The sequence below is a fragment of the Pithys albifrons genome, chromosome 4, assembly GCF_047495875.1.
Source record: "Pithys albifrons albifrons isolate INPA30051 chromosome 4, PitAlb_v1, whole genome shotgun sequence".
NCBI lineage: Eukaryota > Metazoa > Chordata > Aves > Passeriformes > Thamnophilidae > Pithys > Pithys albifrons.
The window spans coordinates 46,087,834-46,159,922 of record NC_092461.1 but is presented as its reverse complement, the minus strand read 5'-3'; the positions used below and the strand labels follow the sequence as shown (position 1 = coordinate 46,159,922).

The 72,089-nt window shown below is 39.9% G+C and overlaps 2 protein-coding genes across 5 annotated transcripts in view; one reads left to right on the top strand and one right to left on the bottom strand.

Moving 5' to 3' along the window:
- Positions 1-17,176, top strand: part of EBAG9 (estrogen receptor binding site associated antigen 9) — a 19,902-nt gene extending 2,726 nt beyond the window's left edge. The window contains exons 2-8 of one of the 3 annotated variants that reach the window (XM_071553972.1): positions 3,661-3,836; positions 4,758-4,855; positions 8,242-8,320; positions 8,526-8,684; positions 10,738-10,845; positions 11,886-11,977; positions 16,656-17,176. In XM_071553972.1, coding sequence (XP_071410073.1) covers positions 4,773-4,855; positions 8,242-8,320; positions 8,526-8,684; positions 10,738-10,845; positions 11,886-11,977; positions 16,656-16,776 — 642 coding nt within the window. In that variant the 5' untranslated portion in view covers positions 3,661-3,836; positions 4,758-4,772 and the 3' untranslated portion in view covers positions 16,777-17,176. Of the gene's footprint in view, positions 1-3,660; positions 3,837-4,757; positions 4,856-8,241; positions 8,321-8,525; positions 8,685-10,737; positions 10,846-11,814; positions 11,978-16,655 lie in introns of all 3 variants that reach the window. The other 2 variants (XM_071553974.1, XM_071553973.1) reach the window with 2 other exon arrangements.
- A 4,245-nt stretch (positions 17,177-21,421) lies between these two features.
- Positions 21,422-64,152, bottom strand: SYBU (syntabulin). 2 transcript variants are annotated; one of them, XM_071553970.1, is made up of 7 exons: positions 64,021-64,152; positions 63,626-63,812; positions 48,545-48,742; positions 28,386-28,488; positions 25,763-25,960; positions 24,656-24,805; positions 21,422-23,493 (listed from the first exon to the last, which is right to left on the bottom strand). In XM_071553970.1, exons 1-7 carry the CDS (start codon positions 64,045-64,047, stop codon positions 22,392-22,394), a joined length of 1,965 nt encoding a protein of 654 aa, XP_071410071.1. In that variant the 5' UTR covers positions 64,048-64,152; the 3' UTR covers positions 21,422-22,391. The 2 variants fall into 2 exon arrangements, with proteins under 2 accessions (XP_071410071.1, XP_071410072.1); XM_071553971.1 differs by lacking the exons at positions 48,545-48,742; positions 63,626-63,812; positions 64,021-64,152 and adding an exon at positions 31,522-31,703.
- Positions 64,153-72,089: the final 7,937 nt, after the last annotated feature.

Here is a 72,089-nt window from a genome sequence, read left to right as displayed (position 1 = left end):
GCATAATGAGTGTTTTGACATTTTTTCAGTGACAGAAGGAGATGAGTTCACTAGGAAAGAAGTTTCTCAAGCAATTTAGTGCTACAAAATGACTTTTTTAGAATTGTTTTTGTCTGTTGAAATACTGTTGAAGTGGTATTTGCTTGTGCAGTTAGATGTGAAAGAGGAAGTGCTTCTCCAGGTGACAGTGTGCTCATTGTATAGTGATGGACAGTGAGAGCATTGCTTATTGCACCATACTTGACTAACCAGTCTGTCTGAGGGCAGACTATGATGGCTACTGTCAGTGAAGTCAGAGGTGCCAGGAGTTTTAATAAGGCCCCTACTGCACACTGAAAGCAATGTAAAAATGTTTCACTTTAATGGACTTCTGAACTTTCCCTCCCTTCATTCTCTTTTCTTTATGGATCAATAAAGTGCATAAGTTGCCTCACTCATCTGGCTTGGCTCTAAAGCGTTTCACATCTTGCTGCTGCTGTCCTTTAATCCTTTCTGTGCTCATCTTCTTCTATGCGAGTGGCCGCTGTGACTTTTTACCAGCAGAAGGCAGGACAAGTCAAACTCCAGCTAAGTTTGGTGTGTATTACAATACTGTTGAGTTGACCGCAAGTATTAAATTAATTAGAATTCATGTCTTAATTTATTTGTTTCTTTGTATCTGTTGTAATGAAAGTTCATTTGACAGCAAGTGGGAGAAGAGAATCTCTATGCTGCTCTATAAATGGAAAGCTGAGGCATGAGATGTGATTTGCATAAGGTTGTATAAAGCTGTCAGACAACTCTTAGCAGACTTTCTCAATTTTAGTCCAGTGTTTCACCTTTGCCTTTATCCGTTAAGAGATGTTTTAGGATTCTTGCTGCAGCACTTTGAACTTTATCTCTGTCATCCTGTGTCAGAGTTGACTGCTGATGCGGTTGTAGTTCCCTTTGGGATTGTTTATGAAGGAAAGGCTTAAGAGAAGAAAAGGAATTCAGGATGTTGTGGCCCTGCCACTTAGCATTGCACTATATATTTTTCCCATTCATGAGAATGGGAAGATACATAATTGGTGTAGGGTGGTGAGTTATGGTGGTCAGAAGAGGTCGAGACAGACTCAGGAAGCAGCAGAACAAAGAACTAAGACCTTTAGTTTGAACTTCACTCTTATCTACTTCTTGTATGCAGGATGTCATCACGTAATTGGCTATTCAGTTCTGTTAAGCATCGACGGAAACATTTTATTGGCTACAAGGTCTGTTACATTCTTCGGGTGGCTCCCTCCTCCTTAAGAGTGCACTCCAAACTGCTCTTCTTTCAAGGATACACCTTGAGCTGTTCAAGATAAATTTCCTCATCAATTACCTCAGATATTAGAGGATCCACAGACCCACTGCCACCCTCACAATACATGTCTGTGCTTCTTTTCAGTGCCTGAGAAAGAACAAGGAAAGTATTAAAAACTTGTTTAAGTTTAGTGTAACAATATTGGGTGAATTAAGTGTGCAGTGAACTGAAGAAAACTAAGGTTCTATGTACATCTGTATTCACACAACTACTTCAGAATACAAAATTGCTCACCTTGAGCAATTTAATTAACTTAAAAAAAATCCCACATATAAAAAAACCCAACCCCAAAAGACACCAACTAAAACTGAAAACCTAAAGGTTTAACCTTTAACTTTTCAGGTATTGCAATCCTTAGAGCAACAATGCACATGTTTCAAGTGCAATTTCAGACTCAGGGGAAAATGTTTTACCTGTCCTTATCTTGAGACAATAATTGGTTCAAGATTGTCTTTTAAACAGCTTTTAGCGTATTGCTGAAATTAATGTGTATATTCTGCTTCATATCTTAATTAGCAGTATAAAAACTAGTGCAGTATTGCTATGGTTAGCTGATAGTATATTGCTGCCAAAAATCTGGTTGTGCATCTGACAATTTCTAGTGTACAGAGCTTAATTGAGAAGAGTGCAATCAAGACTCAGAGAAGAGGTAGACAAAACACTACTTACTGTCTCAAATCAAAGAATCATTAAGGTTGGAAAAAACCTCCAAGACCATCAAGTCTAGCTTTTGAAGGGCCTAGTTCTGCCCCAGCTGAAGTGAAATACAGCTCTGATACAAATGTGTTAAGTGGACATGTGTGTCTTGCTGTAACTCTGAAATCTTGGCATGACACCAGGAAAGTGGAGAGGCACAAGTTATCTGATTGTTGTGGGGAATGATGAAACGTATTGAACCCTGCCAAACAGGCATGCTGGTGATACTGGAAGTGTAGTCACTCATGTATAGGAATGACCAAATGACCTGGGAAATGGATTAAAATGGATTAACTTTTGGTGGCTAATTCTTGTCATCAGTGGATTTCAGAAGCCTGCAAGCCAAATTTCTTGTGGATTCCAGTTTTTTTTTTTCAGTTGTTTAGCTTTATGTCGAGAATAAATATAAAATACAGGATACAATTTAATAAATGAAAAAATGGAGATTAGTTGAAAAACTGGGCTCATAAATATGTATGCATACATATATATATGTTTATATATATATAATTGACACACCTGAAGGTTTTTTATTTTAGTTTTGCACTTTGTAAACTTCCAAGTCCCTTGACTTGCAGCATAAATAATAATGAGTCTGCAGAGGTTTTTGAGTAATGGTTACTCAAGACAACCTTTTCAATCAACAGTTCATTTTCGTGTTGGTTTTTTTTAAATTTAGCATCTATCTGTACTGTCCAATAAGGCAGTTAGATAGTGTGAACAGGGGAAGATGGCTTTACTCTTTCAAATATTAAGTGCTATTCTACTCTTTCTCTCCTGCCCTCCAAGCTGTTAGAGTGAATTCTGATAGAGTGGAGTGAGCTTCTAAACAAGCTTCCTTTCAGAAAAGGTGTGCCTTTATTCTCATTTCAGCAGGTCACCTGGTTTTCATGCCAGGTAGATAGCTTCTAGCTGTCTCTTCTAAAAATAGTATTTTCTTTCACCAATTTAGTGTTGGTTTACAGTAATTTCTACTTTTAGAATAGAAAACTTTCCATCTAATCTCATCTAATCCATTCTGCTTTCACTTACATCCCTTATTTCTGAATACTTCAAATTCTTGACTGATGCATTCTTCTGTCATTGTGATATTGTCAACATTGCTCATTCTGGAAGGTAAGGAAGTGCTTGAGCACAATATGAAATGATGATCCAGTCTTTTAAACTAAAAGCTAATTGTGTTGGATGATGTTTGTTCTTGCTTCTTTGTGGGAAGTCTGACTCCTTCCTATTTCTGTTAGATGAAGAGCCAATCCACTAATGTACAAGATTCTCCACGTTTTTAAGTGTCCCATGAAATAAAATAAAACAACACTAATGTTGAAGTAGAGTTGATGTGTGTCCACTGAGGTCCTTCTGAGCTACAGCTCAACAGTGCAGTCTGTACTTTGGTGGTTACTTACTGACTTAACCTTCCATTTTGCAGTAAAAGGGCCTGTTTGTTTAATAGCCACCCTGTATGATTTTTCAGTAGCAGAAATTCCTGTTCTGGACTATATGTGAAGCAATATTTCCAGTACTATATTACTACAGTGTTTAATAGTAGTTACATTATGTAGCAAATGAGCACCAATAAAAATAAATCTATGCTCCGTGAAGCTCACAAATCCCATTATGTACCTTTTTAATAAAATCCTCAGGACAGTATTGGAGCAGCCTACCTAATGATCCACCTTCCTGACTCTTCCTAACTTAAAGCCTGGAATATAAAAAGTGATTTAAATGCAATAGCATATTTGAAATCAAGCTGTCCTTCAATGGAATACTCATGGCCTGAGGAAAATGTCACAGGGCTGCCTTCTCTTCTCACCAGGAGGTACGTTAAACTTGCAACAGAAAATGTTGTTAGAAGTGTAGATGTACATAATGACAAGCTATTTGTGAAGCCTAACCTCTTATTGTTTACTCTGAAATGTTCACCTGTAGAAGAGAGAAAAACAATCCTTGAATTATAACAGATATGCTTAGTCAGTCAGTACCTATTTGAGGTGATCTGTTGAAATGATGTGATACGCTGAGTATAAATTCTCTAGATTATGAAATTGTCACTGAAAAACAGCAACTAACAGGAGTGGCTCCAGCCAAAGTGTTTTTTCTTGTCTGGGTTTGCTATCATGATCCAGTCTGGCATAGAAATATCAATAGATCTGGGGGTGAACTGGTGCTGTAGTGCACACAACATGAACAGTCTTTCTTTGATGATGATTTTTCAGCAACACTGATTCTAAAATAACCAGTGTTTATTCTCATCATACATTTCCATCAAAATGGAAAGTAAATTTAAAAAGCCAATTTTATTTTTTGACCTAATGACTAAATTTATAATTTGTGTATGGAAGGCATGCTCAAGTAGGCATGAGCTTCTCTCTGATAATTATTCTGCTCTGCTTGCATTGCCAGTGTTCAGTGTCACTAGTAGTGTCTGAAACGTATCAGCTGTACTGTCACTGCAACTGGTTGTCTGCACTTCACTTTAAAAGTGTCTTCTAACGGTGACTTTACCTATGATTATGTGCTGTTTTGTTAAAGGCCGTGTACATTAGATCCTTGCATTATTTACATCAGTGAAATGTCCTTATAATAGGCAGGTGGCATCTTTGCTGCAGGTACCTCATCTCTCTTCTTGCATTAATACAGTTTCACAGAATGCTCCTTGCTTAGCAGCAACTAAGGTAATTGGCTTTAAGAACCATATAAAGATGTATAATCCTCTGCATCTAATTTTTTTCTTTTGCAGGAAGGGTTTCTCACCATGGCCATAACACAGTTTCGACTCTTTAAAGTCTGTACTTGTCTGGCAGCAGTGCTTTCTTTCATTAAAAAGTTAATATGCAGGTAAACATGTCTTATTTAACTTGGTTGCATTTTCTTTTTCAATTACAAGTTCTTACACTTTTCTTCTTCCAGCACCCACCCTCAATTTTCCCAATTCTGTTTTTACTAATTGCAAAACAATCAAGACAGATGAAAACTAAGTCAAATTCATTCTTTAATTTGCATGTCTTCAGAGTTCCAGAAGTCTGTGTAGTGCATTTGTGAGTGCATTTTGTTGTATGATAGCTGAATGAGGTTTTCTAAACAGCTATGTTGGGTTTTAAAGTTGTTTTTTAAAACTATTCCTTGTCAAACTAGGAAGAAAGATGTTTTCCATGTTTTCTAAAAGTATTTGGCAAGTGATAGTTTGTTTTTAAGAGACTCTGTTAGTGGCCGCATCCACCCTGTCATCAGGCCGTTGTTTTTCACTATAAATATAGGCAATTCTCATCCTGATTTGTCAAAACCCAGTTGCCTGAAACTTCAGATTCTTCTGCCTATTTAAGATTCTTTCAAGAATTTGGAGGACAGTGATGGAAATTCAATGAAGTTAAATGATGAATAATGACTTATTTTTTTCATACTCTTGTAAGCCATATGCAGTGTTCCTTTGACCCATGAACGCAGTGGTGTAGTACTGAGAAGCATTCTCAAACCCTCAAGAGTTAGAGTTGTGTAGTGGTAGAGTTCAGTAATAGTGGCACAGTACCTGAGGCAGATCTTGACACTGTGTTCTCACATGAACTACTGTGCTTCTGGCTGCTCTTGCAGTATGTTGTTTTACATAAACAAATAGCAGTCTGGAGAATTGTATTTTCTTTTTGTGTATGATGACAGCAACTTTGTCAATGAGGTTAAAGCATATGCAGAGTATGTGGTAGACAGAAAATAACTATTTATTTCCTCTTTGCCTTTACTCATTCAAAGAATAAGAGGAAGTTCTCAACTTACTGGTAAATTTACTACAGATCAAGTGATGCTTTAAAAAGGGACATTTTAATGCTGCATACAACTATATAGATGTCAGCCTTAGTTCTATGATTTGAATGCCAAATTAAATTAAGAATACTTGCTGTTCAAGTTCTGAAAGAAGTCAGAACAGAGTTGATGATAACTTCTATATTATTGGACTTGTCATTTCTCTAAGTGTTAAGATAGTTTTTATAAGCAGATAATTGTTTTGTAGATGTAATAACAGTATTTTCATCCTTTTTTCAACTGCATGAACTAAAACCGTGAAATGAACAGATGAGAAACTGCTTGAAAGTAAAAAAAGTACAAAACCTTTTCTTTTGTGAATAGCATTTAGCTGAAGGATTGAAAATTTAAAATCTTTCAGATAAACAAGTCAGTGGATCAAACTAATTCAGTCCATTAACTACCAACATTTATCCTATTCACTGTCAGCTGTAAAGTGTAGCTTGATAAATTTTGTTGCCCTGTAATCCACCCCTTCAAATCAGTATGCCTGATAACCAGCAAATGTGATTTAATTAAATGTGCATTTTAATTCAACAGAAATGATCTAGTACTTACATGCATGATATAATTTATACTGGGGTTTTTATTTGAACAAGTGCCTGTAGAGATTATATATCTTTCTAGTAAGTGTAGAGCTTACATATAGAACTAGTCATCTCTTTAGTTAAATCTTATTTTGATAAACAACAGCCTGCCTGAGTCCAGTTTCCAGGAAAAAAAACGTGTAAGTGTAAAAAGAGATGAAACTTAATTCTGCTTAAAATCTCTAGTTATTTTCTCCAGCTGAGAAATGTGGGTGTTGCTGACTAGTAAGGAGAAACAAACCCAAGAATTCATGAGGCATTTGACATTCAGAGTGGTGATCAGTATCTTTCTAATGATGGTTGTGAAGCAACAGTTCCTATAAGCATCTTGTTCCCTGTGTAGAAGTGGAGATAGGTAGCCTTCCTCAGTTCTGCTTTGTGTAGCATACTCTTTCCCATGTTGTATGACAAAAGCTTTCCTCCTACCTTCACCCTTGTTAGTGTAATCATTTTGACTAGGTGAGTGTTTGTTACAAGCCAATTGCTGGAGTCTTCTAGATCATATCAGTGGAGAAATATATAAATGTAAATACACATATTATGAGAATATATGTAAGTGGAGAAGTGATGGCTTAGAATAGAATTAAAGATATGTATGTTGTACACATCTGAAGGAGCATGTTTCCAAGTTTGGGTTTCCTTTAGAGATGTTACCTAAATCTAGTCAACCAGAAGTCTCTGATGTGTTTGAGGGAACAATGTTTTTACCTTCCTTTACCCTTAAACTCTGTTGCTTTTCAGCTTAAAGGAAAATTTGTAAAGGAAATAGAGTTACTTATATAAAACTTGATAATTTGGGGATAGCACCTGATCTTCCCTAAGGAGGAATCTGTTGGTCCTAAAATAAAAAAAAAAATGTATCTAGTCACTCACCAGCATGCAGCAGAGGTGATATTATAAGCAATTCAGCTAGTCTGAGTTGATGGTAGTATGTTCTATAATATTAAAACTAATGGGTGGAAACTACAAATTGAAGTTTCCCAGTTTTATTCTTATCAGTAGTAAGAAACAAAATTTAACTTGTCTGAGCTGCACAAGGTCAATTACATACATCTGTTTTGCTATAGAAGCTTACACGCCTTGGAGAAAACATGAGTGTAAGCCTTAATTTCATTCTCTTGTGTTGTAAGGTTTTAAAATACAATGAATGTCAGCTAAGAATATTTTAATTATTATAGTGGTCTTTGAATACTGTCATTATCTAACTAGGTGGTTTATCTGCAATGCATTAGTGTTTGTTTTCAGTTAAAATTATTTGATATAGTTGCTGAAATGCATTGAAACTGTTCTTTTAGTAGAAGTATGAATTGAACAAAACCTCTTAACTTGCATAATCTTGCTCTACCTCTGTTTAGACTTTGCAGGAAAAAGTAGAGGGGCTTTCAAATCAAGCAGCTCAGAAAGCAATTTGTTACGCTCAGCTTAATGTTGAAGACATAGAAAAATTTTTCAGTGTACAGTAGAAAAGTTCTTTGACAAATGTAGAATGCTAGTGCTTGCTTTATAAGCACTGACAGTAAAAATTGTAACTGACTTGTGCAAATAATTGAGTTAATTTGTCCATTTTCTATTTCTCAAAAGTATTTCTCCTCTATTTCTGCTGCAGTTAAAAAAATAAATTGCACTTCGAAATTCATGTGAACACTGCTTTAAATTCATTATGAAATTCCTTTGCTTAGCAGACTTTTACTGGCAGTAGTTAATACTAAGGTAGTTGAAGCACTAAATGTTTTAGCCATGACTATTTTCAATAGTACTGTTCTCAGACTTCCTTTTTTGTTTTTTTTTAAACTTAGTGCTCATATTTTCAGAGCTTGGAGGAATCCTACATTTTTCTTTCAGGTCTGGAAGAGGACGAAAGTTAAGTGGAGACCAAATAACTTTGCCAACCACAGTGGATTATTCATCTGTTCCTAAACAGGTAATTGTTAAAGTGGTAGGTGACTTAATAGATAATCCCTTAACAGAGTGATTATACCAGTGCTACAACTGGGTTGCTATATATCCAGGAAAGATATAATACTACTATGTATGCTGTATAATATTAACTATATATCTTAGCAAGATACAAAAAGACAAGTTTTTACTTGCAGATAGTATTAACTTGTACTGTATACTTTTTTCAGCCTGAAGTAGAAGACTGGTCTTCATGGGATGAAGATGCACCTACCAGTGTGAAGATTGAAGGTGGCAATGGTAATGTGGCTGCTCAGCAAAATCCTTTGGAACAAATGGAACCTGATTATTTCAAAGATATGACACCAACTATTAGAAAAACTCAAAAAGTAAGTCTTGTGCTTTCAGCTATACTTACAGAGGAGTTTCCTTGCTTTAAAATTGGCTATAACTAAATCAGCAACTTACAGAAGGTGATGTCAGTAAAATTAAGCTGTCCTGTTGAAATGAGAATAGATGCTAGTGTGTAGTTTAACATGTCCTGTTAAAAATGCTGACGCTTTGAGATCTTAACAATATGATGCTATTTCATGATTATATCTTTAGTCTTAATGTCATTGGAAACTTACGAATAATTTCATAATCTGAAGGTTCTGGGAAGTCTAATATGAGAACTGTCTAGTCACTTTAATTCTGAAAGTAGGACACTGCACAACAATGGTTGTACTCATACCCTTCCAGTGTTTGAACAGAAACATTCTGTGCCCTGTTCTATTGAAGTCTGAGAGAGCAGAACTACAGTTGCAGAAAACAATGATTACCTGTTTAGCCAAGTTATATACTGGGGAGGCTGGAATTAGGGAACTGGTATTTCAAAATAGCTTGCGCTTCTGATAGCTGTTTTTATAATGCAGACAAGACAGAGGTTATATCTATAGGAACATCATCATTGTAAATAAATGCTGATTTAACTTCTGCTAAGTGCAAGTTTTGTTTCTGTGTGCAAATCTTTCAGCTAGGTACTTCTAGATCTTTGAGCTATTTGGAAAACCTCACAATAAAGACTGTCAAGTATTGGAACAGGTTACCAGAGAAGTTGTGCAGGCTTCATCTCTGAAAGTTTTCGAGCCCCAAGTGGATAAGTCCAGAGTACTTTCATCAGCCTTAGAGCTGACAGTGCTTTGAGGAGGAGGTTGGGTTACAGACCTTCTGAGGCCCCTTCCAACTTGAATCTTCCTGTAGTCCTATGAACTGGAGCTGATACTGGTGTTTGTTTTCTGTACATTCCACATCTGTAGTATTCTGTGGACTAAATTCTTCTAATGATTTTGATCTCTCAAAATTGAGGGGCAGGGGAGGACTGGGGAGAAGTAGATTTCTCCTTTATACCCACTGACATTTTTTGCCTAATAGAATGACTTTCAGGTTCAGAACCAAACTGGAGAAGAGTCTATCCTGTTTGAGCACTGTACACTGAGTTTAGTTTAAATGTATCTCTAGGGATGGCTGCAAGCACTGTAAAGAACATTCCTGTTAACTTGGCCTACTTACCACCCTTGAATATGAATTTATGTTTGTATTTCCACTGAATGTTGGCTCAGTATAAACCCCACTCCAAGATTTGAGGTAGAATTTACTCATGTGACCACTCATCTACACGAGTCTATTTGGCAATAGAACTTCAGTCAAATAAGTCTGTCATTGCTAATTAAGATTGTCTAGTCCTGTTTCCTTTCTTGCATATGTGCACTCATTGGAACTGTGAATCTACCTCAGTGGGAAGCAGCAGGAACTTAAAGTAGACCTAAACAAAATAAGTTTGTGACTTGCAGTCCAGACAAAGGAGGGGTATGTGATCTTAGCAACCATGTTAAATTTGCTAACATGCTATGCCTTTTGGTAGAAGCACTAGTACATGTTTTTCAGCCAAACCAGCATGAAGCTTTACTAGTTGATGTGATAAGAGAATTTGCAGCTATTGAAACTGAACAGATATGTGGTTGAAGTAGCTGAGAGCTCACATTACAGTGCAGTACAGCAGTGCAGACAGCACTGCCCTCGGGAGTTGTATCTTACAGTGACCTATCACAGAGACAGGATTTCTCCAAGGAATATGTTACAGTTGGTAACTTCTATTAGTACTGGGAAATGTGGCTATTTGATCTGTAATTCTTTGTGCCCATTTTCTGTCTTGATTACAGTCATAGGTCTCCATGTGACTAAAGAAGAAGCTAATGTGGGGAGGGGCAATTCTTGTCTTTTGCATTTAGTATCTTTCACTTGTCAGTTCATTTGGCTGTACAGCTTCCAGAACCTGACCAAGTTTGAGACACAGTGTTGTGTTGTGTAGATGAACCTTCACAGGCACAGAGCTAAATGATCACCAAAGAATCTGTGTGCTTTAATTTTCTACTTTTTATTCCTGTTTTTGAATATTTTCAGATAGTTATTAAGAAACGAGAGCCTTTAAATTTTGGGATCCCAGAGGGAAACACAGGATTCTCTAGCAGATTAGCAGCTACACAAGATATTCCTTTTATTCACCAGTCGGTAAGTATTGATCTTGTACTTGATGGTTAAATGACTATTCTGTAGGGGAAGGAATAGTCTGCCTAAGGTCTACATTGTGCAGACTAAGAAAAGTTGTGGAATAATGTAGATTGTTTTAAAATTGAATATTTGGTTCAAAGAATGAAGTGGTTCATCTCATTTTAACTAATATATTCTACTGAGAAAATTGACAGATCAGTGATAAAAAGATAAACTTCCATACACTTCTGTGCCTGGAAATCTGCTAAACCAATGAACTGTGTGTTTTTTGGATTCTATGCAGTAAGTTACTAAGAAGAGTAGATGGCTTTCTTGAAAGCCTCTTATGTTACCTTTGCTTTAGTATCTTGGATCCATTTTTAACTTTCTGCTTCTCCCTTTCTGTAGGGATTGTACTCTAACAGTCCTCTAATTTTTGCTCTTTAGCCTTTGAAAAAATATTCTAGTTACCCAACAACCTGGGCATTTAGCAGGAGATGCTTTCCCTCCATTGGCCTTTCCCTTTTTTAGCAGTGCTTCTGCTTTGGTTAGGTAGTGCACAGAAGTGTCTAGGCAGGAAGCAGTACAGGGTGGTTGTACCACCTCCCTACACTGTCCATAATGAAAACAGTTCAGGAAAGGACTTTCAGTGAGTAAAAGTGTCACTCAGCTGATACTGGACATGCAAACGTATGTATGTACGTGTTGGGTCGTCCATGCAGCTTCCAGAAGTCTTATGCACTATCTAGTTATTTAATCTGCTTAATTTATTTCCTCTTAAGCAAAAATGCACGTCAGTACTTTTTTCCTGCTTTTGTCCATAAAACTATTTGACAACTGGAAAACCTCAGTATTAGAGCAGGGAAAAAAGTATAGACAAAAGTATAGAAAAAAGTTGAGAAGCACTGACATATCTTGAGTACTTCTGTAAGTCTGAAGCATTAAGTTTAAAAATGGATATTAAAGAAACTTTCTTGTCTCACCATCCAGGAGTCACTCTGGCAGCCACACACCAGTGTTCTATTTTTTTCCATGTGCTTAGAGCTTCTCTTTGGTTTCAGCCTGAACTTGGGGACTTGGATACTTGGCAGGAAAATACCAATGCCTGGGAAGAAGAGGAAGATGCTGCCTGGCAGGCAGAAGAAGTTCTTAGGTAAGTGAAATTAATGTGACACATGTGAAAGAATCAAATTTGTTTGTTTATTGGAACACCTTTCTGGTAAGTGCTAAGAATTTTAAGCACATGTTAAATTATTTTTGTGCATCTAATCTCTATGTAATTAGTACTTGGTAGAAGACATTTGGGTTTAATCCATTTTACTGAATGAAATAGTAGGGGAAATCTGAGAATCACTGAACATTGCAACAACACATTAATATATGCACATGCATGTGCCTGCTAAAAACTAGCTCAATAATGCCTCACTAATCCCAATGATTTATTATGAACAAATAACATTTGAACTTGATTAAGTAAAATACCACTTGATGTCCTTATAAAAAGGATCATAACCATGTGCTTAACGTAAAAGTACTCCAGGATAGAAAATAAAGTACTAAGTATATTCTTGGAACTAAGCTTGTAGGAGCTATGCTTTTCTGGTGAACTTAACTAAACTGGCTGATAAGGCTGAATGTTAAACCAAAGTCTTGCACAAAGTTAGAGTGAATACTTTGTCTAATCTGTCTGTGTTCTATTTTTTCCTTTTAAGAACACACAGGAGAAGTACGGAGGGTAAAGAGGTGCAAACTGAGTTTAAGTTAATCACACACAGTGATTTGGCTTTGTAGTGACTTAGAGTTTTATCAAAATTTATTGCTTTCTACATTATCAAGTAACCAGCCCCACACTGGACTTTACAAGTACATGACTTCTGTGGTACAATAGTGATAAAAGGAAATAAAGACATGATACATTCAAAAGTCTTTCTATAACTGTGAATCTTTAAAGGAAAAAAGGTATTTTGGGAAAAAAATAAAAGGATTCCAGTCAACTATTTTTTTAATGTTTTGAAAAATGTACTTTTTTCAGTCAGTGTAATAAGACAAGGGAAGTCACCAGGACACTTTTAATGCATTAATCGTTATTATCTGCCAGTCTTGCTCTGTAGCAGCTTAACATGTGAGAATAGGGTTATAATGCAAATACTTTTGTAAACTTAAACATCTATCTCTATATGTACATGCTAGTCAATATATTGGGGTTTTTTAAACTTCAGTTCTGTTTCAGGTCTTGTCTTTCAGTAATGTATAACAGAAGTATGAGCTTTATGATACGAATGATGTCTCTTTGGGATAGTTTTGTTTCAAGGGTAGTAATTTTTCTCATAAAGAATATAAATAAGCTCAGTAAGATCTTTAATTTCTAACGTGCAGTCTACTGAGCATTAAATGTACAATGAAAAATGCTGCTTTTTTTAAACTGAGAAGTAAAACAACTTCTTTGGATAACTGCAGAGGCTGCATTGTACTTAACTCTTGTCCCATTTCATTACATATGTTTTTAGGACTATCAAAAGTAGTATTCAAACTTTCCAAAGCACTGGCTTGTCTTGTACAAATTAGCTACTAAAACGATCTGGTGTATGTTTATGGCTGTTTACTTCTGGAGTGTAAAATTTGTTTAGTGGATATTTTCAGGATGGTCAAAGGCATATTGTCTGCCAACTGTCAGGTTCATGCTCTGGAATACTTAGGAAGAGAGGTCTTTTATGTGGCAATAGCAGTGAGGTTTTCCCCAAACCTTCACTTTTCAAACTGCCATGTTATTTGATTGAAGCTATTATAAAGATTTCAGCCTGCTGTCTTTATTATTGAAAGGCTTCAGCTCAAGTTATTAATTTTAATGAAATTCCTTCTTGGCCACACTAAAAAGTATAAAAATTTACTTGTTATAGAAGGGATGTGTATGTGTCTAAATATTTCCAGTAGCTAGAACATGATCAGAACTGTAGCTGTCTCTATGGCATGCCACTGGCTACCTCAGTACAACTGCTCATTGTGTACGCTGTATCCCAGCTGTGTGAAGCAACACCATCTGTAAATGAGGGAAGTGCTGGCGGATTTTTAGCAAGATTGGTGAGAAATACCTACTGGATTTAATATTTCTTTTGCAGTAGATATTGGTGATATATTTAACATCCAACATTAAACAGAAAACTTAAGTATAGTACTTGACAAGCCTGGCTCTGTTTTTGACAGACTGCAGTATGGAAGTGGTATGGAGTCTCTTAATGCTAGCAGTCTGCATCCTGCTTTACAAAATTATCTGAAGATCCTGTGGCCTCTCTGGAGACTTAGAGCATAAGCATAACAGTTGAAAGAAGCATGTATAGGATTTCAGACTGCTAAATGGAGGACAGAGGCCCCCTAACATTCCAGAGTGTTAATGCTGACTGTACTCCAGTGGTGCTTTTTGAGAATGAAATGAGTGTGCAGAAAAAGTAAAGGTCTTCCTTAGACAACTGTGTCTGGGTACCTGTTGGTGCTCAGACAGTGTTTAGAGTATTAGAGTAATTTTTGTGTGGTAATGGAGTGCTGATCAATCATGCTGTGGCTTGCTAAATAGCAGAGAAGATTGTATCCTGCAGCCTCTCTGATGACTCTGCGTAAGCATAACAGTTGAAATAAGCATGTATTCCAAGCCAAGCACTCTGTGGAATCAAAGCATACAGAAAGGCAGTGCTGAGGATTAGGCTACTAGTTTTGTAGTGTTTCTTCCCCCCACTCTTCAGCAGATTCTGGGCTGGGATGCACTAAAATTTTCCAGTCAGTGATGAATCACTGTAGTGGATGATAAACTGGAACTTGGTTTCTTCTGAAAATTCTACATACCTATCTGCAACAACTTCAGAATTTCTGTTACCAATGAAGCCTTTTTCCCCAGTGGGAACAGTTAAGCTCATGCATTTCTGGTTTATAGTTTGTTTGTAATTTTTAGTGACCATTTGCTCTGAGGTGAATGTGACGTCTCTCTCATTTGGGTGTAACCGAATACAATTTCTCGGCCCGTAGAGGGCGTAGTACCACCGCTGTGATGAGGATTTTCATCAGCATTGCTTAATACCTGATGTGGCTTTTTGAATATAAGAATATAAGAAAATCTCCTACTGTAAAGTGACAAATATTACTCTGCATATGCTTGACTCACAGCACAATCAACTGTCTGGCTTTCAAGTGGAATGTAGAATAGTTGGTGATGATCTCAGAAAGCCCCAAAACTTTTGAGCTGCTGTAAACTTGGGAGGTAGATCCTGATGTGAATGACTAATTTCATTCTTCCACAACTGACAACAGAGCAGCTTAGTAGAGTACAGGAGAACTTCTGGTGGTTAATAATCAATCAAGGGAAACAATGAAGGTATTGAGTAAGTGCAATCTCTCCTGTCCAATACAAAGATAGTATGTAGACTTTGTACCTGTGGTACAGCTCAGTACCTCAAGTATTTTGAAGGTTTGTGTTCCCAGTTTGTCCATCTACCAGAGAAGGTGGCTTTAGGTGATAATACTTTTTAACTCCGTATGTTTTACACACGTAAGTGGATGTGCACAGGTAATTTAGATACATCTAAATTTAACTCCTTACTGCCTCATCAGGTCGAATTCTTCATTCGTTTTTAATAAGCAGTTCTTTACTCTTACTAAATCTGTGTTAAATTTCACCTTTTCAAATTAATGAAGCTTCTTTTTTATTTTTAAAATCCTCTTGCAAGCAAATTAGCATTTTTTTCGTATCTACTAAGTTGAATCCAAAGCAGAAGTGACCTACTTAGGCAATACAAGAGAGAGCTGCAATATGTCAGTTTGAGAATGGATCTAGTTGTTGGTCCTGCACCACTCAATAATTTGTTCTAGCTAAAGCAGGGGAATAAAATGAGTGAATTTTTTTTGGTGTTCTTTCTGGGTTTGCTGTAGTCAGTTATGTATTTGTTGCAATGGGAAACCTATTTCTATTGACAGATTCTTTGAGCTAAGACAGTGATGTCTGGAGTTTTATAATAATTACAGGAAATAATGCTAAAAGGATACCCAACTGAAGACTTCTTAATTACTTTTTATTTCCTTAAAGACTATTGTTTATATTTGTAGCAGACAATAGTGTACAACACAGATCCTCAACTCCTGATGGGGAGTATTTGAAGTTACCATCTCATCTAATCATGACAAAAATGTTTGTAGAATTTGCATTACATAGGGGGTCACTACTGATGCTTCTGCTAAGGGAAAGGAGGGACACAAATCAAACTGGTTTGGTCTGAATTTGAAAAGATGGGTACGCTTGCTACTGAAAGCATTAGAGAGATTTTTATTTTTTGCTTTGGGCCTTACAACTGTCCTAAACTCTTACTGATTCACTTTGAATCTTTGACAGTTTAGTGGCTTTTAGATTGCAAAATGATTGAACAAATATTACTGCGTAAGACTTGATTGGATTAGGTTGGATATTAGGAAAAGGTTTTCACCCAGGCCATGGTTGAGCACTGCAACCCCAGGCAGTGGTCACAACACCAAGCCTGACAGTTTAAGAAGTGTTTGGATGATACTCCGAGGCACATCGTGTGACTCTTGGAGCTGTCCTGTGCAGGGTCAGGAGTTGGACTTTGGTGATCCTTGTGGATCCCTCCCAACTCCGGGTATTCTGTGATTCTAGATTATTCTGAAAAGAAGACTTCAGCACAATGAAAGAATAACTGTTCTGAGCCTAACAGCTGTAGACTGAAGCTCTGTTTTTATTAGTTATAATAACCTATGTATTGACAGGAACTTAAGGTATAACCATGCTGAAAACTGGATTTCTGTTATTTCGCAGTTTATGTTTTCTTTAATTGCAGACAACAGAAGATAGCAGAAAGGGAAAAGAGAGCAGCAGAACAACAGCGAAAGAAAATGGAGAAGGAGGCACAAAGGCTAATGAAAAAGGAACAAAACAAAATTGGTGTAAAACTGTCCTAACAGGAACCAGCCATCAATGGCAGTGCTGGTGAAAGGAGAATTTCAACTCTACAACGTACATATGGGTATTGATTTAACTATTTATAGGACTCTTCAATGCACTGCTTGGTTTCAATGCATTCTTCAGGTCATCTCAGAAGCCAGGATTTTTCCAAAATATCTTGAACTACCTTAAAGGAGAAAATCCCCACAGAAAATCATGCCTTGATGGAATGTTTCCTGCAGTAGTTCTATTCCAGCACCCTTCTTTGCAGCAAAGGTGATTGACAGGAATGTTGATTGAAAAACACTGTTAATGAACAGCTCAAGCCTAGAGAAAAGAATGTAAATATTGAGTGGTGGGAAATCTACTGTATTGTCTGTGCTTACCTGAAACATGTAATTAAACAGTTTTAAAGAACCCTTTGCTTCCTGCCTGATAAAGAATATCTACATTTGCCTTTTTATCAAAGTATTTAAACATTTCAGAGTTTTCCATGGGAGATCATATTTTCTTCTAAATAGGTAAATAACTTGTTATGGATGACCTGCAACTCAAAATGTGCTCCTGGTAGGTTATGCAACAGTAGAGCACAAGTTACAGCTGAACACTACAAGTGGATTTCTTGTCACTTTGTCACTTGCAGCGTCCTATGCTCCCTTGTCCATTTACATGGGACAGTGCAATGGCTATCAGCACAAGAGTGGTGCACCTTTTTTACAACGGCTGATGTTGTGAATGTAAGGGAGCATTTTAGTCACTTAACTTGTATTGGTAAATATTTCTAGCAGAAAATCTTCTATTTCCTACAGTTAAGAAAAAAAATCTTCACACATACTTGTTGCTCAGGTGTAATTTGAGAAAAAAAATCATGTCCTACCATTAATAATGCTAGTTTGAAAATTCTCAGTTCCGTTACAAGCACTTTTCAAATTTCCTCTTTTTTTCGTACACTTACTGTATGTATTTACACTGGAATTTCCCTGGTAAAGTGTGCACGGTAAATGTTCAGCAGAAAGCAGCAGTGCTTTAGTGAAGACGAGGTCTGATGTCTGCTGCAAAGAGAGGTGTATGGGAGGAGGGGGATCTATGTGCTGCTTGTGTCCAGCCCAGTGCTTCAGTGGAAGCCTTTTCCATCTTCTGTTGTGTGTCTTCTGTTATCCTGAATTCATGGGTTGTATGGATTTCTTACCTTATGACAGGTAAGTGAAGTCAGCACAATCTGTGCCTGAGACTTGTTTCCTGTGCCTACAGGGGACAGCGAAGTTATAAGAGAATGGGAAGGGGTGGGTAGCCGTGTGACTGGATCTTGTCTGCTTAGACAAATAGAATTTTTAACTAAGTCATAGTGGGTTCTGGCACCAAGTATTCCTTAAAAGATAAGTACTTGAGAAAACAAGACAGTAAGAATTGCTTTTAATGGCCTTAGTCATGGAGAAAAGTGTACAAATGTTTCATATACTTGTCATGTAGTTTTAAATCTTGCACAAGTCAACTGATATGACTACAATTTTTAGATGTTAAATTTCAAAATATATTTAGAAGGCTACACTGCTGTGCATATTTTCTGCACACGTGTTCTGGCTGGAGTAGAATGAGTTACTTCAATGCAGCAGTATGGCAAATAAATTGCTCCAACCACACATCTCTGAAATACCTGACAATGGATGGGAGATTATGAAGTTTATGAATAAGCTTCAGTAATAATCTGTATTTGTCCTTTTAGCAGCATTGAAGAAGGATGTACCAGTCATAATTCTTTCACTATTACTGACAAAGGGCAGGGAAACTGACTGTCTCCTGCCTAAGGTGAAACCTGTTGAAAGCTGCATCTCATTTTAAAAAAAATAGTGCTTACTGTTGCTATTTCTGAGACAGTGCCAAATAGATCCAAATCAGTACTATTTATTAAAAATAACAACAGATGGGTTAGTTAATATGTGGTAAACTACGTCCCTGAATACATCATATAAGCACATCTGATTTTTGAGCCTTCAGCCATTTTAAAAACTTTTGGGTGCTGCCACCTTCCTGTGTGTCAGTCCTGCATTGTGTTCCCTCCTGCTGCCATACTACTATGCTGTTCTTCCTTCTGTCTAACTGCCCAGACTTAAGCACTGCTGCTCTAGAGATTCCTCCCATTTCTGCCCTGTGCCAGCATGATGCCAGTAGGGAGGACACTGCTCCCAGAGGAAGTCTCTTGCATGGTAACAACCCATGCATTACCTGTTTAATATTTTTCCTGTACTTTCTCCTTTCCTTCTTGCTATATTTTGATTTTTATCCTCAACAAACATGAAATTATTTTTTCTAAACTTCCCATGAGGCTGCTGCTCTTTTACTATCTTTTCCCTTGGTTTGATTTCCTTGAGGGATCCTGTACACCCACTATGTGCACTTGTTTTCCTTCCCTCCTGCTGCCATAGGCTCCTCCTTTTCTCTCCCTTTCAGTGTTACTCATTCTGTGATTCTGTGAAGGGTACAGGTGAATCTGGTGGGAAGGGGGTCAGTGCCTGAGCCTCAGCATTTTCAGCAGCTTTAGGGGCATGCAGGGTACCTCTTGAGCTGTGTATTAAAGAAAGGCTTTTTTGTTCCTGTGTTAGAAAGAAAATGTTTAATGGGATTATCAGCAGGCATCCCTTCAACCTGGGAAGGAGCTGACTTAATTCCTATGCTGAATTCAAACAAACATCTGCTATCTTTACCCTTAGCCTGTGAGCTGCATGTCCTCCCCACCTGCACGTTTTGAGGCAAGACTTCTCCAGTGTGGTACAGGTGTGGGTATGAGCAGCACCTCAACTCAGAAGGATGGGAGTTTTTACTGAACAGTTTGAAGGCTGATGCTACTCTGCCCAGCACCAGCGGGATCCAGGTGAGACATGACTAAGACTAAAGTATAATATTAGAAGGAAAAAAATTAAGATGGTTTGTAGCAAGAACTGGCATGTCCTCCTATGGATTATGGAAAAAAGTCCTGTCCCCACAAGGTCTGGGACTGGAGCATTTATTATGGTACTTCAGGCCTCTTCTTACAAAGGGCACCTTGAGCTGTCTACATCCCTGAAGTGTGGAGGAGTAAAGGTAGAGGTTTGGATGTGAGCTGAATTTTGGATAGAGATCAGAGTGAGAACTTTTTATCAGGAATGTCACCTTTCAGCTGAGTGCAATTAAATGCCTCATGAGAGCTGAGCAAACTGAAAAAAATTTTAAGGGCAGGAAGAAACTTTGATGTTGTAAACAGCACATTTAGAAACACTACATCTAAATGTAGCCTGCCCAAAACATGGTTTGAAATGAGTTTGGCCTATTGACATTTTTAAGTGTAGGTTTGTGCTGCTTTGTTGCCTCTTGCTGCAGAAGAAACCCACCCATATAGTCGTAGGTGAATGCATCTCCTAGAACTGAAGATCACTTTTTCCTCTAAATTATGCTCCATTTCACAATCACTCGAAGCGAAGATCACTGAAACAATAGTGGCTGTAAAAGAGAAATGCAATACTGTAATGGAGTTGGTAACATCAATTGTAAAATATTGCTCTCTTGGCCTTGCAAAGACATACTTTTGAAGTAGGAATAAGGTGTCTCCTCTTGGGACTGAAACATATTATAGAAAATATCTAAGAATTAAAAAATTCCATGGTTTGTGTAAAATTTATATTAACCCCTCCAACTATTGATTCTTTGAGTCCATGTAATTTAAAAGCTTTTGAAAATGACCTCTGAGCAGCATGTGTTGCAGCACTGTCACAGGGCAAGCCAGGTGGCTGCAGGCACCCAAGGTGCAAGAGCATGGGAAGGGAAGTTACGGCAAAGCAAGCGAGGGGCTCTCATGTCCATCTCTGTGAACTCTTGGGGACTGTATTATCTGTTAAAGTTCTTTTCCTTAGTGTAATGTTTAATTAAGCCTCTGGAATATCTACTGCAAACACAAAATAATTCACAACCCAGGCATCACAGGGACATGGAAGGTGCCCAAGTCACCTCTGTAAGGGTCAGTGTGTTTATCACCCTCTTGAGAGTTGCAAATGCTCCCTGCACACTGGCCAATTACATTCTACGCTTGTGAATAACTCCTAACTTCCTTCCCAAAAGCTGCAGAGCAATGCATGGCAGTGTCAGGCTTCACTGGACCCCTTCTGCTCTGGGTTGCACGGGGAAATACTACATGTGTTTTGCTTGAAGGGGAAAACAGGAGGCTAGTGAGGTTTAAATGGCCAGAGGTGTTGAAAGCTTGGGTGGAGCCATACAAACCCCACTGGTTCATCTGTTGGGTAGTACTGCCCTCTGATCTATTCTCAGATCTTAGGTTTTGGACATGATTTGATGGCCACAGTGTGTGCACTGAGACTGCATGACTGTCAGCTGGTTTAAATGAGGCCTTTTGAACCTCTGGTAAATGCCAGAAAGACTGATACTCTTCTGCAGCAATGTGAAGTTACAGCTTTCTGGATGATTGCATTGCGTTAATTAGGTCACTTGAATCTATGAATGCAGCATGAGGTGGCAGAGCGGGTGGTGTGAGCATCTGCAGACTGACTGGAGATGTACTCTGGTTTTCTCTTGAACAGTACCGAATACAGTATCTCCCCCAGCTCAGCCTGTACCTGCCAGCTCAGCTGGGAAGGGCTATTTTTTTAATCTTTCCTACAGTAAAAGATTCACACGTTTGACATTTCTATCATGCTTTACTGAACTTGTGATTATAAAGGTAATTTACAATTAAGCAATTAAATAAACAATAAGTTAAAACACAATACATTTATACATAGTATTTCAAAGGGCTCAAAAGACTATCAGGTTCCAATACATTAAGACTTTAAAACAACATTAAGAGTCAGAGTGTATCCACGCCTATCCCTTATCATTGTAACAAGTGTGAGTACTCCCAACAGTGTACATATTTGGTTACAGTCCCTGTATACACACAAGACCAGTGAAATGCTCAAGCAATTGCACGACTGAGAAGAGCACTACACGAGACAGGCACAAAAGATATGCTGGAAGCTGCCTGGAGAATATGGGTTTTACCGTTAAACTGAATTGACACTTGGGACAACAAATGCAAAGTGCTAGCATGCTTTCTGGAGCAGGGTGTGATACCCTAAGGGGAGTGAGTCTCCATATCAGTTACTTAACACTGTAGTTTCACAGATGTTTGAGGTTAGTGCTGTCTAGAGAAATATCCCACCTTTCTCCGGCCATTTTTCCCTGTGCACATCTCCCATTACCCTTAAGCCAGTTCAAAGTGCTCAGTGAACTATCCATGGAAAGTGACTGAGCTTAATGCTAGCTCAGCAATCAAACATAAAAAAGCACTAGCTGTAGTTCCTCACTTCCCTGGTCATGTTCACTGGGCAGATGAGCTGGCACCAGTAAGACACCAGCACAGGGGAGGGATCTGGTGCCTGGGAGCAGGAGGACTATTCCTGTAAGCAGCAGTACTGTTAAAAACATAATCAGCTTTTTTATTTTGAAACAAGGAACATGTTTTTGAACTAATTTATAGTGCAAATCAAATAGTCAAAAGCAAAATTATGGACTCTGCCAGAATATACAGTAACTTTTTATGATCTATTTCATCCTTCTCTCTCTCTGCCTCAGCCTCAGCCATTTGGTGCCAGGGACAGAGTAGACTTTAGGGTTTGATATTGAAGGGTGTTCGGCGTAAAGAGTGCAGGGCCAGCAGGCAGCAACCACGGAGCAATGCTCCAATATTGTAAATAGGATCTGTTCCTCCTCTCTGAGTGCTCAAAGCCCACACAATGGTTGGTACAACAGGGGCTGCTACAGCTAGAAGATCTCCAAGGAGGCTGCTGCTCCAGTATCTCCTCTTTATTCCTGTATTGACATACTCAAAGGCTTCATCATCATGAGGTTCTGTAAAATCAAGTTCTTTCATGAAACGGTTTTCATTAACTCCGTGCTCCACCTTCGTGCATGGAGACTCCATAGGAGACAAAAGGATGGCAGAATTGGGATCACTTGGAGTTAAGTCCACTATGATACCAGAATCACTGAAACTTCCAAGAGACAATTCACCCAATTCCTTCAGTGAAGAAGGTGGGCTTAGAGGGCAGGTATCTTGAGCTCTGAAGATGTTCTGGATGAGCTGCTCCACATCTAGGCTATATGGCACCACATCAGTCTGGATGGCCTGCTCCACCATCATGTTGTTGCTTGTCTCTTCCTCCTGGCAATAAGTTAGTTTTCCATCCAGAATGATTTCAAGCATCTCTTTAGTTACAGCAGCACTAAAGAGAGCTGGATCACTCAACTCAGAGGTTGTGGTGGTCACACTCTCTCCAGCTAAGTCAGTCCCGTAAGCTCTGTCCTTAGTCAGAAGCAGCTCACTGTCTGCCACCTCCTCCAGAGCTTGGTCCTCTGTGATGAGGCTGTCTGGCACAGTGGCATACAATGCTAACTGTTTCCCCTCTGAGCTGCATGTGTATTCCAGGCACTGCTCATCCCTCACAGAGTGGTTCTGAGCCATCTCCATGCTCTGCAGCAAAGATTCCAGTTTCTTGTTTTGAATGTTTATGTCTATGAAGTATTTCTGAATTTTTTTGTCTTTCTCAGCCAAGCTGTTTTTCATGGTTTCAATAACCTGCTTGAGTTGCTTAATTTCACTTCTTGCTTCCTTTAAGGCAAGTTCTGCCTCCACACGATTGCACTCTTCCTCAATCCAGTCTTCCCTCATCCGTCCCAGCTGAGCTTTAAGCTCTTCTATTTCTGTTTCCCTGTAGCAAAATAAAAATGTTTTTACACTTCTGCTGACTGAGCAGTTAAAAGGCAACATGAGGCTCCATCACATGGGCACAGCTATGCTCCAGAGGTGCTCCAAAAAGGAAGCAAATTCCTCTAGGTGCCAATCATTTAAGAGACCCAAGACATGCTGGCTGATGGCTAATGGGAGTCACTGACCTTGCCACACAAGCACCAGCCTTGTGGGGCTGTGCTACATCTCAGACATTTTGAGGCTCAGGTCAGGTCTAAACCAGTGCTGTGCATAACATCTCACCTACTGCCTCACTGTAGAGGAAATGGGAAACAGGTGCTTGGACTCATCCATGGTGTCTGCCAGCAGCTTGTCATGTACTGCCATGGCCCATGCTGGCCTCAGGCAGCCAGGTGGCTCAGGGCTGCAGGCACTTGGCTTGCTTTTCCCAGCATGGAGCCAAAGGCTGCTGCTTGCAAGTGTGGAGCAAGTGAGGAGAGGGGGCCCCTATGTGAGTTCCAGCCCTTGCAGATACTGTGTTCCGGTGTCTCCAGGACTCTGTCTTGAGGCTCCATTCAAACAGCCCTTTGTACCCCCTTGGACTGTCTGTGCTGGAGAGCCAGCTCTCAGAGTGCAGTTTCAGTAAAGGAGACGACATCTGTTGCTGTGTAATGCACATTGTAATTTCTTTGTCAACATCCACACAAAAGGTTATTGTTAAAAATTCAGTATATAAGCGACAAAAACTCACGTGGGCACACTGGTTTGGGTGTGAGCTTTTCTTTCACTGGGGAGAAGGGTAACATCTGTAGTCATATTTCACTGAGAGAGGTAGAACAGGACACTAAGGTAATACATGCTGGCAGGAAGAAACTGTTCTATGTATAAAAGGTCTCAGTGCTAAATCAGGCTTGTAAAAAGTTATCCTTTCAAAATATTCTACTGTGAAAGTTCCAAAAATGGAAAAGAGACAGCTATATTTCTAACTAAACTGCTGGGTATGCATCCCCTTAGAATGCCAAAAAACTTGAAATACTTGAAAGCAACTTAATCAGACTGATCACATTTCAAATTTCTTAGTGGAAGTTTATGTGGTCAAGAAATGAGTAAAAATATTCAGGACTCCCACCTTGAAATGTTCCCAGATAAATCTTTCTGACTTTGATTTCTGAAGTGAAGTTTACCTTTCTTTAAGTTTGCTCTCAGATTCCTTCAGCTTGGTTTTCAAATGCCGTACTGCGACTTCTTTCTGCTGCAGAGGAGTCAAATACTGCTCTGGATTTTGTGGTTTAATGGTGTGATTGTCACCACAGGAATTGTATCTCCCTGATCGCCTGAAAAAAAATCCCAAACCATCACATAACATCACTCCTACAGTGCTGGCAGAAAGAAAAACATCCCATTGACTGATATATGCAAAGCTTGACTCATTTGGTGCTCCTCAGTGTACACACAAGTAATTCCTCTGGCAAATCAAAGTATTTGAATAAACAGCTGATTTGTAACTATAGTGCAAAATTTACTATTTATGTACTTGGCTTCAGAGTCATTACATCAAATAAGACTTTTATTTTTAAAACACCTAGCTATCCCCTCACCCAGAATGGATGGTGTGCCCAAGAGCAGGCAGCATGGCCACTGGCAAGGGCACCCAGCTACAGACACAGCCAGGTAAGGCAGCATAAGATGTTCAGTTCTGCACAGGAGTTGTGAAACTGAGCACGCTCAAACCCACATTCAATCTATTTAGCTTTAGGTGTGTATCTGACATGCTTGGCTGTTAAGAGTTCTGAGAGATGGAAACAGCAGCAGCATGGTGGCAATTTCTTCTCTAAAATATGTGTCATGCTCTGGCAGGTATGTGTGCTCTTTCCTGTGCAGGAAACTGCACTCCGTAGGGAGGGACCTAAAGGCTGGGCAGAGTGAATTTTCGCCTGAGTGTATCATGTTTCCTGTACTACCGCACCCGACTCTCTGTAAAGTGAAAGAACTCTTCAGCAAAAGAACCAGTAAATACTCATGAGAACTGATGGCATGAAAATGCCTGAAGTAGCCTGCCTTGGAGTGAAAACCAGCTGCAAAGGGCTTTGACTTAAAGTAAACTCAAATTTTACAGTGCTGAAACACAGTATGAAGCCCACTGTTGACTGTCAAGCCATCAATGGGAGGAGTCACACCTATGCTGAGGTACAAGGTGACCTGTGCAGCAACTCCTACAGCGGATCCCACACTACAGTTCAGAGAGAGTAAGTCAGTGCAATGAACACCGGGAGGCTGAAACCCAGACTTACCTCATCACTGGGCTGCTGTCGCTTCCTTTGTATGAGCCTGAGTTGCTGCTGCTGGCTGAAGAAGCCCTGTAACTCTGGTGAATGTTAGCAGGACTCAGATGGGTTTTGCACAGTGAAGGGTCCTTTCCATGGGAAGCAGGAGGGCTGGTTCCAGACTTGTATGATAAGGATCCATTATTCCGACCATAAGGGCCACGACTGGAAGAGAACCGAAATGGTAGAAGCATTATCCTCCCTCATCACACAACCTATTATGTGTCTTAATTTACACACAAAATTTTCTAAACACTAAATGAAAGAAGTAACTGTGAGTAGCCAGAAAGAAATAAAGTTCTGATGTCATCAGCCACTGCATGTTCTTTCACTGGCTGGAGGCCTCCCAGTATGGATTACGTAATCTCAGGAGACCTCAGCCATTTTCACATTTCCCTGTGGACAGCAGAGTTCCCAGTGACTCCATCAGATCTATGTTCCTTGAGTCTTTGTTAAGTAATCAGAGGCCTGTGGTCTGGACTAATGCCAGAAGAACCACACTTCAGCTTTCCCTGGCCAGGCCTGTGGAGGGGTGCCTGCACATGGAGAATTGCTGTAAGGCTGCTTTCATGCTCCTCAGCAAGCAGCCTGAGGGATCACAGCGTGCAGTGAAAACAGATTTTGTATGGCCAGTGTTCTTTTCTGCCTTTGGCATACTGGGGGCTTCATCTGTCATGGTCAGCTATTCATTTGGTTAGATACAGTTTGAACCCCACAGAGAACAGGCTGAAATAGTATTAGAATAGACAATGAAAAGCAGAGTCTTTTCTTTCTTTCTTCCAGTTTTCTCATACATATCTACCTTTCTTTTCCCACTCTTTATCAAATAATGTATTAACTGTGTGTGCTTGAAATCAATTGATATTCTCACTGACTGACAGCTGCCCAAGGGCCGGAGCACTCAGGACAGCTTCCCGGGATGTGTTCCTCTCCTGCTTACTTCGTTTGTCATCCTGCACTACTACTACACTGCTACCTTCATTATCCCATGGAAGTAGTTCTTCTAAATGGTAATGAAACTGCAAGTTAAAAAAAAATTAAAATAAAAAAAGAAATCAATCAAGAAAAAGGATAGAAAAGGTAAATCCAGCCAGCAAAAGAGAAGGCTTGAACATAAAAATTAAAATACCATAGAACTATGAAGCAACATCTCTTCTTTAAATTGTTTCACTTTGTTTCCTCCCTTCTCTGCAAATGGAACAGTTTATAAGGAACAGATGGTTGCGTGGCTGCTGTGAACTTTCATCACACTGCTGTGGTTTGGGTGATTTTATAATTATTTTACAATGAAGTGCAGGACTGTGGTTTGTGACAACACTGAAATGTTTCACAGTGAGTTAAGTCAAACAGTTGAAAAAGAACATATTGCAAAGTAGGTGTATCTTTCTACTTTATGAAGTGTATCATCAGCTCTGGTTCACAGCAGAACTTGCACAAACTGCTTAACACAGCAATGCATCTGAAGGAGCCTTATTCTGTCCAATGAAGTAGGTCAGTATACCCTAATTTAAAGTTATATTAAAATGCACAGTAGTATATAAAATGATAATCTTACTGAGAATGATAAAAAATCTTACTGAAATGATAAATAATCTTATTGAGAGTAAGGTGATTTTAGGGCTTCATATTATACTTAGCACCATTTTTTCCTACAGCCAGTAATTTTACTTGTTAGATGTAATCTAGAGAGAGCTTAAGTTATGTTTACTTTCCTAGCAGTTTCATGATACAGATAGGAAACCACTCATTAAGAATCATTCTGAGGTTCTCTGTATGCCAGGCCACATTGTGACCTTGCAGACGTCTGTGTAACTCAGGCATATGGGGATCCCACTGCTGGTCCCAGCCTGCCTGCCAGCTTTTCCACAAAGAGCAGGAAACCAGTCCTGTCAACTTGAACTGCTTCCTCTTACTCCACAAAATGTAACCAGCAGGGATTGCGTGGGCAGGACACAACGTGTGCTGCTCCATCCCAATGCCTCTATATTCGCAAGCTGTCTGAATTTTCAATTCACACATGACAGGGAGAAGTCTTACAGAAATATTTCATGAAAGGTTCATTTAGATACATGACACTGATATGATTTTTTTTTAAAAAATCTGCATATAGTTGTAGTTATATTAAGGTTGGGCAAGGGTATTTCAGAAAATAAAGCCAACAAAAAACCATCAAAGGCAATATTGTCTACTTCTTCCTTCAAAAAAGAAGATAATGATCTGGAAAGGTGTATGCTGAGCTGACAATTTATGACAGAGAGAAAACAAAGTGATAAAACCAAAAGGTTTAGGTTAACTGGTTACAAGTATTGCTGTTACCTAACATACACCCAGTTGCTCTCTCCTCCACTACAGCTAATGCCTTTGCTGCCTTACCTGATTGTATCTCCCATAGTTGTTATGAATAAACAAAAACAGTTAGCTGATCTGGCATACTGACAACTTTTGTGCACTAAATACAGCTTTGCTTTCTCATATCACAATTCTCATCAGTGTGCTCAACCTAGTGCAACCCAATTGTTTTAAAATGCAAGACCTTACACAGTAGTCTATCTTTGCACTAGCAATAATCAGGAAAAAATGCTTTGCTTACTTGCGAGAAAAAGAAGATCTTTTGCTTCCAGCAGCAGACATATGGACTTCAGGTGCTGAAATACTGCCTGTGCTGCTTGAAGAGCTAAAATCAGCTTCACTGCCTGGAAAGGAAAAAGGAAGAGTAAAAACATGATGGAAATTATAACTCTGATTGTTTTCAAAATAACAGTGAATCACAAGCATCCTTCCTTTGTCTGTTCTGGGTGAATTTCAGAAGTTGCATGGATTTTCAAACATCTCTGAGGACAAGCACTGGATTTGTTCCAGATTTTCGATATTTCTTCAGACCTGGCACTTCAACAAGAGCAGAAAAAAACATTGGACACAAAACTCTCACGCTGCAGAAGCCATTTTAGGACTCAGATAGGAATACTTGCTGTGACAACCTGTTTGCTTTCTTGCAGACATCAACAGATGAATGAGGCTGTCCATGTGGCTCCTTCAGGAGCTCAGTGATTAGGAATACACAATTGTAACTGTATATTTCTCATATTTTAAACCACACAGAAACACTGCTTGTTGCTTCTGTTTTGATTTCTGAGGTGACAGATATACATATACGTATAAATGTGCATAGGCTAATGGGGTATATGAATACATGAATACACACATGCAGGTTTCAGGGGGTGCAGAAGTGTACTGAGACACTTCTAATAGCCTTAAGATAATCCAAAATCACAGACAGCTTTCAAGTGCTGCTCAGAGAGTATGTTATTTGTCTGACTGCTGACTTTCTATGGATCACAGTTTTTATTTCCCAAGGTCTGGCATATACAAGGAAAAATACTCTCATTTTGAAAAGGTCAGTAGTAAATAGATGTACTAAGATGGACTAAGAAAGTCTTATCCCCTGGAAAAAATAAAAACACCCCAAAATTAGAAATTTTTCCCCAGTCTGTCACTCAAATGGCAAACGTCCTAAGCCATACCCAGATCTCACGCTGTAGAGCCACAATAATGAATGGTGACTTTAGCTGAGGGGATGGAAATAACTTTCCAACATCCTTTAAGCAGCTGCTAAGGAGGGGCATCTCTCACCTGGGAATTTCTGGGTGCTGTCCCATGCACAGACATGCCCAGACAGCAGCTGCAGACTTAACCCTTTTTCCTATTTTGTCCACACAAGGGAGATACAGCTGCAGCTACCATCATCCCCACCATGACAGACAGACCTTCTTGTCCTCAATCTTTCTCAAATTCTTTGCAAAGCTGATGGTGATGGGTGCATCTTGCACCCCAGAATACCTAAAACTGGGGAAAAGCCTTCACAGACTGGCTTCACAGCCTTAAAGAGGCTGAGACTGCTAGCAAGCATTCTTACCACCTGGCAACACTTAGCAACTGGCCCTAGGATCAGGCACGTTTGGATTTAACCCAATACTTTCCCTGTCTCGTCAGGTCTGAGACCAGCCCCCATTTCTCTGTGTCAGCCCAGCCCAGATCAGAACATTCCTCAACCCAATTTCAAAGTGCTCAGATGCAAAGCTTAGGTCTTCAAAAGGGGATCCCAGGGACTCAGCTCTAACATCTCTAACTAGCTCTGCATCCAGTACAACAGCCCCCCTAATGAGACCGAAGGCATCACAACTATAACCAGATCAGAGCTGTGTAAAAATTTGCAAGGGGAGGGAAAGCAGCAAAGCCACTTGGTTTTACAGAGTATTTATATCAAGTCTAGAGATGTAGATGTCAGTGACCCTTTCCTTGGGGAAGCAAAATGATTGTGGGACATGAAGTCCAAAGCTGCAACAGAGTTTTCCTGATAAACAAAACATTCCCATCTACAAAAAAGTACTAAAGTACACTCCAAATAATCTCTCAGTAACGCACCACACCCAAAACTGTATTTCCAAACAGGTAAACATGTCACATGGGTGTCATACCTCTGATGTTCAGGTCCCCAAAACATTCCTGCGCTTGCAAGACACCAGCAGCTTTCCTAAAGCAAGTCCTGGCTGCGGCACAGAGAGCAGGAGCCCTAGCCAAGGCTCATCTCTGGGTAAGTAGATCACATCATAATCAGATCTCGCTATCGAAAGCATCTCAAGGTAGCAAGGCTTAACAATTGCCTCTTCCTGACCTGCCTGGCTTGGAACACCAAGAGCAGCAGAACTTGGCACTGCTAAGAGCCAGCGGAACCTGAAAATGCAGCCATATCAACCGCAGAGCCTTCTGAAAGACTGAAGTGCATCTGAGACCAGGCATTGTGTCTGCAAAGCATTAACTAACCTTTCTGGCCCCAGTTCTAATAACAGCTACATACAAGCTTAACACTTAGCACAGGAGACTACTTATGTTTAAATTTAGGCATGTGGCTATTTATAGGATCTTTGAGAACATTTTATAAGTTAAAGGGGTCAGTGCTAGTAATGATTCCAAGTGTGTAAGTGATGTTCAAGTCAGTTTTACGTGTGGCAGTGCTCTACAGCAATGCTATTAGAAGACTTTAAAAAAAATTTTCTCCCATTTGCTAAACATCTCTAAGCAAAACAACATGGCATCTAGCCATAAAATATCAATTGCAACATACTCTCCTGGGTAAGCGTGACTTCTGTCTTACTGAAACAAAAAAGGTGAAACTTCTCTAGCAGCAATGTGGGCAGGAGCTGAACATGGCCTCTCTTCCTAACACCATTCTCCAGGCAGACAGCTCCCTAAGGACGCCTGTTGACTATTTTTGTCAGTGACAATGTGGTTGCAAAACATCCAGAACAGTCCACTAATTCAGCATTGACCATGAAAGAGACTGACATTTCTCAAAACCACATTCCTTTGTCCTAACTGGCTGTAACACTTGTTTAGCTCTGATCAGAGACTCTCCTGCTAAGGTCTTACTAACCCTTTCCTGCAAAAGACGCTACCCGTTGAGTCACCAGTTTCAGAGGTCTCTCCTTTGGAATTCATTCATGCATATTCTTCCGTGCTGCAGCCATCAGTGTCGGAGTGCTTAGAGCCTGCCGGCTGGCGAGCCAGCCCGGGATCTGATGCTGGGAAGCCTCTCGTTTCGGCCTCCCCCCCCCGCCCCCCACCTCCTTCGCCAGCGGACTCCGAGCAGCAGCACGCCCACGCCACAGGAGCAGAGCTGTGCACTGCTCTGTGCAATGGGAGGAACAACATAAGGATGGCCAACATACCGTCACATTTTCCAGGATTGCTACTTGCCGGGAATGGGTATCTGAGAAGCAGGAGTGGAAACCCTGCAGTGTCTAGTGCTGTTCCCGCACTTTGCTGCCCGATGGGCAGCGGCCACGAGCTGAGCGTGAGCGTCCTGCAGGCGGCATCACGCTTCGCGTCCTTCTGCCCTGACAGTATCGCGACAGTCACTGAGCTCAGGCTGACAGGGAGGCAGGAGAAGGGAGTGTGCCTGTGACATTGAGTACGGGCGGCATGGGCAGACACAGCCCTGGCAGCGGCAGGAAGGGTGATGATGGTCCTGCAGACACGTGTGCTTATCTGCGACCACACCTCTGAGAGCTAACGCTGTCCTGCCGCAGCATAGGAATCCACTGGGAAACCTACGAATGTCTCCAGGGCAAATTTCCCATCCTGAATGGGATGCAATTACAGATTTCGGGGCGGGATTGAGAAGAGGGAGAAAGAGCTGCCTGTGTAAGGGCCAGTACGCCTCCAGCTGGCACTATGGCGTGTTTATCCCACTGGTGCAGGGCAGCCAGCACGCCTACACTTTGGGTGTAGAAAAGCCCCACCTTTAACTCTACCCCCTCTGCAGTGACTCAGCCATAGTGCAAGCCCAACGACATAGTACAGTGACTGTATCACACACTGCATTCACAGCTTTTACAGGTACAACAGATTAGGTACATTGGGCTTACCAGGCCAGTATGCAAGCACAGAAATACCACATCACATATGTATGTATGTATCCTGAGACAGTATATACCCTTCATACACAAGGTCACACTATAACGTCTCAAGCACCCCTGGAGTATGGCATCCCAGTCTGCTATTTCTAGCCATTACAGATGCTTGGGTACTGTTGTATGGTCTTCTGGCCTCAAAATCTTTGAATTTTGCTTGTGCTTTAGCATTTAATCTTCTTCCTTTTGTAAGAATACAGCTCAGACTTTCTTGTGTGCCTTTCATTGCCCACTTGTCATCAAATAGTAAGATTAAAATAAGGTAAAAAGGAAAAAGTGCAAGCAGTATCTGTGACGGGAACACGGATGGCTCAACAGCAGAACTAGATTCCCAAAACTCAGAATGCACCTTGGCTTACTAAAATTTAGGGTTTTGTGTACATCTTTTCTTTTTGCAACTGCACCATTGCTTCACAGCTGCCAAAGTATATAAACCACGGAGCTTACCTATATTCTGACTCCATAAACATGAACTCTTTATAGATATATGAGTCTTGAAGGAGGTTTTGCATATAGTCAGTGAGAGCTGTAAATAAAACAATGCTGACAGAGACAGCTTGTCCTCAATATGTAAAGCACTTAAATTTGCTGAGCTTTCTTGCCTTCAAAAGCACCTTATTATACAGTAAAGAGATCGGAATACGCAAACATGTTCAATACTTTGGTGCAGTTACTAGAGAAATAAGTGGCATGATGTCTCTCTAGATAGCTTTATTTAGAGACCCCAGGGACAGAGTTTTGGCCTGACTGCGTAAAAAAATATCCAGCAAAGTCATTAGAAGGAGCTGGAAAAGTAGAGAGAATGCAGTTGTAATGCCCACTGCTGAAAAGACTTGTATTTTTAAGCAATTTAGTTTAATTTTTCTTCAGACATTTAACAAGTAGCTACATCTTTGGCTAGTATGTATGTACCTAAATGTCACCTGGATGCCCAATCCCGTCAGGTGTTTGAAGCTAAGCAGGGTCGTCAGCCCAAGTTAGTACTTGGATGGGAGACCTCCTGGGAATACTGGGGGCTGTAGGTTCTAGTCCTGAGGACTTCACTGTCACTGTCCAAGCTTGCTCGACTGTGGCAGATGAACCTTAGGAGTTAAAGGGTGGGGCCAGTTTTGCACACGCTGTGCCTCACCTAAAAAATTCACTGCACAGGCTCGAAGAACACACCCACGTGGGTAGAGCCCGTCCCAAATCTTTGTCTGCAAAGCCTTGCCATACATATATACATCTTTAGCTCCAATATTTAACAGCATAAGCAGTATATTTTCAGGAAACATTAATGTTGCTTTTATTTTTCTGTTTAATATGGGGTTGTTTCTGTAAGACTGATTTTGTACATCACAAACAATTAGGAAAGAAAACCACACTGCTCACATGTACTGACAGATGTAAGAAAAAGAAGCTGCAAAGAAATGAAGTCTTGCTTTAGCATGTCAGGCTTTTCTTCAGATAACACCTTTAAAAATGACCCATTTCTAAGGCAAAGTCTCCTAGTGGGAAATGCATGGAATTCAGTGTCAAGACCATAGATGACAGTGGGTTTTGGTTCCAGTCCCTGGCCTTTGACTTATTACTTATTTGACTTATTATTACTATATGTGAGACTCTTCTCTTGGACTTCATTTTTATTTCACACCAAACAGTAACGAGTCAAAAGCAGAGCAAGGACACAGCTCTCCTCCACGTGGACTGCTCTTATCTTTGGGTGACAGAAGATGCTCCCACACACTTGGCCTCTACATGCTCTCCACTATAATGAGGTCTTTCATCAGGGGAGGAAGCAAAGGATGCCCAGTAAGTCACATTGGAGGGCACTGAACTCCAATCTTTTCCTCAAGCTCCATACAAGAGTTTCATAAGGAATCCAAGGCACGCATGTAGGCACACTCAGGACTGCAAGGAGGCAACTAAGTCTGGGAGATGGGCACTCCTCTCTGCCATATCCAGTGGGCTGGTGGAGGTGTGTTTCTGCCTGGCAAGCCCTCTGCTGTGAATATTGTATTTTAGTACCTAACCATTGCCTCTGGTTTTACATGAGGTTAATTTATCAAGCTCAGATTTGTGAGTTGTACTCCAAGAATGGTGGCAAGAAGCTGGGTAAAGCAATGGCTTACATGGTCAAGCCTAAGGGTACCAACAGCCATCACTTCCCTATCCCACTGCACTGGCTGATGAAGCCATCTCTCCCCACTCTGGTGGACATCCACCCAACCTCTCCCCTGTGCTCCTTCACCAGACAGATCTGTGAATCACATTTCAGCTGACTGCATGGTCCAGTAACAGCTGGTAGCCTGGGCAGCTGGAAAAGAGGCAGTCAGAGGGGATGTAAGTCATAAGTTTCAGTGTAGCTCTCCATAAATTTTTCAAACCTTTTGAGTGAGGAGACTTCCAGCTCAAAAGCAGACATAAGACTTTAGCGAAGGACTGCAACACAGATCCTGCTTCCCTCTCTTTGGATCTAAATGTGATTTTACAAATTATTATTTATCTTGATTTTTGCTCACCCTTCTTACTTATTCTTCTTACTTTGGAAGGATTGTTATCAAATAATTAAAATTTATCTCATTAAGCAGTTTTTTTATCTCATCTAAGTTTTGGTAGTAATCTGAACCATACTAATGCAAATTAGAAGCACTGCAGATTCAACATGAATACAGAATGTGATTTAGTATGCTGTAAAACCAAAATCAATCAAGCTCTTCTCTCAAAATACAGTCACTACAAACTAATTACTGATATTGGCTGAGAGCCATCATGCATATTCTGCATATCACTATGGTCTAAGCTTGTGTTTTTCTTAATTGTTTTTAATTAATGGATTTGTACAGCAGCCACAAGCACATGTTGTAACAAAGACCACTACAAGTTGGAGTTTTTTGATACTTTATGTATCTTAAGGAGATTCTTCATATAGAAATAAGTCTGACCTAATTCTTTTTTGTGCTTCTATATGCAGTTTGAGTCATTCTAACACCACCTTAAAAATGGCTCTCATAAATTTACTCTTCTCAGCCTGAAGTGACCTTTGTCAGGGGGAACATATGCTCATGGAGCAGAAGGGAATGATCTGGGGAACTTATCTTCATGTTCAAATAAAAAGGCTCTTTGTTTTCAGAGATTGAAGGATGCTGTTTTCCTAGACCAACTTCAATACAAACATTGAGACTGGAGGTTCAAAAAGTATACTGAGAGTTGTATAACATAATGTTCAACTTGCATTTGACAATTTTATATAATATACATGTAAACCCACCTACAGACAAATATTTTTATAAGCATGTAGTGTCACCTCGGGATATTTATGTACCGGCAGTAGTATTTTGTCTGTTTGAAGGGAAATGAATGGATTGGTTGGTCAGAAGTATTTTTAGGAACTGGAAAATGTCATCTTTGGCAGGGATGACTTAGCAGTACACAGAAAGGCAGCAAACTCCATCACAGACTGGGAAAAGATCCCAGCTCTCCTGTCACATTGGTGGCAGAACCTTAGCAAAGGGCTTTCAGAGGCCCCTTCAATACATATCCCAAAGGTGGTTCCCATGCATAGGGAGGAGAGAAACTGTCTGGGACACAGCAATGAGCTGCACAGGCACATGTGCACAGTGTATATGCAAATGCATGAAATCACACACTAAACATGATTCAACTGAAGGCTTTTGCACAGTCACCCTTAATAAAAGACATATGGTTTTCATTATAATGTGCATAAAACATTTTAAATCAGTTTGACATGTTTTCAACAGGCAAGAGAAAAACACTGGAAGGATAAATATATCTGAGAGGTAACTGACTGAACAACCCTGTAGTCCCAGAATGAAAAGCAAAATTTGTCACAAGCTAATCAAATATTTACTGATTACAAAAAACTATTAAAGTTCAAGTATCATCTTGAAAAGAACAGTAAAACCCTACCCCGTATATTGATCGGTTGCCTAAATTATACTTTTTACAGTAACAAAACCAATGTAGGTCTAAAGCCAATGCGTTTCAAGATATGACTGCCATCATTTGCTGCTTTTTTCCTTCCACAGCACTCTTACTGTTAAGAAGCACGAATGATAGACAAGAAGCCTGTGCTTTTCCAGCTTATTAGTTCTGTGGGTTTGTGGTCAAGCAGTATTCCGCCAGCTCTAACAAACAGTCACAGCTTGCCCAGCTTTCAAAAATCAACAGCTTCCTACTATTCAAAGAATTTCAGAAGGGTAGAACACAGACCTGTAATGAAGTACCTCAGCAGGGAAGCGAGACAAGGCTTGTAATACTAATAAAATATAAAACAAATCCACCAGAATTTTCACTTCTTCTAAATATATTTTATGTAACGGTATGTATAAGATACACTATTATAAAGTATGTTTGCTATTTTCTTATGTCAAATTAAAGGCAATACATTTCAGGCTCTCTGGGGAAATGATGTCCACCTTGCAGTGGCTGGAGGCTGGATGCATGAAAGGAGGCCGGGACTCCAGCTGCCAGGGAGGTATTGTGGAAGTGGCACTCTCCCTAACTGCCTTCTCAATAGGGAAACACATCCCACCAGTCTCCATCAGCAAAGCTTCTCAGCTCTGTCAAACTCTTGTTTCTGGACATGCCTAGAAGCAGGTCAGCTTTAAAAGTGCTGAACAGCTTGGTGTTTCTTTCTAAAGACCAGGGTGAGTGTTTCACAGTACACCACATAAATCAGGTTCCACACAAAACAAGTAGGAAAGCTCTTTTATGCTGTCTTCTTTACTGGGGAAAGAAAGTATCCACCTGGGATTCTTAGAGCGAGGTTTAGTTTTGAACTGCAAGAAGACTGCACATCATCTTCCCATCACACCCCCAGGAACACTGCATCCAGCATAAAAAAGAACTTGGTAAGAAAATGTTTCCACCCTTTCAGCTTATCATGTCCTTCTCTTCTCCAGCTCCTCCATAAAACCACTCAGTTTGGAATGCATGTCTCCATTAACCCCTCCTACATGGGTGATATCCAAACAGGCCTGAATTTCCCACAGCTTCCACCTCTATTAGGAGACCACAGTCAACCATTGTGCACAGCACACCTGAGAAAACTAAGCTCTGCAATCTAAAGTTTGGGGCAAAGTTGGACAACCTCTGTCTAGTTGTTGTTCTGGCTCCTCGGTTTTATTTATGATTATTAATTGTGGTTTCTTCACTGAACCAGGGACTGGACATGCATTTCTCCTTTCTCCTAGGTTCTTCCCAAGCTCAGAATCATTAACTTCAAGCGAGAGCCATAACAGAATGAAGACATCTAAGCCACAGCTTCACCAGGATTTAGATTATCTAGGTATACAAAAGCAAGTAAAAATAATTGCTTAAACAGGCCAAGAGTTCAAAATGATGTCACGATCTGCAAAGACATGATAAGTTGTTTATGATTGACCTTCCACTTCTGAGCCCCAGTCACCACCCACTCACATGATGTCTTTATACCACAGTATAAAGTGATATAACAAGTAAGTGAGATTTGCATGATTAAAATATATTCCCTTAACTTCCCATGCCTATGTATAAATATATAAACACAACAAATATATAGACTAATTCACTCAATACTGCTCAAAAATATTTAAAGTAATGACTCTGAGGGAAAAAAAAATCTTTTTGGTAGTAATTTGGTCACCAAAAAACAAAGATCAGAGAATGCTATTTATGATTTGAAGTCAAACGTGCCCAGACAATGGAAAACCAGAATTTTCTACTTTCGGTTTGAAATGATGCTCTAATTATAAAACTAACAAATTTCTTTCTTCTTTTAAAAAGGGGATAAAACATCAAAAAACCTCCCCAAACAGTCAAAATATTTTAGATTGAATATGGTCTTTATTCAGTCTGAAATGAAGATTTTCTTTAATGTTTTGATTTGGCAGCAACCCCCAAATCAGTTATTTGCATACATCTGCTTTGAACACAGTAAGTTATCAGACAAAAAAAGCAATAAGGAATGTAAAGAAAAATAGAAAAGGAAACAACCTATCAATTCTTGAGTAAACATTGCTCAGAAAACAGTTTAAAGCCCAGAATTCTCATTTAAAAGGCATTAATAACATCAAGGAATTCTAGAAAAGGTCAGCAACAATGATAACAGGATTACAGGGCTGTTTGTGAAGGGAGATTAACGGAATGCAATTTGTGTATCTTAAGATAAAAATGTATACTGGCACCATGGTTTATCATGGGAGGAGGAATACAGCTGGACAACTAAAGAAAACTATGTAACAGCAACACAGGGTTCTGGCTGCTATGCATGTTATTTCATGAAAAAATAATTCAAATAAAAAAGTGATGGTGGGTGGGAGTTGTGCATAGTAAAATGTATCTGGAATAGGTTCAGAATACTTTAATAGGGGAATCAGGAAGCTATTTTAAACATTGGCATAAAAAATACAGATTGTAATTTAAAAGCAGAATACAAAAAAAATCTCCTAAGGGAAGATGGACAATGGCCTCTTTTGTATGCACAGTCTTTCTTTCAGTGGAGGTGAAGTAGGCTGAAACCCACTGAAAACAGCCAGAAGGAGCAGAAAATTCACTGCAGTAAATACACAAGTTGCAAAGTATGTTCTAGCTTGACCTTACATTTTAAAATAAATACTTAAGAGTGTGCAGTGTGTATAGCAGCAGTTTCTCTGTTCTAGTACTCCACTCTGGATTAGCCGAAGAGAAAAAAAAAACCAAAAAGAAACCTGCTTGATTATACAAAAAGATTTTTTTTTAATAATAAAAATAAAGATGACAGCTATTACCATCTTCCATATGTGCCTCAAGTCTGACCTCTAAACCCCAGGGTCCTTCTCAGGGCAGGCCTTCGGCTGTCTTTTCCCAATGCAGAAGCACGTCCCCACAAAGCCCCATGAGACCTTCATCTTTATCAAAAGGCATTTGGATCCAAAAGATGTATTGTCTGGCAGGGATCTCATCCTCTGCAGCATCCCAGGCACTCTCTGCAGAACTCCCATATTCACATCCCCTACTCACTCTGATTTGCAGTTAGAGCAGTGGCTCTCTCCTGGACCAAGTGCCAGGCTAAAGTTGAGGCTGCAGGCATCCTCAGGTGAGAATCTCCCTTTAACAGCAGCCGTCCCACTTTCTGTATGTCTGGAGCAGTATCAGTACGATTAATGGGCCAGGGAGGGAGAGACAAAGGAGTTACAGTGTGCCTGCTGGGAACTCAGCTTCCATTCCTCAGTAAAAGAGTAACTAGATTAAAATGGAACAGCCTCCCTGGGAGCAGACACTCTGCCCACAGCCCTGGACATCTCTGTGCTAAAGTCCATGCCCCAAAAGACACACAAACAGATGTAAATATAAGTTTCTTTTTCCTTTACTAAACTAAGCAACAGGGACCTTCTTTTCTTTTTTTGGTTGTTTTTTTTTTGTTTTGGTTGTTTTTTGTTTTTGTTTTTTTTCAGTTTGTAAGGAAGTAGTTAAGTATATAACTGCAGAAAATTTGTGCCCAAGACCCTGAATTGCAGGTGGCCTGTGCCACCAACCCACAGCTGGGCAGGTAACTGTGTAGGCTTTCACCTTTTACTTGCCAGTTCCTCCCTTGCAACCTGATGGCTTCTTTTTAGGATCCTCCATTTTTGCTGTGACATCTGGACACTTTTTGCAGCCAATGAGTCTTCTGAACAAAACTAGATATGTGTCTAGAGAGGCCACAGCCCAACCATTAATTGCCTACATCTCCACTAAGTAACATTTAAAATAATTTTTAGAAGGGGTGAATTATAAAACTTGTGATGCAGAATTAAAATATTATTTTTCTGTGCCACTTTAACAGGAACTTGTAGGTTTGGGCTAAATACTACAATATACTTTAAAGCTGAAGCATTACTTGTAGCTGCTGTTTTGCTTATTCCTGTTTGAAAGAAATATTTGGCTATTTGAACATGTTTTCCACATCTAGCAAATTTGTTTAAATTAAAAGTTTAAATTGAAAATACATATAAATCCAAACTAAAAAAATAGTACTATGCTAATAATTTTAACCTAACTTTCTAAGCATCTTTTTCTGAAAATATTTATTCTTGTTATATTCCAGTATTATCTTTCAGAAGTTACAGAGTGCTTGCTTCACTTCAGTGCCATTTTGTTATCTTATGTCCTAAAAACATGTCATTTCTGTGAATTCATAGTGCAAAAAGATATAAAAAAATCTCCCTGTGCAATGCTAGGCAGCTTGGGCAGCAGTCCTCGGAAAGAGGAGAAACAGAGTTTCTAAGGTTATCAGGGATGAACAGAAGATGAAAAGGCATCTAATTAGACTTTCTTGAAGATCCATGCATGATCTTCAAGCATGAACTCTCTCCCACAACTGAATGACTAAGAATGACTTTCCTTTCCAGAAAGAAAGAAAGAAAGAAAGAAAGAAAGAAAGAAAGAAAGAAAGAAAGAAAGAAAGAAAGAAAGAAAGAAAAAAAACAGGAAAAGAAAGAAAGAGAGAAAGAAAGAAAAAGAAAGAGAAAGAAAGAAAGAAAAGAAAGAAAGAGAAAGAAAGAAAGAAAAGAAAGAAAGAAAAGAAAGAGAACTAAAAGCCCCAGAGACTATGCATGCCTTCAATAAGGGCTAATGGCAGAGCTGTCAGAGACCTGATAAGAACATGGGAAATGGGTGTAGGATTCACTTAACTGAACATGGATGTCTTCAATATAGACACTTATGTCCAAGCCAACCTCAGCCCCATTTTTAGTCAACTGAGAGTTAGTCAACATAACCAGTGAATCCTAAAGTAAATGCTTAAATATTTGGTCAGAAAGACCACGCACCAGAGTCACTGGTTTCATTAGTTTAATTTCCTTTAAAACACAGTAGGATCTTAGTGCACTCATGCAAGCAATTGTCGCTACATTACAGATCGGGAATTGAGGTCAGATACATTACAGGACATCTCTGCTCTATTCAGCTTGGCTAAAGATCACGAATTCACATTTACCTCACCTCCAAAATAGCTCCTGTAACCCCTGAAAGGGAAATGGCAGATTCACCTGTTAAAGCTATTCCATGTCCTTTGAGCAATGGGACCAGTCACTTGGGACCAGAGAATGAGAGTCAGACTCCATCTGCAGCCCACAGCTCCTGAAGGTTGTCTAAGGAGCTATGTGGATTCAAATTTCATCTCTTTTGAATCACAAAAGCCAAGAAATTTATGCCAGAGGAACTCCAACAGGATCTACTGTCTGCACCCAGCCTGTTGGCCCAACTAGAAGGAAATATTCCAAACCACCATGAGGACTTAGAGATCCTGAAGTATGCTGGGGAGGCTGAGCTTTGCAAATGCCAGGCCCCCAGCAGCATCTCTCTCACCACCATCCCCCAGACCTCACAGCACTGACTGCTACAGCCACCAAACCTCTGCAGGGTCATACACCACTGGGCTCAACGTCAGGACACAAGCTATGAGGATGGCATGGGCTTGAGCCCAGACACAGCATCCTCGCTCCTGGAGGGTGAGATATGCACATGCTTCCCCCCAAGAGCACAAGCTGGTCCTCTGGGACCTGTAGAACCAAGGCCTTAATAACTCCCTGTGCTGGCAGGTCAGGTAGGCAAGTCTACACAGCTCCATAGCAACAGACGTGAAATTAAAGCAGCTCCCATCAGTAAAATACACAGGAGGGCTCAGTGCATACAGAAATATTTTTATTTAGAAAAATCAGCAGTAGCTATTTTGTGTGGGATCAAAATGAAAGATGAAGAGAAGGAAGAAAAGCAAAAGTAACTGAGGAAAAGAAAGGGTTGAAAACTGCGACAACTGTATTTGTTAGACTTTGTATAAGAAAAGATCTCAGAAACTTTAGTATCACTAATAAAATTATGACATGCACATATAAGGAAGGGAGAACAGTGTGATTAAAACTGTATGGGAAATAAATGTTGCATTTCTTGGGCTTGAGTGTCAGGATGATTACAATGGCTGCTATCAGTTGTGGGATAGAAGTGAAGCATTTGAAGCATGTGCTTACATTACATCTGAAAAAGATGACACACACCCAAGTGCTTCCTCCCTTTTTACTGACAAGGTGATTTTTTAAAAAACAGATAAAAGGCTTCCAGAAGCACAAGTAATTCACCACTATGTATTTGCTCTTTGCCAGCTATTGAGCTGCTTAAAGATCTAATGATCAGATTAAAGTCCTCCTCATCTGGTTTAAACTACTTGGGGAACCTGGGCTTCTGCTCTTCCTCTTTTCACTTGCAAGCTTCTCTGCACCCCTCAGATAATCTATGCTTTACAATAAACACAACCAGATAAAGAGATTCCTTATTATTAATTCAAATACTTCAAGGGGAGACCTAATGGCAAGATGTTCCATCATTTGATATCAACTTACTTCACTTGCTCCATCTTCAGAAATTCTTTTGGTTCTATGGCCAATTATTTGGAGTAAACTGAACCTGGTGTAGCTCATTTCCTAATTTCAGCATTCTTATGCATATGACACCAGCCAAATAGTTAAGTAATTGAATATTCCTAGGAATGGAATTTCCCATCTTCACCACTTAGGTAAGGTTATGACTGATTGCAGGATGGGAACATGGTGTACACTGATTAAATACTGCATTTGTAACTGGGTTAAATGTTGTTTGGCGTACCCTTGTTCTTAATTATCCCTCCCCCAGAAAAGGGGCAGTCTTGGAATGTGGGTTATGAAGTACTGCTACATAAGTCACAGCAGAAAGACAAACACCAGTCTTTTCAAAACACTTTATCTTTGTGAGATTCTGCTTTTAAAATGAAGAATGCCAATTTATTTTAAGGATCAGTAAAGGCAGTTTGCTAGCTCCAAATACAGGTGTTTTGTTTTGTTTTGTGTGTGGGTTTGTTTTTTTTTTTAAACAATCAAACAGTCAGAAAGTTAGAATATACAGTACACTACCAGCATTTTTAAAACTATTTCAACATAATAGGTAGGTGTATGGGCTAGTAGTTATTAAGAACCATAAATTTCTTTGCATGCCATAGGAACTGTTCAAGTTAGCACATTCTGTAGCTTGATTTTTGTATTCTGTACTGTTTTTCCTGAACAACAGGGACAACAGTTCTATTATTTTTCCCACTGCTTTCAGAAATTTGGTACAGAGAATGAACAAAAGTCATGCAAATAACAGACACAATGTTCTTGGATAAATGCACCAGTGAAACATGTCTTTCCAATATTTTATGAGACTTTGCAAGACAAAATAAAGTCCTACCATTGCATCCTTTTGCAATCAGAAAGAAGTTCTTGAGAGTGACGTTTATTTCCAGAATTACCTCAAAGAAAATCCTTTTGCAGAGCTTACACACCAACTCATCTGTTTTCCAAGTGAAGAACATGCATACATATGTATACATCAGAGTCAGACACTGTTACTCCCACACTGTCATACTGAAATGAGGGTGTGAGTTGATAAAAGAGCAGCAAAATAATACAGCCAGATGTCAGGAATACAGGCTAAATCAGAATGTTTTGTTTTTAAAATAACCAAAGTGACTGCCTTCAGAATACAGACACACATGGAAGTAGAGTAGCAATACAGATAAACTTATCTGCTAATTTTATAATAATAGATTTACTAGTCACTACTCTTTGCTTTAATAAGGGATCCCCAGAAATAGGTTCCTGGACATTTAGGATCCTGGGACTCTAATCCTCACACACTAGACATTAAAAAAACAAAAATAAAATCAGGAAGAACACTATGTTTTAAGAGCTAGACATTTTTAACAGATAAGACATAATTTGCAGCTAACATTTGCATTTCCTCTCTTACCTGTTTGGCTTATTTAAGCTCTAACCTTAATAATCCCAATTGTCCAGGGTCATTTCCCTTGCCTCCTTTTGATCACTAGCAGCTCCAATTCTGACTAAAAAAGTACCTGTAACTACTAAATACTAACAACCAAATACGGCAAATACATTCTGCTCCACCTGTCTCTCCTAAAACTCCTAATAATCCTAAAGCCTTCAAAGACTAGTCTGTTCAGACTGGGATATTCTGCCCCAAGGCTTGTTCACTCACGACTTAAATTCAACAGGAAGAAGTAAGAAAGACTATTCTGATAATACATGTGGAGTACCACACTACTTATTTTGCCTTGAAGTTCAATGACATAGTGATTATTAAAAGTTACTTTTAAAATATTCTTTCATTTTTATGAACTTACAAAAGGCCAGGAAAAGCACAAATTGTGTCTGGCAACTACTTAACTACAGATCTGGGTGATGCACTGTTTAAAGGCACAAGAAGTCCAGCAACACGGGATTACAGAATCTCTGGGAGATGGAAGGAAACTTTTGAGACCACCCAGAAGGAAGTCTAGATGAAACAGGTTAGGCAGGACCATATCCAGTTGAATTTTGAATATCTCCATGGATGGAGATTCCACAATTTCTCCAGGCAACCTGTGCCAGTGTGTGACCACTGTCACAGTACAAAAAGTCTCTTCTTGTGTTCAGGTATAATTTCATGTTTTTCAATCTGTGCTCATTGCTTATTGTCCAACAAATACAGATCCTCTATGTGGTGAGAGCCTCTGAGATTTTACCATTAGTTTGAACAGAACGAAGTTTTAATGCCTAAACTCTCAATGATCACCCTTCTTGAAATGTAATGCATAGCAGCTCAATGGCACTGTAAGCAAAAATGTTGCTATTTTAGCCAGATTCAATAACAGATGGCCAGATGTTTTATTAGCAGTGAAAACAACTTTATGCATAGTCTTCTGCTACCTGCAGTGATTATTACTGAACCAAGCTGTGAATGACAGACACCAGTCCTTCCAATGTTTGGGAGCTGACCCTAACTGTGGCTCACCTAGGTCTCCTTTCATGCTTACACCTCTACTCTGCAGGGTCCTGAAGCTGCTGTATGGTCTGGAACGGAAAATGATTTTTTTCTTAAGTCTTAATAATTTCATGTGAAACTTCAGCAATTCCATGGGCTCTAAGAAACAGCTCCACAATAACATCACTGTCCCAAGTGTGCCTATAACATCAAAAGCAAGAAGGACCAGACCTTTGTCAGAAACGCTGAACACAATCAGCTGATCAGGTGCCCTTTTTAAAATTATGATGCCCACGGAGATTTAAACACCTCTCTGTATTAGTTTAAACATGCAAGTCTTTTAAAAGTCATTGACACAACTCCTGCTAAAGATTCTCTATCAATGTCTTTGAAAGTTAGTGAGTACTTTGTAGCTAGCAAATCCAGATTTTTAATCCTTTCATTAAGTATTTTAATGGAAGTCAAAAAAGAAGATGAGAATGACTGTCAAAGGAAGCAAAACAATTCTCACTGTTCTGAACAGGATGTGAACATGAGCTGCAGGAATTCAGGATGGATCCTTGCAGGAGGACTACACCGAGAATGTGAACATGTTGATCGTGTTTATTCAGTTACAAAAACTGTAGGATTCTGAACAGTATTTTGATACAAAACTAAGACTAATGTTAATTAAGGGGTTTTGTGCCTTTTTGCAAGAGTATTTTCTGCAACATATTTTGCATTGCTTTTAGCATTGTATAGATGAATCACACCCAAAAGAAGGAAAAACTTCTCAAATCCAGAAATTGAAAGGCTTGCAACTTTATGGAGTGGATATTATATATCACCCTTACATTCCTGCTCTCTCCCTCCTTACCTGGAAAGCAGGCACAGGTTTTAAACCAAATTCACTTCTACACTGCTGTGATTCACATTTAATGCACAATATAAACTATTATCAGCTCTCTCAAATGTATAATTTCTCCATGATTATAAATATTTTAGAGATTTAGAAAAATGCATTCCAGGATTACGTATGGTTCTCTATGCAAACAACATAAATTATGAACGATATCGAAATCTAGCTAGTTAATACTTCAAGAGAGAAAGATGGCTTAGATCCATATAACAAGGCCTTAGGCTGTTAGAGAAAAAAAAAAGACTGTGTAATTTGTATGTTGAAGTACAAAAAAGAAAGATGAAGTGATGTTACTAGCGCAGCAGAAAAGTATCTGAGCTTGGGAACAGCCTAAAAACATCCCAGGGTTCATTCTCAGTGCTATCCCATTTTGACATTTCCTGAATTATCTAAATATTTATGTAAGTATTTCTTCTGAGATTCAGCATGTTCCAAGAAAATACTCTGGGAAACAGATAGATTTTTCAGCAAAATGACAGGCATTTTGAAGGTGCACAGTGACTGATGTACCTGCCTACAAAATGTAGCGCAGGACAGGGTAAAAGATAGCAGCAGGGTAAATCTTTGTCTCTCATGTTTGACTCCTGCTATGTGGTTATTATCCCAAGACATTTTAGATAAATACGAAATAGATAGAATCTCCATAAATCAAGACGGCTTTTGGTAAGGAGAAAATTGTGCACAATTCCTTTAATGTATGACAAGGACACACGGCCGTTATTCTCCTCCCATATCCCACCTGCCTTCTGCTGCTCCCCTGTTACTGCTTGTGTGTTTTGCTGCTTGGTGATGCCTCCTCTTTGCACAACAGCTAGATATTTCCAACTGAGTCACGAGAAATTCATGCTCAGGTAGGTCATGCGGAAGAGACTGGTCCACCTGAAGCCAAAAGGCAGCAATGGAACAGAATCACATAAACATCTGTGGCCATCACTGAGGAAAATGAACCCCAGCTGGTCCCTGTCATGCTTTCAATTTCTGAAATGTTCCTGACTTTTGTCACTCTCACACTGACTATGATGTGAGTTTGAACAACTTTCCACTAAAAAAGTTATGAGGTATTTGGCAGGAGGAACTTAGAAGTGCTCTGTTAATCAGGCCCAGTTGCTGCTCTGAGAGTTTTGATGGATCTCAGGAGTGACACGCTTGAAATCTAGAGACAAGTTTTGCAATGTTAGAGATCAGTGCAGAGGTACTGACAGCTACATGGTGGCTCACTTACAAGAATATGTAAATACCTAAATTATGTCTCTTCAAAGACTTGAAATAATGCCATCAATAATATGACTTCTGACTGTTACTGAAAAAGGCTATTTAAGGGTAAAATTGAAAATAATGAACTAATTTATTGAAAAAGGTGCATAATTCTTTTCCATGTGTATAGGACTCTCCAGTAGAAAAAAACTTTTGCAATTCATTATCCACATTTTGCTAAGCCACATTCATATTCACAAACAAAATTGTTGTGGTAGCCATGGCTGCAGATTTGACCGTCTTACACCACATTCACTGCACTCTGCCTGCATTAGATTCCTTGCTTTTAATGGAACAGAAAATAAACCTTGAAAAAATTATTATCTATCATCCACTATGCACAGCAATGGGAGACTGGGAACACTCAAGTAACATGGCGCTATGAAATGAGCCAAAGAACAGCGGTAAATCAGATTTAATCAGCCCTTTCAATGACCAAGAGAGTGAAGAGATTTTGCAACAGATTCTCTACTGTTTCTGGATTAAACATGGTGCTGGCAAATCTGAGCTGGCTTTTCATGAAAGTGTATAAAATTGCTTCCAGAGGTAAAATGACTCTGGAAATAGTATTGCCAGGAGGTACCTGAGCCCATAAACCATGTCAGTTCTGCAGCTGGCTCTGTACAAGCCCAGCACTGTCTGCATGATTAATTAAATAACAGCACAAATATCCTGACCATTTGCAATCAAGAGTTGCCTGTACATGAATCACAAAACTATTTTATATCTACTCATTACAATTTCAGCAACCAATGGCACACTAGGGTATTTAGTCTCGGATGTGCGACAAGCAGGTGCTGATTTAGCTGGTGGTCTGAGGTGTCCCAGCAGCCTGAGGCACTGGGAGACATGCTCTTGGTTCAGCCAGTGCAGTACAGGTCCAAATCTAACTGACTCCCACACATAGGCTGCCCGTCCTCTTGCCTTGGTCTGACACGTTATATCCCCAGAGTTATCACATCCTGGCAGCGTAAAATTTGGATAGGATCCATCCATAAATCTAAGAACATCACAAGACTTGCTTTCATATTAAGAGTCATTTATCTTTGGCAAGTGAAATATGTGTACAATTACTACGAAACAGGGTAAAATCCACTTCATTGATTTGACATCACCATTGAGCCTCATAAAAGAAAGCAAAGATGTCAGTTAATTATATTTCCATGAAAAAGACAATACCAATGGTGTTTTCATATCTTGCAGGTGGCTCCATAGAAACCACTTAACTATTTTTTTTATTTGCTGTCAGCATTAGTGGTATCACAGACTGTACAACCCAATGTAAGTAGACATCTGTAAATGTACCAGTCAATTAGATAGTGTAATTAATGAAATGAAAGGAATTATACTCACCGGGCTTTACAAGGCTTGTCTTTGTCTCCTTCTTATATCGAGCCAGCTGTGTATTCCCTTCACTCATTGACCCTGGACTGAATTTCTTCCTGGAGAAGTCTCCATCGCTAACAGTGCAAAAACTGATTGGACTGTTTCCAACATCAGGAGGAGTCTTAACTGGAGATACTGACTGGCTACTAGGACAGCCAGTGTCATCTGAAAAGATAGAACAGCAACACTTCTAATTAATAAGCACATTAAAGCTAGCCAAATAAAAGAAAGAGTGCTTGAACTACAGCTTTTTACAGTATATGCACAACCTTGCCTCTGAAACCTGGTGAGAAGCTATTTGTTTCACCCATTTTGTGAAGAAGTCTTGAATACCCTATGACAGACTAAAAGGGTAAGTATTTGTTTTGCTAAATCTGACAGAATACAAAATCAGGGGATACAAAATGAAAATTCGTATCCAAGTTTAATTCCTTTAGGTAGCTTAGGGAACATTATAGCATGAAGATACATATGAGACACAGAAGTGCCTTGTGTAGCGCACACCGGATGCAGAGCAAGCAGAGGCCACATGCTTTCCTTGAAGAAATATTCCCATATCTGAACAACAAGAGAACAGCAGCCCATGTGCACAAATTCAGGAATTTCATTTAACTGGAATGAACCAGAGTTCCTCAAAATTGTCTTTCCTTTAAAAGCAACTGTGATCACAGAACTCTTCCATTTTTGACAAGTGTCTGTGAGGTACCCAGTTCTGAAGAAAGCAGGTTATACACAGGCTGCTTTTGTTTAAAGCTAAATTCATCTGAGAGCACACTGGGGCCTCCAGGGCATCAGCAGCCACCCAGGGAACAGATCTGGGTTCCTGACCTCCAGAGATAGAAACACTCCAGCTCTTGAAAATTGAAGGCAAAGTAAGAAGGCTGATTCTGAAAGAAATCCACACATCAAACCTCTGTTTCATCTAATCACATCCCCTGTAATCCAGTAATTGCAGCTCCCTTAAAAGTCATGGTGGTTTAAGTGATACACAACAAAACCAAACATACTACTCTGACTGTCCTGGAGAAATGTAATTGCTCTTTCCTGGGACAAAATGAAAGCTGCCATGTAAACTATGCAATTGCAGTCTTCTGGTGCATTATCTTTGCCTAACATGAAACCCAAAGAAGAACCTGCAACTGAGCCAAATAATTTGCATGACCATATTGCACTTACCACTTCCACCCTGTTCACAATTTTGGTCAAGCCTTGCACTGAGTTTTGCATAGGCAGATTGATTTAAAATTCAGTGTATGACTGTGCATTTATGAGGTAGAAGGGTCACCCCCTATCTATCTTAACACCTCCCTGCCCACCTCCCCTCTGCAGGAAAGAGCAGCTTTGCTACTGTTAATTATTGCTCCCTCAATACAGTGGAAAACCCTCATCTTTTCATGTGATCCAGTTTTCCTTCATGACTGGCCAGTTATGCTTACCCCCACCCATCTCAACCCAAGACAGATAATGGTAGAGAACATGGACAAACTCAAGGACGCTGGCAAGTGTCCCGTAAGCTTGGCAGGGTTCCTGGGAGCATTGTTATAGCAACATTCCTTGATATCTGCATTGTTTTGGTACATCCAGAACAAATAAGATAAACAATGTTCTCTTGCTACTGGATGCTCATTTTATTCCTTTTACTGACTGTTTCTGTGAGTTCAAACAGCTTGACTTGTGCCTGCTGTGAATGTAGCCACTCGAGAAAGAGGCTTTACAGCCCAAAAGACCAGTCTTTCTCTCCTGCCTCACCTCGACAAAGAGCAAACCCCAAGTATGAGTCATGTGGTGCACTGTGGTCATTCCTGTGTGATCAGGGGAAAGACACAAGGAGGTGGGACAGTGCATCTACATCTGTGCTTGAAGTCCAGGTATGGAAATCAAAACATAGAAAAGCTGGTAAAAAAAGCTGTCCACATGTTGAAGTAGAGATCCCAGAACAGAGCCGAGAACAGCAATTAAGCTGCCCTGCCCTCAAGCCGAGAGGAGGAGGAGAACAACCAAGTCTACTGGACATTGCTGAACCAGGAAACTAGCCAAGACTGTACCTCTACACTGACTTGTAGATGACAGCCAGTGCCCCTCTGAGGGTGGCTGGACCGATAAAAGATGATTAATTGAAGCATAGAGAGGCCCATGTGGGCTGTTGGTGTGTGGCAGGACACTGCTGCTTGAGTAGAATCTGTAGAAATTCATCATGTGGATGCTCATGTGCCCAATGGCTGAGCTAATGAGGATCATCACACCTGGACGAGCATAAGGGAGAGTTGTTCCTGACTCAATGGGCCCATGATGCCTCAGGCCACCTGTAGGTGGACGAGGCCGAGGGGTGGATTTAACCATGGACATTATTTCCCAGGTTATCCGCTATTGTGAATCCCCTGAGAAGGGGATAGTGACCCCAGTGTGGGGATGGAAACCCCTGAGAAGGGAATAGAGACCCCTCAGAAGGGGATGGAGACCCCAGTGTGGGGCCAGTAACCCCAGAGTGGGGATGGTGACCCTAATGAGGGTATAGTGACCCCTAAGAAGGGGTTGGGATAATTCCAATGTGTGCCTCAAGGACATCTACCCTTGGGGAAGAAGGTAACTTGCATTTTGAGTTCTGTGTTGCAGGACATAAACCATCAGATGAAGAGGACCTGAGCTGAACTGGTGTTGGTGTCCAATGATGAACTGTTTTTTCCTGCCTAAAGTACCTACCCCATCCTAATGGACTATTACCTACAATATGGAGGGTTGGAAGACGGCCCTGGAAAGAACAAAGACTGTTTAAGCGCGGGAATAGAAAGATTTAAGATATGAGTGACGTAATATAGTATGGAATAAGGGGTGGAATGTTATGGGTTTAGCTAGGTAGGCCTAAAATTTAGGCTTTAAAGTTCAGACCAGGCCTGGCATTGTCAGCTGACTTACGCTGGGCTGGGCTAGCTAACAGCTGACTTCTTCAAGCCAGTAATGTTGTATTCCATACCATATTACATCATCTCAAAAGGGCTAAAATCCAGTGTGTGGGAGTGGCTTAGTCAGTTCCATCATGGCTGAACTAGGAGGAGAACGTCTTGCAGCTCCTGTCTTGGAGTAGGCCTTGCTCCTGGTTCTGCTGCTACTTGCCTTTTGTTTGAGTTCAGGGAAGTAGAAATATTTTGTGGTTATACTTTCTCTTCCTTGCAGGGTGTCTTCTAGAGTGCTTATGAATCTAGAGTCATGGGCTTTGTATTAACTGGGGAGTGGGAAGTTATTTTCTTGTTATACTATACAAAACTTGTGTGTGTGTTATATTGTAGTTTTCTCTTAATTTTCTCTTTTCTGTATAAATACATGTAGTTAGTTTCAGCATAAAACTAGTTTGGAGGATGTTTTTGCCTCTCTCCCTCTTCTTCCCTTTTCACTCTGTCTTGGACAGTTGGTGTTTTGCCAGCTCAACCCAAGACAAAAGCCATGGAGCAACTCAGCCTACTGCCCAAATCACCTCCCAAGGCACAAAGGGCAGTAACAGTGATAAGGACCAGCTTAATCACATTTATTTGTTTCAAATAATCACAATTAAACCAACAACCATCTCTTTTTGCCATCTTGATGCTGTCTTCTGCAACTCAGAATTAGTTCCCAGCAAAATAACAGGAAAAGAGAAGACCACTAATAAGGTTTTCAGCCTGTCCCCACATTCATCCTGACTAAAGCAGAATTGCTGCCCTCATGATTTTAGTTTAGTTTTTATCCTTTCCATTCTCATCAACATGACAATATAACTCAACAGAGAGAAGACAGAAGGCAGCAATTTCTTCACAGATCAGTACCCAGTTCTTTTTCTCCAAGGTTCAGAGTCTTCTGAAGGCTGAGCAAACGCTACCTACAGGGCAGTAGATCAGCACCATGGAGTGAGCTTCTGAATTGCATTTAAGAGCTCCTTTAGCTCTGTCCAAAGCATCCTCCCTTTGGAAGCACACAAATTTTGTAATCAAATATATTCAGAAATAAGTGAAGGTTTGTGCAGTTTGTTTTTAATCATGACTTTTCCACTCACATGTTTCTGTGTGAGGCATTATTTTCCAAACTTTGCATTAAAACAAAAAGAACAATAAAAGCCCTGCAAGAAACTATTTACTTCATCACTCCACCAATAAAGTTATTGTGATACCTGCACAGGTTCTGCAGACCTCACAGAGATGCTACCTGGAAGAACCATAGGAGTTGATAAAACTTTAAACAAAGAAAAAAACAACAGTGTTAAGAATTGGGACATTAAAAAACCCAAGTGTGTAAAACTAAGTCATATAAAGAAATAAGGTAGCTAAATAATGCATACAAAAAGAGCATAAAATTTATTTTATTTACCACCCCCCGAACTTGCCTCTGATATCACACTGGTGACACTGTACTGTTAGATTATGTCATATCTACATACCCTCATTTTACCCTTAAGAACTTCAGCTTTCATTGCAATGGGGCATTTTTTAAAGGAACAAATGAGCCTGGCACAAAGAATAGCTCTTCTCTACTCATAGCCCTTGTGACCTTTAGATAGACCAATAACCAGGTGAGCACTCCCACTCCAGCTGCAGTAAATGAATGATTGTATTGTACTCCCTCTCCTCTGATTACCTGTTATTTTTTATGTAATGTACAACTTCTAGTCCTTCTACTTCATATTAGCCAGAAAAATGAACATAATTATAAATTTTCCAAAACTAGGGCAAACTGCAGAGAAATATTTTTCTGTGTCAGCCTTTTGAATAATCAAAGTGTTTACTACCAGAGGAAGGGAGAGCTGCCTATGGAATGCTAGTTATCACCATCAACGGCAAACAAAGCTCCTCGGAACACTGAGGGGATCCACCTCCCCATCTGACCCACAAGTCACCCAATCCTGGCACAAGGAAAAGTCCTGGTGAACAATGATGTAATCTCCAGCTGCTCGGTGCCAGCCAAATTGCCTGCATCTACCTTCATCCTTCCCCGCTGCTGAAGCCTTAACAGATATTTATTTGTATTTAATATTGTAGGTGAACTCCCCACAGGAGAGCAGCAGACTTCCCTGTGGACCCTGACAGCACATCAAGCTGATTCCCCCTGCATCTGGCAGACAGCCTGCCCATCTGCCTTGCTCACTGCCACAGCGAGCACCTCTGCTCCTCATCTCTATGTGGAACAATGCAAATGTGGCAGTGTGGGTTCAGTATTTCCTGTAGACTTGTAGGTTCCTCTAAAACCCCACTGCATCTCTGACAGAAGGAGGTGAAGACCTTCACCTGCCCTGAAAACGGCCAAAATAAGGAATCTCTCTCCAAAATAGGGTAACAGGAGCAGATGAATCCACGATGGGATTCACTTTGTGCTGAAGACACAACATATGTGTAATTTTCAACAAGGTCAGTAAAGGATTCAGTGCTGTAACACGGACAGGAGTTTTGCCCCAGTAAGGATTTCTGATCCAGATTTCTCAGGAATATGGGTAGGCTTGAATTACCTTCTAAGGCATATGAACATCAGGAAGACAAAAGAGAGAAAGCTGGCAAATAGTGCTGTGAAAGCCTGTACTTCTGATATTGCCTGAATTATTTACTTGCACAAGAAGAAAAATCACATAACACACGACTTTCACTGCTTTCTTTCATGGTGTCCTTTTTCACAGTGGCCTCCTAAGAACATTCTAGGAGTAGGCTTTTCCTTTGAACATCAGCTGGTTTTACATCACTGAAATTCTATGACGAAGTTCTCTTCCAGATCAGACACGCCTACCAAGTTTCAAAGCCAAGCATGTGATAGTGTGTCCTCACACAAACAATCAGGAAAGTTCTCAAAACCCTCTGACATTTGCATGCACTGACTAACTTTTAAATATTACAGTCAAAATATAAACAATGAAGTTAAAGAAAATAATACTCTTAACAACGGACAAAAATACTGTTCTTGTAGACTTTTAGGCTCTATGTTCTGAGGTGATGAATTTCTGAGCACAGAGACTTTAGAAGGTTCACTGGAATACGCCTTAGAACATTCTTTAGGAAAATATTGCCTTTTCTAAAGGCTTCAAGAAACACTGAATATACAACCTCCTTAAATAACACATCCAAATAATTAATGATGCTCTCGCTGAGAAAGCGGTGACTTCTTTCTACTTTCACTCTCAGCTGCCAGATCTACTTAGGCACTCCTCTGAGACTGAACTGCTCAGTTCCTACCTGATCCCTATTGCACTGTCCAACTTTCATCTCCTAAGGTTCCCTTGACCAATGTTCAGTCTGTACATATTCTGAAATTCCACCAAGAAATGTGGTTTCCAGAATTAAACATGTGCCACTAATGAAATTTTAAATGTGCAGAGTACTAAGACAAAATAAATTTCCTCGCAGCTCCCTTTCCATTCATTTGAGGATTTTAGTGTCGGTACCCACAACTCTGCCATGATGGTGTACTGCAAGATGGCCTCTGACAGTGAGGGAACCACCAAGGGTATTTCAGAATTTTTCAGGGTAATCTCTCAGTCTGCTTGTCTGGGTCACATTTTGACCCACTACAAATTTCTTTTGTCTTCTTTTCATGACTGGTCTTGTAGCACAGGGGTGCTTATGCAATAATGAAAGTTGCTGACAGACACCAAAGCTTCCACCTGCAAGGCTCTTTTTGTATTAAATACAGAAAAGGGGGGTCCTCTGGAGAGTGACCCACAATGACAGCCTAAATCAGGCTAAGTCATCCCAGTGCTCTGAGTCACTACCTGAAGGATCTCACCTCTCTCTATGGACTAGCACAACTGCCCTGACTCAGGCAGCTGAACCAGTGAGGTGCAAAGGGCTCACTGCTCAGGCAGAAAACACCACTAATGGAAGATTTGCAATGTCATTCTGGAACAACTCGGAAACAGTAAAAGCAGCAGATGAAATATAACAGTATAAATTAGTAGTACACATAGAAAGACAAAGGCAGGACCATATTCATATCCACACCATGAGGGTCTCAACAGGTATAAATCCACCCTCACCATAACACAGAACAGCCCTCTGGAGGAACCCTCACATGCCCAGAAACCAGCACAGCTCAAGGTAAGAAGTGTGAATATTCTCCTCAGCTCCTGATTGGACGAAAACCTTTAATTTTTACTGAAACCATTCCAATAGGTGATTTTATGTACTCTATAAGGTTAATAATTTGCTACCAACAATTTGTCACCTACGAAATCACAGACTGTTGAAAAAATATTCAATAATTTCAATAAAAGTAGAGTCCTAAGAAATGCTACTACATTTGGTCCTTCAGATCAATTCTAAACTTATTTCATAGTTAAGAAACTAATTTTTAAGACCTGTTTGGCTTGGTATTTAAGAAAATGTCTCAGAATATCATGTGCTTGTGAGGTAAGTGTCTTCCTAGATGTCAAACACAAAAGGAGAGCAGAACGGCAACCGGAACTGTAGCCCTGTCAGGAAAGGAGAGGAGACCTACAGATACAAAATCCGGCTAAGCAAATTAATTCCATACTTTATCTCAGTGCCTCTGCAGACAGAACTTAAATTAACTATGCTCCATTTTGCTTGTGAACTAAGGCAGGCTAGCAGCTCCACCACTCCCTGTGGTCACCTATCAAATCACGGCTTCTGTGAATGAGGGCTGGAAACAATCTGGCTTCAAAAAGGAGGCTGGATGAAATCATCTCCAGAGGTCCCTACAACCTACATGCTTTTTTGTTACATTTTTTGGATATTCCACCCTGTTATTCACAGTCTCTCCTTCAAGCCTGAACTACTGATTTTAAAGTTCTGCTCATAAAGTTTAACCCTGTAGTCAAGTAAGTAAAATCAAGACTAAACATCTCTGGCTTCTGATGCTTGCTGAGTTTCCTAACATTAATATACAGGCAGCTTTTAAATCTGTTACTCACCAGCCACCTTGGCCTTGCTTCTGTCACACCCATAGGCTGACCACTAATGTCACTGCTGAAAATTTAGCATGAGAGCTGCTCACTGAATTTGGTAAGTGGTCCTCTTTGCCCAGTCACAGCATGACAGGCTAAAATTATGCAGAAGAGGGGAGAGAAAGGTGAAAAAAGACAGACTGACTTGCTTGTACAGCTTGGGCATCTGTTACAATGCAGGATTTCCCATAAACATGCCCTTAAAGGTATCAACTCAACATCTGACTGTAGAATAGCTAAGTCATACTGAAGCAGCAAATTTTAATTGATTTCAGCAGTAAATCTACTAATGCTCCTTCTATTTGAACATTTCACTAACAGGGAGGACTGATGTGAGTTCTATGAAACCATCTGAAAAATAAGGACTATGTAATTGTGGCTTACTTGCTTTGCCATTACATTTATAGCCCCACTAATGGTATTAGCATTATGGAACAGAAGCATAAGGGCTTACCAGTAAAAATATCAATAAAAATAGTACTGTTACTAGGAGAGTGCTGTGGTCAGGAATAGCACAGCTCCTTGAGTTTTGATAGCACATCACAGATCACATTTGGACAAGGGGTTTAAGATGATAAGGGACTGAAAAATCTATTTAAAAATTTTACAGAAAAGTTTCAACTAAAGGTAAGGTCAGGAAAGAGTCTGAAAAAGAGGCAAAGAAGAGTCTTTTCTGTTTGGTGTGGTTTTTTTAAAGCACTTTAGTAGACCTCACTAACCTTTTCTGAGGACAACAGCTAAAAGTGGAACCACTGCTGCTACCCCTGGTAGGAAAGCATTGACTACATCCAGTATAAGAAATATTACCCATTTGATATTATGTGACATCTATACATATATATAGATGAGTTTCTTTGTGTGTGTTATGTGTTTATTCCATTAGGTAGCAAAGGATGAAATTATAAATATTCTTTCCAATTTTGAAGGTACCATTTTTGGAATAAAAATTTTCAATAGACCACACAGAAATTTGTACCCATTCCTCAAATGGTGCAACATGTTATACTCCTTTGTTCTCATATAGCTCTGACTCCATGGCTGACAGCATATGGCTGTGACCCTCACAGCTTCAACATCAGCTCAAAACGTTGCACTGATTACCTTCTAATGGAAGGGAACCACATATATTCTATTAATTTTTTGTTTATGCATAATATTTTTAGATGTCCTCAAGCCAAGGCTGGCACTCAGGAACACCATAGAAGCCACTCATTGTAACTGGTGATACATACACCTCAAAACAGTGTTCCAAAATGTCAAGGATATATATTAACCCTATAAATGTAGGATCAAAACATGTCATGTTGAGTTTCTCTTAAAACATCAAGATTCTCTTTTAATACAAAATAAATCAAAGACTTCTGAATACAGTCTCATTCCTCCTACAAGTTGTGACTTTCTTCAATATGTATGACAATATTCAAATGAATAGAAAGTTGCATGAAAATCACTGTATAAAACATATTAGATTATCCATTTGTGGTGAAGAAAATACATTATATTATTTAGAATTCAGCCTGTAGCACACAGCAAGCTCCAACAAACAGGGTAGTAGAAAGGGTGACTGTTCTCAGGACAGGAACTATTCTACTGACCTCAGGAGGCTCTAGGTCAGGTTTTAAAGGTTCACAGTACTGCCAGATACATAAAAAGGTGATAAAAAAACATACAAAAGGTCAAATATTTTGACTTCCAGCTGTTGTTGTGTGGCAAGAGAAACAAAAGGATTGTTACTTAGTAAGAGGGAATAAATAGTGAAGTTGAAAGGGAAGAAGGGAAAGGCCAAAAACTGAGGAATGAGCAGGCTTTGCTCTTTAGTACCTAGGCACTTTTCTCATTTCCATGTTTGGAACCGATCTGTGTGCCAAGGAAACAGAACTGGCAGCTCACAATATTAAGCTATAATAAATTATTTGCATGTAAGCTGACCCAGCAGAAAATTTTCTAGGGAAGCAGCAGTGAAAAAAGGAAGCATGTCACTAGTATCACCCTCATGCAAATTGCCCATATGTGCATTTCTGAAAGCAGACTTTGTTTCAACATTTTTGTAAATTAATATCACAGTGATCACTGAACTGCCTTACAGAGTGCAGTAAACAAATGCACTGGAGAAGACCTCCACTTCAGAAGTCTGGAAAGAAATGCAAAAAGACTGTGAAAAAACATAGCATAAAGGACAGCATCACATACTTGAGAACTTTTAACCATGTCTCTCTGAATCAGTAACTCAGACGAAAACCAAAGGAACTATTTAAACAAAATATTTTCTCTTCTAACAAGAAACAAGAAAAATGGGAGTGCCCAGTATTTCCATGATAGTACATATGTATATACACACAAATAATAGGAAAAATTATTTTCAGTAATTTATTCTCTGGCTTCAATATGTTGACTTGTTAAAATACTAAAAATTTGTTGTCTTGTATCTGTTTCTATTCAGGAATATATATATCTAAGTATACACATTTAAATAGTGTAGCCTCCAAGGCCAGCTGGTTTACAATACAACCTACTTCAGTGGTTTAGCAAAGAAATGATTTATTGAAGTGCGAGAAGGTACAATTTTTTTCTTCCGTAACACCTGTAAAACCATCTTCTTCTTGTCTGTGGTTATCAACATGGCTTGCACATTCACATGGACTTCAGTAAGCCTGTCTAAAGCCTATGTGCTCTTTTCGGCACATGCACTGTGAACTCAGCCCCAGCACTGATCAATATAGCAGGGCCAACTGGCAAATTATCTCTGAGTTCAAGGGGCCTGTGCACAGGAGCAAGTGAGCAGGCAATGACAACACTGAGATTCCTGCTGCATCACCCACACCCCCGGGCTTACAGTGCAGCTGCTGTACAGGGGCACATTTATTGTGCCATACATGCAAAGGACAAGATTTTTTAAAAAAAGTTTACACTAGAAAAGAAGGAGTTATGAAATAAGGATTGAAGTTGAATAAGAATTGAACTAGATCTTAAAATTTTAAAGAAAAAGCAAAAAAGAAGCTTCAACTCCTATTTTGAAGACTGTGTTAGAGAGAGTCACAATCATTGACGTACAAGAGATGCTACTGGTTTTCAATAGCCTGTAGGATTATTCAGTCTAGGTAAAAAGCTAAATTACAGGTAAGCCCAAGAAAAGATGGACTGTTTGCTATGGGCATAAACCAAGTCCTCTGGCTTAAAAATTCTTTTGCTGAACCAACTAGTAAATACCAAAGTGCCACCTGCAAAGCTGCATCTCAGTTACAAAAGCTTCACTGCATTACCTGCAGAAATTCAGGCAGCTGGCTTCTGAGAAAAGGCTGAAGGAGAGCTTGAGCATTTTTATAAAGGTAGCACTTCACAAGTCTTCCTCATAAAGACAAATTTAAAAGCAGAGCTATTTAGAAACTGAAAGCAGAAAAAATGTAAATCTCAGACTAAAATCCTTTTTAAAAGAACAACTAAACACACCTACTGATCTTAGCATGTTCAGGCTGACTTTGAACTAATATGCAACTGGCTTGCAATCAAAAGGACATGGAAACCAAAATCAAGGAAAATGCCCCACCCAATTTATCGTATTTCTTACAAGGCAAACACTAACTGGAATGACCAAAGGCCCAGCAGCTGCTCTGCCATGGATCCATCAGCAGATTACTTGTTTGAGATGCTTTAAATTGTGTTCTCTGCTCAACTGACAAGGTAAGTGCACACAGCCACTTTGAAGCCAAGTGCAACTTATGAGAAAAACACACATGACATGGGCAAATGTTCAGTAGCAGTTGAGCCAGAAAAAGCTTCTGGGAGAGTGCTTTTTCATCGTTTGACATCATACAACTTCTGTGGCTGACTTCCAAGCCAAAGGAGAGAAGTACTGCCATATCAAGCCCAGACAACCCAGACCCCAGATGCTCTAAGATTTTGAGGAAGGATTGTGCATAGTGAATAGTGATACAAAGGCTCAGCTTGCTTACACAACATCCAGACAGCATCCACATTCACTTGGCAAAAACAAAGAATATTAAAAACATATTTCATCAGGAGTATCACAGACAAGACTAAGAGTCTCACTGTGTCTCATGTGGAGTTACAAAGCAAAACTGACATAAAATCAACTGCAAATAATTGACCAACATAGTCAAGTGAGTCTCTGACCCAGTCAAACAAGACAAAGATGGAGCTGATCACGCAAATTAAAATCCATCATAGCCAGAACTAACAACTTCTTCAAAAGAAACTAAGCATTACAAAAACTGTCTCTTTTCTGTTGCCAAGAGGTACTTTTTGCTGTTGCTACCATGCTTGCAGCACTGCCACGGTTCCCAAAACCAACATTAGTAATACCTAGAGGATCCTGAGACTCTCATTTAGAAAGAAAGAACTCCAAGCCTTCACTTTTGCACTGGGCCAGCGTAAACACACAGAGAAAATGGACAACACCAGAAGGTCTAGGGAATCAAGCAGAAAATACATATTTAATGGATGAATGGAAAAAAGTAATTTCTACTGGTGTAAAAAGTAATCTACTGATCATAACTCCGTGATGTCAATAACAATGGAAAAAAGGTAGAGAAAAAGTTGACAAAAGAAGGCTAAAGATGAAAGGAATTATTGCAGGAATCAATTCATACTATCTGCTGCTTATCAAGAACATTTTGGACTTTAATGCTCCAAAGAAGCTACAAAAAAGACATACATCCAAATGCTCATGAACTTTTCCATACTGCTTCATTGTTGTTCATATTATTCATTTGCTCATCCATTCCAAATGTTCTACTTGCTAATTTTAAACACCTTTTCAGCACATGCCACTTCTCAATCAAGATGAAGTGCCAGGAAAGGCAGGCTAGAGCTGCAGCCCCTCCACTCACTTCTCTATGAAGCTCTTCGCCATCTCCTACCCAGAAACAGGAACTAGCACCCACCTGCTGCTGCTGGGAAATCTCAATCTAAATTAGTCATACTATAATGAAAAGGGATCATAAGTAGAGGGTAGCAAAGAGATGTCAGAGAATGAGGAAAACGAGTCAGTGACTGTTGTCATACCTGCATCACAGTGAAAAATCCATCAAACCTAGAAAAAACTGAACCAGGTTCTGGGATGGAGGACAGTGCCTTGGCTGATCCTTGGCCGCATAAGGTCTGAAGACTCACAGCAGTCAAACTGGGTAGTCTGTACATGTGCAGGTGCTGCAGGCAGCTCTAGAAGCACAAAGCTATCAGCATGGGGAAAAATTTAAACTAAATCAATGCAGCATTCATGGAATAATAAAAACTGAATTAAAGAAATAAAAGAATGAGCAGTTGTGCTTAAGATGCAGGTTAAGACACCAGCACTGTGCTCTCTGTGAAGGGTGCCTTAAAACTGTACAGCCCTGAGATCAGACACACCCAGAGTAAATACAACGTGCTGTTGTGACTCAAGACAGCGTATGTGGTGCAGTGGGACAGCAAGGGTATATCACTCTGGCAGCTACATGTTGAGTAGATCTGAAGAACACGGTACAAATCCAAAAGATGAAAAAAACTGTCAGTAATCAAGATGAAAGTCTTGTCAACACATGGCAAAAATCTGGATGAAAAGCAGCCATTTGGGAGAGATCATAAAAATAACATTATTTGTAGAAAGCTTAAAAAGATTTTATTTCTTTGGAAGAGGCAAAAGGGCTTTTCAAGCAGGTAAGGTGGGGGGATTAAAAAGGCATGGGAAAAAGACTCAAGCATTCTTACAATCCAATGATGTTTGTTTAATCCACTGCATTGTTCATTAAACAATAACCAAACAGCTCATTCCACTGAGCCTGAATTGCAAAATTTGGCAAAGCTAGACTCAAACATGGATATTGAGTTTCTCACCTAGGAAAACTTGTACACTGTGTTCAACACACAGTTTTCTGTTAAAGGAATTAAAAAAATAATAATAATCTGATCCACTGGAGTGAAGAGAAAGATAAATATGAGCATTTCAGTCTATTCCAAGGAAAACCCCATGTAACAGAAATACTTTAAGAATAATAATATAAAAAGGACATTTAGGAACTTACTCTGATATTAATTATTACAAAAATACTTGTTACAATTCAGATATTTACTTAAGGAATCACAGAATCATAGAAAGATTTAGGTTGTAAAGACCCCTAAGGTCATCGAGTCCCACCATTAACCTACCACTTCAATGTACACCACTAAAAATGTTATGCTCTCCAAAATACTGACTATTGAAAACAATTTTTGGACACCAAAATACCTTCAAATTAACATGTGCATATAGAGTCCAAGGTGTTTCTGGTGCAACCCTCAATTCTGTTATCCATGTGCGTAATGTCATAAATGGTGAAGAGTTTCACTGAATAGAAAGATTACTCACCACTAGTAGGCATCTGAGTCTCTCACTGCTAGTTGAGGCACTTAAATTGTGCTAAACTCTACACAGGGCAAATATTTAACATAAAAAAATTCAGTTTTAAGTTCTGTCTCACATAACGGGATATACTTATTTGAAGAGCAAATGACACTTTTGTGGTTTACAGTTGGAGAGTAATAATTTACTTCTGAACAATCAACCAGCCACTGGCCTCCCTGTGGAGAAGCCATCATTCCCAATGTCTGGAGACACATTCATCAGGAGAAGCCTGAATTCTAAAATAAACAAAACTAGTTCAGTATGACAGTGAAAACTTCAACATCTTCTGTTCTGATTCATGGAGATAGACCATCGCCTCTACATCAAAAGGAATTGCAGTCGAATACCCTTAAATATTAACTCCCCTGTTTTACAGACTCTTGACTTAAGGGCTGCTCAAAATGCCTCAAAGCAACACTGCAGATTTTAAGGCACGTCTTTTCCTTTAAAGCAACCCTTTTGCCATAATAAAACCGTCAACTTTTTTAGCAGTGGATAGCAGAACGCGAAATGGAAACATCTGGTGTCGTTTATGGACACATATTAAAAGAACAGATACTAGATTTCCCTGGAAAAATCAATGGTTGCCCATCTTCATCTGCAAACCGGGTTGCTCATCAGGGCTCGATACGAGCCCGATACACAGATCCTGCATCTGGGTATGACAGCGAAGGCTCGGGGGTCGGCGTGGTGGGCACACTGTGACACCGTGTCCCCCAGGGACACCGAGGCAAGGGGGGGGGTCTCTCTGCGGTACCTGAGCAGAAGCTGTTGCTGCTGATGGTCCTGCCGGAGCGCCCGGAGGAACTGGGCGGGTTAAATTCCCGGCTTTCCTCTTCCGAAAAGGGCGATTCGGAAGCTGGGGATACCTTCTGCTGCGGCCGGAGGACCAGACGGGGGATGCGGCTGCGGGACACCTCCTTTTCCAGCTGCGCCTTGTGCTCCTGCTCGGGAAAGGACACCCCGGCGTCAGGGACCTCTCGGATGTGCCCTCCTCCTTCCATCATCGAGGCAGGGGCAGGCAAATCCCGGCGCCCCCCCCCTTCCCCCCCCCCCGCCCCCCTTCCGCCTCCCCAGGGCGGGGGCAAGACGAGATTTGCCTGCCCCTGCTTCTCCTCGCTCCCCGCCGCCCCGACCTCCGCGGCTCCTCACCTTGCCGCTCTCCCGCAGGGGCCCCATCGCTCCTCAGTCGCCGCGCAGCCGGGAACAGGCACCTGGCATGGGCGAGAGGGATGCGCTGAGCTGGGCTTGGCTGGCGCTGCGGCGCTGGGGGTGGTGGCGCCCGGCCCGGCCCCGCTCCCCGCCCCGACACGTGGTGCCTTCGCCGCAGCGCCCGCCGCCGCCCCAAGGGCGCTGAGCAGGTGCGGGATGAGGTGCATCCCCCCGGCACCGCTGTCGGTGGGATGCCCCGGAGGAGAGCCCGCTGCCCGCCTGCCTCTTGCCCCTGCTGCGGCGCCCTGGCCTCGAAAGGCAGAAAGGAACATAAACGTACAGAAACAAGGGCAGGCCAAGTGTGGTCTGTGTGTGCAGTGTTAAGGTACCAAAGCAAATGCGTAACAGAGGGCAGATGACACCAGTACAAACTCGATGAATGTGTAGGTATGTAAGTAGCAAAGTGAGTCGTCATATTGTATCTGCTCCTTATTAATAGAATCATAGAATGGTAAGGGATTGGAAGGAACCTTAAAGATGATTTAGTGCCAGCCCCCCTCCCACTAGACCAGGTTGCTCAAGGCCTTGTCCAACTTGGCCTTGAACACTGCCAGGACTGGGGCATCCACAACGTCCCCGAGCAACCTGTTCCAGTGTCTCACCACCCTCACAGTAAAGATTTTCTTCCTAAGTAAGCAATTTCTTCCTATTATTATTCAATAACAGCTCTTTATAGAACATGTAGAGAGATAAGAACTTACTTGATTCTCAGACTTAAAACATACTTGATTGTCAGACAATGCACTGCATAGTATTTTTAATGAGTGTATTTACTCTCTTAACTTTCATTGTGGTAGTCGTTGTTGACCCTTCTATTGATGTACATGTTGTAACCTTGTTCATCTGCTCCCCGGAGTGGGTCTGCTTAAAAAACATGCATTAGCAGGGCTGCAATCTGGGGTGTATGCATATGCACATGCACACAATGGGTGAAAAGGACTGCTTTTCCACAAAAAGAGTGATGAAATTCTCAGTCTGAAGCTCATTTGAGGTTCCACATAGATGTGTGCTTATAGGACTTAATGAGTGTGCAGCAGTGGTACTTTCAGCAGTTGTATTTTTTGGCAAAGATTCCCTTTGTATGCTTCCTACTGTCCTAGTTTAAATCTGGGGTAGAGTTAATTTTCCCATGGCACCTATAAAGGGCCCAATTCCTGTTGGGAACTTTTGTTTGCTATTAGGGCATAAACATTAAATACTGTCTCAAAAATAATTAAGAGCAAATGTGCCTTTAATGTATAGTGCAGAGGACATACCAGCAGGAACAGGAAAGGTGATGCTTTCATTTAGACCTTGAAGAGGAAAGAGGACACTGGTGAGTACTGGCACACTGATTGTTGAATATCTAACGAGTTATAATTACTAATTTATTAACCTGGCGTCAGAATTAGATCCATTACTTATGTAAAGCTCTAAGCTATGCTCTGCCAAAAAGATGATACCATCCTCCCCTGGCAGCGTTAAGACATCTATAATTCAGAGAAGTGAGATAGTTGCAGCTGAAAAAAACCCCTTAAAATTCCTGTATTAAAAATTCTGTGTGCTTATAAAATATATTTTAGGCACTGGAATCCACCTTCCTGAGACACAAAAAAGCAGGGAGCATCCTGGACCTTTCCCTACTGCTCCAGGACTGTTTCCATGGAAAATTGCAAATCACATATTTTAATCACACAAATTTGCTCTTCCGTTCAGTAGACATCAGGGCACCTGAGACTGTGGGCTTCTCCTGCTAGCCACCCATAGCACATGTGAGTTTGCAATTTCCCATGTACATTTGCAAAGCTCTTATACCAGTAATAAGAGTAAGAAAAATCTGTGCAGCAGCACTGCCATTGCCATAGTAACTCAGCTCCAGAGTTGCTGGTGATGATTCAATTGTCAGAGCCTGTTTTATCTTTTTCCATTTCAAGCTCAAGTTTTTGCCTTGCTAAGAAACAAGATATAAGAAGTGAAGTCTTCAGGCTGCCTCAGGATTCATAATGGGACGTGATTCCCTTTGATCTCCTCTCCTTTTGGCATAGAGATTTATAGCCGTATCATAAATCGTCAAACAATCATTAACTTTCAAGCAAATGTGTTTTTTCCCCTTACAGTCATGTATATCTAATATATTGACACATAAAGTCACTTTTCAGCTTATTAAAATATTTTTACTATACAGTAGTTAATCAGTACTGGGAGGAAAACATACTTGATATGAACATGTGATCTCACTCTTATTCCTCTCATGTCTTTTACAAACCAGTAGCATCTCTGCAATACCTATAAAACCAATTTTCATAACTAGTGTGTAATTCTGAACAAATCTGTATTTACTGTGGAAAAAAAAAGTTATACATTTGTAAGGGCCTCGTAAAGCCTACAGAACACAGTGTCTTCTTCTTGTTTTACTCCCTTCTGAAAAATAACAGCTCTCCAGGAAGCCGCAGAGGGCCGCAGAGAACTCCTGGACTCCAGGAGCTGCCAGGGGAAGCTGGGCACTGTGCCAGGCCCTGGGGTTAGACCTTATGCTTTCCTGAAAGGGGAACAAGGTATATGAAACAGTTTTTATTCTAGGCTTTGCTACCGAGATCTTCACTCTGGTGGAGTGGTCTTTGAGAAAAAATTGCAAAGTAAAGAGACGAGGTGAATAATAAGAGGATCATAGAGTATGGTTTGCTGTCATCTCTGCTTCTGTTTTGCTGCTGCCTCTGAATCTTCTCAGTGAGGAGGGGAGTGGGATTCTAATGCAGCAGAGTTTTGCTGCCCAGCAGTTATCCGTGGCTATTAGCACAGTCACAAGGAACTCAGTGAATTGCCATTTCCACATCTGAACTTCCAAGAGAAAAGCTTTACCTAATGGTTTTGCAATGCCTTCTGCTAAATTTGGTTTTATATGTTTATTTGTTCTGTCTGATGGCACATTGCTTCTAGACATCTGCAAATGCTGTTTCCCAGTTCACTTTCTTGCCATGTAGCAGTTTCATTCTTTAGCTGTCAGAATAATAGGAGGAGAGCAGTACAGTAAAAGTCTCAACATCCTAATTAAGTGTCTAAATACCTCTGTTCACAATTGGGCACTTTAGAAGAACAAGCAAAAACCATAACATACTCAGCAGAGAATCACCTAGAGCTCAGCAGTAGGTACAGGGTTACCTTTTCACCATTCCACTGAAGTAATTTATTCATGCTCCAGCAGAGACCAAGTCTCTGTTATGACTCTCTCTGTAGTACAGCCTTGTATATGACTTTCTCATTCCATGAATTTTCCTTCTTTTATATGCAGTAGTTCAGCTTCAGCAAGAAGGCTTCCACTACTCTCTTTTCTTTTGACCAGTCCCTTCACACAGTGGAAGTAATCAGGACTTCTAGGAAGTCAGAGGCTGTATTCATTCCAGGTGGCTAAAGGATTGGAACATCTACTCTTTGTTTTATTTTTGGGTTTGTGTGTGATAATTAAAAGGCTGAACAAGAATTCTTGCACTCTGTGAATTCTTATTCAACAGTTGCCTCACGCACCTTTGCTATTTTTATGTTGTCATCATTTGGTAGTGTTGCATATACTTGCAAAATTTAACTTTACAGGAAAGTGGCATACTTCTGCACTCTGTTTATCACCTGAATGATGCTGGTCCAAAACCAGGCTGGCTCATTGCTCAGACCAGGAGTTACAAGTTTTTGTAATACTGAAAGCACTTGTGGACATTTTGGGATGAAAACCAGAGACGTTTGTGATCCTGTGCTCATTAGGGTTAGATGACTTTCTTGCAAACTTATTTTTATTTGGAGAGTTTTGGTGCCTAAATCTCTCTAAATTCAATTTCAAGTGGCTGAATTTTTCTTTTTGTTCGGCACTGGGCTTTCACAGGTCAATACATTATATGCAGACAATGCATTGTACTGCTTCATGATCATAGGCCATGTTTTAGTTTTGAATCACATCACCTTCTGAGGTCAAAGGAATGCTGAATGAGGCAGAGGGCAGAGCTGGGCCTTGTAATCCCCACACTGCGTGATTTCATTAATGCAGGCACATAGCTGATAATGCTTCTGTCTGTGACTTGAAGATCATCTGTACTTTCCCAGCTGAGGTAAGTTTGCTTGTCAAATGTGTTGAACCTGTTTTTCTGTTCAGATGGGTTGTATAATATCAGCAGATCTAACTCAATCATTACACAAATGCTAGAAAGAAGACCAGCTGGAGCTACCCATTTTCATAGCAATAGTTTATATTAGCGATCTTCAGAGAATTACCTGAAAAATTCTTTCATCGTCTACTGGAAAATGAGGGAAAGATGAGAAGACTACGAATATCATTATAATAAATAGAAAACAGAAAAAGGGAAGCATTGCTTCATGTTGGTCCTGGGCAAAATAATAGAATAATTAATTTGGAACCCTGGCAACACAAATCAGAGATTAAAAATATAACTGGTAGCTCTCAGGATATCTTTGTAGGAAGAATATACCGTAAAAAGGACTCATTGGAGCAAATAGTAACATTTTAAAACATACGGTCAAATTCAAAGAAAAACATCTGGGACAAATAATAAAGCTCTGCCATCAGGATAGGAAACTGTTTTGGAAAGTAAATATGAGAAAATTCTTTGGACCCATAGCAGCAAATATTTCAATATGGGCTCCTAGACCATGACTGTGGTTAAGGGAACTAATGCCAAAGAAGTGGAATATTTAGCTGAAATAGGGGAGTGATCTTGCCTGTGTACACAGTGTAAGATGTCTGTGTGTTCACTGCTAGTGGGAATGAGTTTAAGGGAGATACTATTTTCTGCAAGACATTTATTTAATCTGAATTCCGATAAGAGTTGTGATCTGTTTGTAGTACACAGATCTCTGTCAGTACAATGAAATGCAGTCCAGAAAGTAAGCTAAAGCACTGCACTCTCTCAGATGTTTGTGTAGCAGCCTATATATGTAGAAAGAACTTGAGCTGTTTTGTCTGACTTCAGGCATCTGAAGTTACAGTGTGAAATTACGAGATACATAAAGGCAGAATCATGACAAGCAGCTTCATCCATGCCTGTGCCCACACTGGAGATGGAGGGGCAAGGAAAGATCTGTGGCCAGCAACTGCCTGGATTTAAGCTTCTCTCCCCGGAGGTCCCAGAGCTCTGCCAAAACTCATGACTCAGCTCTGCATCCAAACAACTTGGGAAATATGTAAAATTTGGGTTAAAGTACAGTTTTGGATCTGCTTTTAAAGTAGTGAAAACAAATTTAAAAGGTTTATCTAGAAACAATTACTGAACTGCCTTACTGTAACAAGCATTCCCATCAAAGGCTGCTGGTTTGTACATTTGCAGCCTAAGTGGAACAGAAATATCCTGTGTGTTTTAGACTTCAGCTGTGCTTGAGCTTTAACAGAACAAAGTCTGATATTTCTATATAGGTCCAATTTATCTAATTCATAAGATGGTTGTAAATAGCAGGACACATATTTTGATAATCTCTGAGAAGATTACTGCTTGATCCAGTGTCAAAGTTTAGGAGCAGCCCTGTTATGATTCCTGAAATCCAACCATCTGAGCTCAATAACGGTGTCTTACTGCACCATATGGCTTTTTTCTATAATGTAAATTCTATACAGATTTTCAGTAGAGCATGATATGCAACTATGTGAGGTCCTGAAAAAGATGATGGTGTGCAGCTATTTCTGTTAGAGAGCTCTGCTGTAATCTATAACCTCAATTGGTTTAGGTTTTGATATGATCTTTCTGAAACGTGAGTACTTAAAGGAGGCAGATTGTTCAAAGACAGAAATGACTCTTACCCAGTTTTGAAATTTTTTTTCTTTTGGGGAAAGCGTTTACTATTATCTTGACTCAGTGGGTATCAGCCAAGCATCATTTAAACTGGAGGATACTGGTATAGTGGATCTGACATACATTTTTCATATTAAGTCAGAACGAGTGAGAAAGTAAGTGATGGTGGTATTCAGCAGTTAATTATTTTTGAATGCTACATCTTCTGGGGTTATCAAGGAAATAATTTAAGTATCTTGCTTTTATTTTTTTCCTTAGTACCTTCTGAACGTTTATATAGTATATAGCACTTGCATTACAGAGTGAATAGAGAAAGCATTTGATTGAGATTCTGGACTGCAGTACCACTTGTAGAGGCATAGTTGATGTTTTCAGTTCTATCTGGAAACAAATGCCAATTGTGAAAGGAGTTTTATGACCCCAAAATGGATGTCTGAGAAGTGTTTGCACATTTCTTTGACAGACCTAATTGAGTTTGTTTGTTCTAATGACCAAAAGATTTATTTCTGAGCTACTTCTATTCTTAGCATGCAGGTAGAGAAAGTCTGATTTCAAATGCTTTTCACTGTGAGAAAGAGAAGGGATGCAGTGAAATGTATATCAGAAGCTTTCCCAGGAAGTGGAGCACACACTTGAAGAGGTGTTTAGGTGAGGCTGAAAGTGGTTGAAGACATTTAATATGGTTAAGGGTGTGAGATCTCACTGACCTGGAATCTAACACTGTTCTTAGGAGCTCTCCCCTTTGAATCAAAGTAATGCCTTGCCAATTACCACTTGCTTCTGGCAAAATGCAATGCTTGGAACCAGTACAAATTTCATCAATTTATGGGAACACTCACCCAGGAGTGAAAGGCAAAATGAGAGACCATCATGATGTGGAAGGACATGGCATTAGAACATCCTCACAGGCTCCACTGTATGAGCCAGAAAGCACTGCACATGCTGAGGCCAAGTGAGATGTGATATTGGAGGGGACAATCAGTTCTAAGTCCCTGGGGGGCAGACACAAGGTAATGGGGAAAGGATATCAAGGGTGCAGATGTGATCCAAGGCACTGCTGATCGAAATAGCATGACTTCTCATGCTCCAGAATAAAGCATAAATCCATCTAAACTGCAACTGAAATAGGAAACTCAGCATAAATCGTATCTAATGGGCTATGTCAATAGCTGTTCAACTTAAGGGAAGAGCTGAAACTGTATTAGCAGAATATTGTCATTTGAGCTCAGGATAACAGAATTGAATTTAACCATATTTCACAAGTAATATCAATAATGAATGGTCCAAGCTAAGAGTTTTACCTCAGTCCTTGTAAATGAGAAAAATATGAATAACTCTTCCCCCTTCACACACATTAAGTAGATTTTAAAGACAAAGGATCTTGCAAAGTTTTTTATCCTAATCTTCTTATTAAGTATTGTATTAGTCCTTTGGGCATTGCTTTAATAATGACATTTTGCATGGGGTTTTCCAGTATTCACGTCCTGTGTTGAACAAGTAGAAATTTATATATGGGTAGTCATGTATAAATTAGTTTGTGGAAACTTGAATAGCTTGGAAGAGGAACCAGAAACATGTTTTTTATTTATTCAACTGATGTTACAATATTTATATTTTGATCTTATTCTTTTAGCCTGGTTTGCTTCTGTCAACCTCATAGTATCCATATATATAAGCCAAGGAGCACATCATAGTTACTTTCATCCTCCTACCCTTGTTCCTTTCTGCTTTTACTGATGTTTTTGACTAGACACTTACCCAGAAAGTTCCTCCCCACAGGCAATCTCTGGGAAGGTTTAGAGGCTTAATTATGAACAGGGACAAGGACTTTTGAGTTATTTTTTCAGTATCTATTGCAATGTGGTCTTGAAGTGCTACTTCATATAATAGATGGTAATACTAACAGGAGTAAATTGTAAAGCTTAAAGCCTTCAGCATCAAAAAGATTATTGGGATACCAGTTGGACTACAAATTCTCCAAGTAATCAAACAGATTGTGTAGTCCTCAATGGCTTCTAAATCACTGGCATAAGGATTTTGTGTTGTTTGTGTGTATGGTTCGTGAAAGGTACATTTCTGCTTGATAATATTCCCTGCGTGAATGAGTTATGTTGTTACCATCCTCTTGTTCCCTTTCAATAACATAATTGTGCTATCTGGGGAAAATGCAACCTTTTTTTTTTTTTTTTTTACAAGAAAGATCTAGGTGTCTACTTTAGACAATGGCAGTATCGTATTTTCCTC

What these genes read in the sequence shown, in the direction of transcription:
- SYBU (XM_071553970.1), bottom strand. Translation starts at nt 64,047, where the DNA reads ATGGGGCCCCTGCGGGAGAGCGGCAAG. An exon ending in CAGCAACAGCTTCTGCTCAG is followed by an intron (nt 48,743 to 63,625) that starts GTACCGCAGAGA and finishes CTATCTTTTCAG; the next exon opens with ATGACACTGGCTGTCCTAGT. An exon ending in GAGAGCAAACTTAAAGAAAG is followed by an intron (nt 23,494 to 24,655) that starts GTAAACTTCACT and finishes ATTTTGCTACAG; the next exon opens with GGAAACAGAAATAGAAGAGC.